The sequence below is a fragment of the Sphaerodactylus townsendi genome, linkage group LG11 (genome assembly GCF_021028975.2).
Source record: "Sphaerodactylus townsendi isolate TG3544 linkage group LG11, MPM_Stown_v2.3, whole genome shotgun sequence".
Classification (NCBI taxonomy): Eukaryota; Metazoa; Chordata; class Lepidosauria; order Squamata; family Sphaerodactylidae; genus Sphaerodactylus; species Sphaerodactylus townsendi.
This window is the reverse complement of record NC_059435.1, coordinates 431,154-500,000: the sequence shown is the minus strand read 5'-3', so window position 1 is coordinate 500,000 and position 68,847 is coordinate 431,154. Positions and strand designations below refer to the sequence as shown.

Below are 68,847 nucleotides of genomic sequence, written 5' to 3'. Positions count from 1 at the left end.
CTTGAGTTCTTTATTGATCTGGCATTCTAAGTCAATCACAAGCAATGCGGGAACTGGCCTCCCAGCGTTCAAGCAGCTGCTTTTACGGGCTCCCCTCCCAGTTCCCGCCAAAGTTAGATAAACACACCTGTAGTTCCCAATCCGAAAACTACATTGAAACAGTTTCACACAGACAGGCAGGGAAAACAGAAGATACAAGAGTCAGGAACTACAGATACTGGAAACACTCCCCAAATCTGGGCTGCGCGCCAACCTTGGCAGAGGAAACCTTCCAAGGTTAAGCAGCAACCTTACAGATACAAACACAGAGACTCAAGAGGATTCAGGGGTGCGGGGCACTTCTTACAGCCAAGTGCGGGGCACTTCTTACAGCAGCAGTGGCGTAGGAGGTTAAGAGCTCGTGTATCTAATCTGGAGGAACCAGGTTTGATTCCCAGCCCTGCCGCCTGAGCTGTGGGGGCTTATCTGGGGAATTCAGATTAGCCTGTACACTCCCACACACGCCAGCTGGGTGACCTTGGGCTAGTCACAGCTCTTCTGAGTGCTCTCAGCCCCACCTACCTCACAGGGTGTTTGTTGTGAGGGGGGAAGGGCAAGGAGATTGTAAGCCCCTTTGAGTCTCCTGCAGGAGAGAAAGGGGGGATATAAATCCAAACTCCTCCTCCTCCTCCTCCTCCTCGCATCGCCTCCTCCTCCCCCTCCTCCTCCTCCTCCTCCTCCTCCTCCTCCTCCTCCTCTTCTTCCTCCTCTTCTTCTTCTTCTTCTTCTTCTTCTTCTTCTTCTTCTTCTTCTTCTTCTTCTTCTTCTTCTTCTTCTTCTTCTTCTTCTTCTTCTTCTTCTTCTTCTTCTTCTTCTTCCAAGTAATCCAGACCTCCATTCTGAAGCCACAGGGTGTACAGTGGTATATGTCGATAATACCATCCCCTAACTGAGAGAGCGAGGGAGAGCCTGTGGGGAGTGGGAGGTTTGTGCCTCCAACAACAGGCTTAGATCCGAAGGCAGCAGGAAGGGTCATGCTTAGCTCTAGAACTCATCCGTCTCCCGATCTGGGGCTGGGGAATTCCCAGCTGCTTATGTGTCCCCTCTTCTCGCAGGCCCTCAATATGTATTTCTCTGTTCCAGCCCTCACGTCTGCCCTAGTCTTTGCTGTTCAAATTCTAAATCCAGTTGAGATAAAATGTTGTTGCTTCAAAAGCTAACTTACGCTCGTTCTGCTTAACTGGATTGTTTGTTGAGGGGATGGCGAGTCAACAACATTCACCCAAGAACCCAGGTGAAATCCCTTCAGCTAAGCAGGTGGCGGAAACTATTAAATAACCCCAGACAGACTCAGCTCTCCACTCACAACTTCTAGATCTCTCCACCCATCAACAGCTGATGCAACATCAAACCACTAACAGAGAGAATCTTAAAAGTCCGTTAAAACCATCGAATCAAGTAACTGACATTGATATTGATCTGCGTTCAGAAAGAGTACTCAATTACAGAGACTTCCGTAGCTCAGGAGGAAAAATCCTGGGCAGTCGAGCTGGAGGAATTGCAACTATGTTCTAACAATCCCAGCCCTGGTACCATCTTGGACACTATAACTCATAATGGAACAGATGAGACCCTATTATGTATTAGCTCCAAGGTCCCCCTAATCGAACCTGAATCCACAATCAATGAAGGAAAGAATACAGAGGGATTTTGTGATCTTTTTATTGGCCCTCAAGACGATATAGTTGATATCTCAGCTTCCCCAGATCATGCACTTGGTCAAAGGAAGTTCATTGAAGTCAACCAGCTCCAAGTCCTCCGTTGAGGAGGAATCACAGTACCTCAACCAACTGGAGACAACAAAGGAGGCAAAGTCAACTACAATCCACTTGAGAATAGCAAGACCCCCCCAAAGTACAGAGGACTTTGATCTGGATCTTAGATCATCCAGACTACCCCAAACTGACCCAGGCTCAGTGACCCTTGGAAAGTCCTGGATGGAGGAACTGGGGGAACTCAATGGGAACTCAATGGGAATTCCGAATAGGGGCCCTATGAATGGTTGTATCCAGTATGACATGCCTGCCATCGAAGAAATCACTCCCTGCTTGGGACTGGCAGCCAGGGAAGGGCAGTAGCATCCTTTATCTCCTGGAACTTACTCGCGGGATGGAACAACCTAAGAAGCAAGAACCGTTGACTTTTACAGCTTATTTAAAGCAGATTTAAGTTTATAGCTCTGCCAAAGAAACCTGGTCTAACCACAGATTTGTTATTCTTAAAGGGCTACCACCAATATACCCTTCCAGCTACCAAGAGAATTATTATCCCAAATTTGGCCGCTATCGCGGAGTGGTCTTGCACTGTTTGTTACCAGCGGTATTAAAATCCACTTCTCTGGGCTCCTGTCCATACCTCTTGCCCATCACCTTGGTTTTGATAGAGGGGGAAGATCTGACTATGATTATAGTAAACCTCTATATCTCTCCTGGTCTATCACGAGTCTCCTTATCCAATACTTGGAGCAGTTTATCATCATTTATTGAGAACCTGGAAAATAATCACCCACTTGCTTACCCGGAGTTAATATTGACAGGAGACTTTAATGCCAGAGGTTGGTGCCAGAACTATCCCACAACTTTGGCCCAGCTCAACCAGAGGGATGACTCTGCACAGCTTCTCCCTATGTCCTGCCAGCCTTGGGACTTCTAAAGATCCACATGTAATGAACTCCGGCTGGAATCCAGCTAAATAAAATTTGCCATAAGAATTTAATAAAACTATGGTTGAATGGGCTTAAACTTACCATACAGAAACGCATGAATAGATTTTACCTAGTTAATTCCATGGGTTCGAGTGTGATTGATTATATTTTAATGTCACCCTATTTATATCAGTTCGATTTACTTCTTTTTTAGTATTAGGGACCTACCTGTACTCGAAGTGATCACATCTACCACCTAACTTTAACCTTTTCAAGTAAGGTTGGGGTTGGCGAGGACCCTTCTTTGACACCCAAGGCACTATAGAGGAATTTAACATGGTCACCCACAGGTAACTTGGCCATGCAGCCTCAGAGGGCTCTGCTTGGCTCTCCTATGATAACCAAATTAAAGAAGAGGGATATAACAAAAGGCTGCTTCCCCAGAACTAGAGGAATAGATCCAATTTGAACAACTAATTACTGTTTTAGTTACCAAAATTTACGAAAATCCAATTTCCTTCTACTCCAAACCCAAGGCCTCCAAACACAATACAACATGGGTTTGACCATTATTTAAAAGCATCGAACTTATAATATTATAATTCATACACTTTATAGAAGATACGCAGCACAGGGGATGAGAAGCTACTCCAGCAACATCACTCCAGAATTAAAAAGAAAGTTCCAACTTGTAGTTCAACTGAAACCACACTGAGACTACATTTGAATATCAATGGAATCAATTATACCCAGGCCACTATAACTAATAACATGTCCAACAATTCCTGGCAGTTAGTAAATATGAAGTTACCCTCAACCTATGGCCATGTACCTCACATATCTCTCTGGCTCACTTTGGCACGGAGATATTTTTCCAACCTTTTTCAATGTGGGTGCTACTATGAACCCTGATTTTCTTTGCCCCAGCTTCCAGCTGTGAGAGCTACCTGAATGGCCTGCTTGGTTAGAAGCCTCAGGAAGTGATCAATTTAATTAATATGGTTTAAAGAGAGGCAAAGCCCCTGGCCCCGACCAAATAATACCTGAAATATTCAAATCTTCTCCAGAATGGTGGGCCAAGTGCTTTTGGCCTCACTATTCACTTATGTTAACAACTTACAGGCCTTATACCAAGCGGGTGGTTAACTTAGCTATAATTGTCCCAGCATATACAAAAAGGGGAGACACTACTAATCCTTCGAATTACCACCCTATCAGTCTCACTTTCCAGTCACTGTGATAGACTATATGCCAAATTTCTATACTTGAAACTTGAGGAGTAGGATCAAGACAAACAGGAGTAATTGGTCCCAAGAGCAAATTGGCTTCTCTAAAAATAAATCAACACTTGATCATTTATCTGTTTTATCACACCTAGCCAATAAATATACAATTCATGCCAACCATAAACTTTTTGTTGCTTTTTTAGATTTGAAAGGAGCATTTGACTCAGTTTCAAGAGAACTACTCTGGAGTAAACTCTCTGTCCTGAACATTGACCCTAGATTATTGTTTTTAATAAAACAATTGTACACTGGCACTAGCTGTAAAATCAGAGCTGCCCCGAATGGGCCCCTTACATCTAGCATCCCTACTACTAGGGGAGTCAAACAAGGCTGCATATTGGCCCCTATTTTGTTTAACATCTTTCTCAGCGATTTAGTGCCTATTCTTTCAAAGGTCAACGGACACGCACCGAAACTGTGCTCTAAACATGTCCCTGCCCTGCTTTATGCACAAAGGTTGGCCTCACCCGCCTTCTGAATCGCTGTGCGGAATACTGTAAGTCAAATGAACTGGAAATCAACTATGAGAAATCCAAAATATTGTTATTCGCCAGACGATTCTCTAGACAGGTATGGACTATCAACAAGAAACCTATAGAGCAAGTCAAACAGTTTAAATATCTGGGCATTACTCTTACGAGCAATCTTAATTGGGCAGTACACAGGACACTAGCACTTGATGCAGCCAATAACAGCGCTTCAGCAATCCTGCGCTTTTTCCACAAATCGGGCCATCAATATATACCATCAGCGTTGAAAGTTTTCAATGCCAAATGTGGAACCAAGCTCCTTTATGGAGCACCTATCGGGATTGAGCGAACAAAATCTTAAATAGATCTCAATCCGTTTTTTTATAAAATCATGAGACTACCCAACTGTGCTCCATCACGCATGACCCTATGCTTAGAACTTGGGCAAATATCCATGTCACAATGGCTTGGCTGAGAACCATCAAATATTGGCTGCACATCCATTTTTCACAAGATCATTTCTAGCTTAATCCACTCGATGCTCTCCATTTCGGTAGTTCCCAGATGGGCGGCGTTGGTGGAAGAAAAAATTAGCTCTATCGGCCTCCCACTAGAGTCACTTTACTCTTCCACTCTACGGAGGCCTATAGTACTGGAAATCAGGCTGCTGGAACATGAGTACTGCATCATGATAGCTGAAACGAGGAAAACATGCTCTCCTCTAACTTTGCTTATCCCTTTTGAACAAGGACATACAGCCAACTACCTTTTCTGGCTTACCAATCCTAGGCACAGAAGAGCAATAACCTTGGCCCATTTCAATTTAATGCCCTCTATGCTCCTTAAAGGCAGATACCAACGCATAGATAAACAAAAGAGGCTATGCCCATGCAACTCAAGCCAAGTAGAGACACTGGAGCACACTCTGTTTCATTGTGCAAGATTTGCCAAGATCAGAATGACCCAGCCCATCATTGCTTCATTTCTATACAATCATTTAACTGATGCTCTTAGGATTCCGTTAATCTTAGATAATCTTGATCCTTACTTCTGCGAAAGTGTAGCAAAATATCTTTTAAAGATTATAGCCCTTAGCATAGCTAGATGGATACTAAGCACTAGATTGCTATCACCATAACAATAACAATGCTGCTTACATTAACTATTTGCTATTGGCACACAGTGCCTACCTCTGCCAGCAACCTTTGGGTTCACGGTCACGGTCACCCAAAGTCAAATGTGGGTGATTCATTGAGGGATGTCGTAGTTTTGTTATTGATTGCTAGATGGAGTGAGTGACAACTGAAGGCTGTGGCAACCTATGGGAGTCAAATCAATTGTTTGCCCATTTCCTCGCCCCCTATCCCTTGTTCTGTGTTAGGGTTAGGTGCCACTCTAACAAACTCTGTGTTTTATAGTGGAGTGTTGACACTGTATGCTGTTGTGATGCCTGGGCTCTGTTGGTGGGTTTTTCGTCAGGTCTGTGGAGAGGTGTATAGGAATGGCACTTTTGACGAGTCCATTTGGACTAAACTATTGATGAGACTCTGAATGGCTGCTGTAACTATCTGTCTTTTATGGACAATTGTTTTATTGTTTTATTGTATTTATTGTTTTATTGTATTTATTGTATTTTGGAATGCCAATAAAGGCTATCATGAACATGGATTGTTTGTTATCCTGGTATGACATTATCTAATGGGTGTTTCCACCTCCATTATGCCATGATTCCTCATGTGCTCCCATCTGCATTTTGTAGCTGTAATTCTCCCCTGTCCCAAGCCTTATGAGCATACCGGCATTTGCCGTGAGACTCTCCTCTACCCTCTGTCAGCAGGCAATGAGTGTGTCCCTTTCCTGACATAACCAAGTCACTGCTGCTTGGGTGCCTCAATCTCATAGGCTCCAGGCAGGAAAACAGATAACGTCCACACTGTAGGCCTAGCAGAGGGCTTGATCAAGCGGCACACCAATCAAGGCACCAAGGATGGGTGACTTGTGAGAGAACCAGAATAATGGTCAGAATTAGCTTCTTCTTCAAGGACTTCCGAAAGGACTGAACACCCACCTGACTTGAGAGGCATCTGGAGGCCGACTGGATGAGAATACAGCTCTCAGAAATGCCCCCCCCCCCCCCGGCTGACAAATTAATGTCTTACATTGTTTTATTGCACTTTTATGCCAATCATTTTGAATTTGGGAAAGGCAGCATAAGAGCATTTTAAAGAGATTAAAAATACATGTTGATTGTTTTGACTGGAGCTGAAGTTTTATTCCTGTATCTGTTAAAATGCAATTGACAAGTTTTTAAAAAAGAGATCTAGGAAAATGAATCCCACGTAAGGACCACAAATTTGATGGCACGTGTTATTCCTCAGCAGCTTAATGCATCTCTTCGGCTCTCTCTTAATGCTCAATGGGCTGGAGATGTTCAAGGTCCTCTTCCTGCCTGAAGGGGCTTCTATGAGTGGGCCAAGTTGCAATGACCTTTGATGTTGTGGCTGCAGCACATGGAGCTTCTCCACCGAAGAGCTGGCACAACACAGCATGTTCATTCTCATTGAAGTGGGACTGCAGAGTGTAACTTGAGCCTGCAGTACATGTGATTGGTTGTGCCCAGCGGTGCCCACAAGCCATGTAAGGTGGTCTAGGAGAGGCCAGAGAAACCTCCGGGGAGGGGGAGTTGGCTGTGAGGTGGGGATTGTGAAGATAAAGGGTGCCCTCAAGATACACGGCAGTTGGAATGCAAAGGCAGCTTGCTGACACGTGCAGCCCTCGTGGAACAGGATGCCGGAGCTGTCATTGAAGTTCCTCAGTGCTGAGTAATTAAGTTTCATAATACTTAATATTATTTTTGACTTCGGTCCACTCTTCCCTGGCACAACTGAGTGATGAAGTTCCTTAATACATAACAATAATTGCTCAGTTCCTTAATATTTGGGATTACCTGGTGCTGTCCACCTTCTACAAGGCAAATGAGTTTTCTTGGTCCTAAAGGAGAGATCAAAATTCCAGTTTCCAGTTAAGTCAGCCAGTCATTGTTTGACACATATAGCCATAGGTCATGGCAGTATAAAAACAGAACACACACAGACACACACAGAAAGGGGGAGAAGTGCATGAAAAACAACCATTTCCATATATATAACTGCTGAAATCTTAGAGAAAGAAAAAAATGTTTGTATACAAACTTAAAACATCCTACCAAGAATGTATGAATAAAATTGCTTTTGAAAACTGTTAAAAGGAAGCAGTACATTCTTTACTTGCAAATCTAGCTGTAATCTTTATTGTAGTCAGACCAAAAAGTGATTCTTTGTGCATAATGTAAGGATATTGGACAGAAGTAATTGTTGAAGCAGCGGATTTACTCGGAGTAGACCACCTTGCAGGACGCAATGTAGACAAGAACTGACAGACACACAGTCACCCGTGCAGTTCTATTTATTGCTATCTACTGACAAAGTGCTTCGCCAGACCACAGGTGTTTTCAGGCACACGTCACTCTGCTGTCTGTGCTAACTATATACAAAAGTGGTACCAAACAGGTGCCCTCACCTTATCAGGTTTGCACACGGTACAAGCTGTGCCCTCGGTCCTAATCTGCACATGGCACCTGCTAGAAGGAGGGTCTAGCTGTCATTTAGATTTTACTCATCTAAACACATGTTCTGACCTATTTTGGATAGAAGCAATCTTATTTTCTCTGAGTCTGTATAGCTATAGTAGTCAACTAATACTTTATCCAGGAATCTAGACTTAGGTTCTGTAGAGAGAACCATAAGAGACACAATGGGTTAAATCCTCAGCTGAAAACTCCTCACAAATGCAAAAGTGCAGGGCTGCTGGGATGTGGGTGTTACCGTATATACCGGCGTATAAGACGACTGGGCATATAAGACGACCCCCCCCCCACTTTTCCAGTTAAAATATAGAGTTTGGGATATACTCGCCTTTAAGACTACGTCAAATGCTTATGACATGCAGTTACTGGACGTCTCTAGGAGAACTCCAAAGAATCGTGCCCCGAACAACTTGGGGACATTTTCCCACTCAGAGGAAGAGGAGAAACTTGACCCCCCCTTTCACATTCACCAAGTTTCCAGATCATCTCACCCTCTGGGGGGGCGCACGCTGACAGTTGCACTAGGATCATGGCAGGTGGTGGCGACGGGCTGCAGTTGCACAGGCAGGGAGGCTGGCAGGCGGCTGGCCAAGCTAGAGTAGGGCAAGTTTCGTGTTCAGGAGTGAGGAACCGAACCCAGTGCGCGGGGTAGCAGCAGCAGCAGCAGAACTGCTGCTCCAGATCCTGGGCGCTCAGTACCACCCGCTCAGTACCCGGCATATAAGACGACCCCAGACTTTACAGATGATTTCCCAGGATTCAAAAGTAGTCTTATACGCCAGTATATACGGTACACCAAGGTGAAAATTTAAAACTGAAGAATGGAGGGAGATTCTGTCATGGCCTCAAGAAAGGGGATTTGGGAAGAGATGGAACAACAGGGGAAAACTACCTGGGATTAGTTGGGTGGTGAAAAGGTTTCACACAGTGAAGGAAAAGAGCTCAGATATTTATTGGATGGGCACATAGAGTTCAGGGGCTGATAGAAAGGCAGGAATAGAGTGGGGATCCTGTGTTAGAGCAGAGAATAGTAGGTTACAGACTTGTGAAGGGACTTCAGGAAATATTCCATGAGACAAGCTGACCCTGTTTCGAGAGACTGAGATTCCTGGGTTGAAGGATGAATTCCAAATACAAGCATTCTTTCCCTCTCTCTCTCTGAAAAAACACCCTGTCAGCTCAGTAAAGCTGAGGGTGTGTGAAACTAACTGTTTTTAAGCAGAGCTCTGCTGTCCTTGGCTGTAGATAGATTATAGCATGCTACATTCCTTGCCTTATTCACCAAACCACATTCATACACCACGTGAAACCGTAATTAAAACCAATGGTGGTCAATAAATCACTCAGCTTCTCATTTGAGGACTCATGAAGTGAGCTCTGATTCTCCAAAGCTTTACGGTGCCACTGGACTCCTGTGTCAGAAGTTCAGAGAGTGGCCCATTCTGCACAGCACAAATAAAACATTGTGCAGACATTTTGAAAAGATCCACTCTGGCTTTGTTTTTGTCCGTGTAGCACGGACAAATAAAGCTTTGGCTGGGAAATGGTTTTATTTTCCCCTCCTCCTGCTCCTCCTCCTCCTCCTCCTCCTCCTCCTCCTCCTCCTCCTCCTCCTCCTCCTCCTCCTCCCCCCCAGCTCCCACTTTCAGTTTCTTCACAGCTCACACTCACTTTCTGCCCTCTTCAGGAGGCTCCACGCTGCTGCCATTTACAGAGCATAAATGGAACCAGTAGAAGATGTTTAGGTCATGTTGTAGTTTTAGTATAGAATGAGTCGCCATCTATGTTTATTTATTTTGTTCAGGATGATATTTACCTGTTGATATTCCTAATTGTTAAGATGTTATGTTATTGTTAGATTACTATGTTCATGATGTTATAATTGTTATTTTGCTGCTATGTTATGATGTTGTTTACTATTATGTTATGAAATGTTATTATGTGGTTATACCATGATTAGTGATGTTCCGATATTTGATAATTGGGATTATGTCTATTGCTGTTGCTGCTTTGTTGTTTTGATATTTGTTGTTTTGATATTTGTTGTTTTGATAGTTGCTGTTCTGATATTTGATGAGTGTTTTGTTGTTATTTGCTGTTGTTAGCTGCCCTGAGCCCTACGGGGGAAGGTGGGGCATAAATCAAATCAATGAATGAATGAATGTTCCCATGGAATTTCCTCTGCCCGCAGGTCATCCACTCATCCCTTCAGTGTATAAAATGCATTAATAAAGCTAGTTTTTCCTGGTGATCCTGTGCATGTGTCATTTGTTCTTTTTCTTCTGTTTTAAATGAGATATCTATGACATCATGACATGAGAATCAGCTATTGTCACATTGTAGCTTCAAAGATACCTCATTTAAAATGAAAAAGAAAGAAAAATGTCATGTGAGTGGCAGTGGCGTACCGCTAATGGGAACATGGGGTAACCCCTGTCCCCGGGTGCACACCATTGGGTCACATGGGGGAGCCATTGGGGCTGGTCGGGTCCCCACGCCCAGTCTCTCCTGCAACCCGGCTGGCACCTGGTGGCTCCCCTGAGCCAAGGCCCAGGCCCAGCTGCATGGCTGGGAAGGCCTCTCCCTCGCCAGGGGATTGTGCTGGCGGCATCAGACCATGCTGGCAGTGGCTGGTGCCTGAGGCAGGACCAAGGTGCATGGCTGTCAAGAAAAAGGATGGCTCTTTGAGACTTTGTACTGATTATTGTGGGTTGAATGCTGTTTCCACTACCAATAAATACCCTTGGCAAGGGCTGAATCTTCACCAAGCTTGACTTGAGAGAAGCATATTACTGTGTTCGCATAGCTGAAGGCTTTGAACATTTAACTGCATTCAACACCCGCTATGGCCATGTTACTCAGCTTTCACAGGTTGTGAACTTATTTCTAAGGAATCTCCACCAGCTGCTAAGAGTGTAACAGCACACAACTATTTTAAGTAGCAATGGGGAAAATAACTCGGCTTGGCAATGTGAGAGGCAGGCTAGATAGGGATCTTTTAAGACTATGTATACCAGAAACGGCTTGAAACGTATCTGCAGGGAATTCACAAAAGACAAAATTGCAGTTTAAATATTTTTTATATAAATTTTGTTTGCAAGCAATCACACAGTGAGACATTAAGGCACATACATACAGTTCCCAAGTATATAAATAGGGAGGAAAAGAATAGGAGTTGGGGAGCAGGGGACTTATACTTTACCTAAATCTGCAGAGAAGTTCCGGAAGAAGGCAGGGATTCCTATGCCAGCATGGAGAGTGGGGGCCATCAGCAGCTGAAGCCAGCCTGGAGGGCTTGAGCCAGCATTGAGAGCCAGCATTGAGAACTTGAACCAGCAGCAGGAGCTGACTAGCTAGCCAGCTAGCACTAGAGTAAAGAACCAGCATTAAGAATGTGGAACTTTGGGTGCACTGTATTTTTATACCCCTGTGAGCAGTTTGGGGTGGGAGCTAGTAAGTTTCTATTCCTGGATTTTCTGGGTTTCCATGCTGGGATTGCAGGGCTGAGCTAATTAGCAGCTCTATCTATTGTCTCTACTTCCCGGGACAATGGGGTCAATTGGTCCTAGATTATATCAGTGATACCATGAATGGTTTATGCAGAGATACTTCCTACAGTCTCTTTTTAAAGTATTCATATTTGGCTGAGGCTTGATTGATTCAAGATGGGATCTTGCTGTTAGGGAGATCATATCTAGAGGTTGGGGAAATGCAAGGAAGAAGCAATTGTTTGTAAACATGTTTTCTCAAAAGCACAGTATCAGGGAGCTTCCAAAACAGCTTAGCGAGGTGTGGTGTTCAGGAGATGTGCAGATTCTATCATGTCAATGGAATACTCTGGTAGGGTAGGATAATCAAAGATGCATGTCTTTGTTATGAGATGTCCAGATAATTGCCTGGAGTTACTCATAGATTAACTTTCTGAAAACAGGCTGTTTTGCCTTAGGCTTGCTCTTGGCTGGGACACTCTGCTATCCACCCATACAAACATGGAAACTGGCATTTTTGCAGCACATAGTATGAGAAATAATATGAACTTCAATATTTTATAAGGCAGGGGATGAAGGCCAGGGTTACAGCAGTATGAATATTAAGTTATGCTATTCGGGTTATCCGGGGCCCTCTGAGTGTTCCAGAGTTTGATTAATGGGGTTCTGGATGATTTACTGTATAAGGGAGTAGTTGTATATTTGGACAATGTGTTAATCTACACTGAAGATGAAGCATCTCATGTGGCATTGGTTAGGGAGGTATTGCAAAGACTATTGGCCAATTCCCTGTTTGTGAAATTGTCAAAATGTGAATTCCACCGGTCCCATTTGGATTTTTTGGGTTATTGGGTGTCTGCTGAGGGCTTGGAGATGTATCCTGCTAAGGTAGCGGACGTGGTAAACTGGCCCCCTCCACGTACCCAGAAGCAACTCCAATCCTTTCTGGGATTTGCAAATTTTTACCAAGACTTTATTCCCAATTTTGCTGAATTGGCTTTACCAATCACTGACCTTTTAAGAACCAAGGGAAAGGAGTCGGCTGCAGCCCGCCCCAACGCACCTTTGAATTGGACTTCCAAGTGCCAGCAGACTTTTGATAGTCTTAAAGCTGCTTTTACAACCAAACCCATTCTGTGGCATTCTGATCCCTCCCAGCCATTTATTGTGCATGTCGATGCCTCGGATAAAGCTCTGGGGGCTGCACTGTTACAATGGGGTTCTGATGGCCGCCTTTACCTGTGCGTGTATTTGTCTAAGAAATTCTCTGGTCTGGAGTTGAATTGAACTGTTGGTGATAAGGAAACCTGTGCTATAAAAACCGCTCTTTCTATTTGGTGCCATTTTTTGGAGGGGGCGGAACGTCCTTTTGAGGTTTGGACTGATCATAAAAATCTCACCTCCCTCTGTGCTCCTGGTCAGCTCTCGGGCCAAGCAAATCTGTTGGGCAGACTTTTTCAATCACTTCCACTTTACAGTGCATTTTTTCCCGGGCAAATCAAACTAACTGGCCGATGCTCTTTCCCATTTGCTTGAGGGGGCGGACTCTGCTGTCACTATAATTATTCCCCGAACGATACTGTCACCCGCCCATTTGGGCAGGGCGGTGACTCGTTCGCAAATGAAACTCCAATTGTCAGATGCCCCAAAGCCTCCCTCCTCCTTTTTGACTACGTTTGTAACAGCTGGCCTGTCTGCTGTCCTGAATGAGGAAGGGGGTGGATCTTTGCTGTTGAGGGATGGACTTTGGTGTAAAGGTGACCTGCTGTATGTCCTGCCTTTCATCAGGGCAGAAATCATTCGCTTGAGCCATGATTCTAAATCGGCGGGGCATTTTGGATTTGTAAAAACGCTGCATCTCGTCCGCAGGCAGTTCTGGTGGCGTTCCATGTGCCGAGACATTGAACTTTATATTGTAGGCTGCCCTATCTGTGCTATTGGCAAGAGGGTTCCAGGAAAGCCCTCGGGGTTGTTGCAACTGCTGGAATCACCCAATGCCCCCTGGAAAGTGATTGCAATGGATTTCATTACCTATCTGCCACTTAGCAATGGCAAAATGGTTATTTGGATGGTGGTGGACTTATTTTCTAAACAGGCGCATTTTATTCCTTGTGCATCCATCCCAACGGCTCAGAAATTGGCTAAGTTGTTCGTCCAGCATACCTATCGGTTGCATTCCGTCCCTGATAAGATCATATCTGACAGGGGGAGCCAATTCCTTTCCAAGTTTTGGAAAGCCTTTTTAAGACTATTGAATATTGATCAAGGCCTTTCCTCTCTGTATCATCCTCAATCAGATGGAGAGTCGAAGAGATCTAATCAGACATTGGAACAATATTTACATTGTTATGTGAACTACCAACAGAATAATTGGGTGGCGTTACTGCCATTTGCTGAATATGCCTATAACAATGCAGTTCACAGCAGTACTGGCAAAATCCCATTTGAAGTTGTCTCTGGTCGCTCTGCCAAACCCCTTCCATTCCTATCTCATGGAGCGGCCATTCCTCCTGAACTCAAAGAATGGATCTGGGCTCCGGCAGCTGGTTGGCTGTCCATTCAAAAAGCATTGTTGAAAGTTCAAATTGCTTACAAGTGGCAGGCTGAGAAACATAGGCATGAGCTCCCCTAATGGTTGATGACATGATATATCTCTCTACAAAGAACCTGCGTGATATTCATAAGCCCACCAAACTGGGACTTAGATACATTTGACCTTATAAAGTTCTGAATTTTATTAATGGAGTCACTGCTGAACTTGATTTGCCAAAGGCTTTACAAAAGATTCATCCTGTGTTTCATTGCAGCTTACTGAACAAGGCTCAATTACCAGACCAATGGCATCCAGAGCCTTCTTCAATTCCTCCTGTACTGATTGATGGGGAGGAGCATCATGAGATCTCCGCTATTCGTGACTCTCACATCTATCGTAACTGCTTGCAATATTTGGTATCCTGGAAAGGCTGGCTACCTGGACATGAAGAGTGGGTCAATGTGGAAGACATCAAGGCTCCCAGGCTCATTCGGGAGTTCCAGCGCAACTGTCTAAGCAAACCCACCTACCTCACAAGGGGTCTGTTGTGGGGAGAGGAAGGGAAAGGAGCTTGTAAGCTGCTTTGAGACTCCTTGCAGGAGAGAATGGTGGGCTATAAATCCAAACTATTCTTCTTTCAAACAGCTGCTCAACAGCAGCCATTTCAACTCTGCCCCTCTGAAATGGGTATTTAATCTGGCTGAGGGTAGGGGTTATCTGTGGGTTGACATGCACATAAATCCTAGAGCTGTGATTTGTGTGATGAAGTCTATTCCCAGCAGCAGAAGAAAGAATTCATTACCAAGTTTTGTATATCAAAGTCCATGTACAGAAGGAAGGGCTTCATTTCCAAGGAGCAGCTTGGAACGTGTGGGAGACATAGTGGGAGGTGATGATCATTCCACTGACAGGAGCGGCAAATGACAGAGAATGTTTGAGCAGTCAAGGGCGCTACAGATCCAACGCAGAACAGCTTAAGGAGAAAACTCAGCAGTAGCAAAGAAAGATCCATATGATCCCCTACAGAAATGGCCAAGCTAAGAGGGATCCAAAGCACCCAGGATTTTCACAGATGACAATTGCACTGTTCCACCTTAAATATATTTGTCTGCTACCCTTCATTGAAAGCATCTTGGGACAGTAAACTGGGGACTGCTCTCAATCTTACCCTCACTGCAGCTCCACAGGTTAGGCTTGCCCAGGGGCATCTCTGCTATGAGGACATAGGGAGTCAAATGTCCCTGCCCCCCCCCCCCAATTTGGTCATGTGCGGGGGTCCGCAAAATATTCAGGTTTGTTTGTGAATTTTTTTGTATTGTTTAGTGTTTTTTCAGGTTTTGGCCTGCAGGAGGCACAGTTTTTAGACCACCAAAATTTCAAGGATTTTACGTGAGACTCTCCTGATGATACCATCCAGGTTTGGTGAGGTTTGGTTCAGGGGGTCCAAAGTTATGGACTCCCAAAGGGGGTGCCCCCATCCTCCACTGTTTCCAATGGGAGCTCTTCCACCCCTCCCTCCCTCTGCTAAGGGAACACTTCAGATTGATGAAGAATCTACAGCAATCCTTAGAGCAAGACCTCCCCCTCCCATTTCTACCACATGGGGGGGGGAGTTTACACACATAAACAAGCAACCCCCAACGTTGTGATATACAAAATAATAAAATCTCTCCAAAAAGGGAGCAAAGCTATCCCATCCGCATCCAAAGTTGTGCATGCATCTGCCTAGCTGCATGCTCTGAGCACCCAAAAAATAAAATGAAAAGGACATGTTTGTTGTTAATCCGTTGCTGTACACATTTGGGTGAAATAGCACTCACAGTGGCTGCCAAGGGGACTAAATGTGCTTGGGAGACATTTCTGAAATGGCAGGCTATCACACTGGTTGGCAGTTCAGCAGAAACGAAACTGACATGATATAAGGCAGGAGAACGGGCTACAAGGCAGGAAAAATAAAGCAGTTAGACCCGTTCTGTTCTCACGGAAGTGGGTTCGACCCAGAATTTTTTTAAAAAGATTGCGATTTTGGTGTTTTTTTTTAAAAAACCTGGGTTGAGGGAAATATACGGATCAATCCTGCTTTGAGGAAGGGACCCCTGTGAAGTTCTTCTCCAAACTGGGATATTTTCCTTCGTCAACCTGTTATATTTATACTGTGCAGAATTGACCTTAGTTTTGACCTGTTGCTTGCTCAAGGGACTATGGGGCTTTCCCCACTCACCTTCTGCTGCACGCCGCTCTCGCGCCCCCTCAGCGCGCGTCATTCCTGGCGCGCTCTCGGGGTTCCCCACGACCCCGCGTTCCACGTGGGGTCATCAAAAGGTGCCGTTTCTTTAGCGCCAGGAATGACGCGCGCTGAGGTGGTGCAAGAGCGGCAGCGTTGGGGCCACTCAGCTGCATGGTTGCTGCCCTTGCAAGTGGGGAGCGCTGCTGGACCCCGCACTACTTTCCCGGAGTAGCGCACAGCAGAAGGTAAGTGGGGAAAGCCCCTATGTTTACCTTCACCTAAATTTTTTTATTGTTGTTGTTATTGTTTTAATTTGGAATGTTGTAGCTAGATGAATATAGACATGCAGGTGGCTTGATGGTACCTGTTCTGATGAGAATGGTTGTATCACAGAGTTATGATTCGAGAGGCAATATTTGCAGTATGTATGTGGAATCCAGTTTGTTCTGTAAGTGCAGTAATATATTCAGCATTATGATGTTCAGAGAAAAGATCTTGGTTTTAAAGTTTGCTTTTCAATTGAAACCACAGAAGCGCCGACCCTGTGCGCTCCAGGTCTGCAGCCAGATCAGAGGCATGTGTGGAAAGACAAGGGGATCCTCGGTCCTAAATGATACATGCCTAGCAAAGCTGTGACAGAAAACTTCACCCCAGCTTTTGCTATCAGATGTCAGTGTGATATAATTAAAAATGGAAAGCTGCCTCCTGCACAGGATATTCTTGGCAGCACAGAATATTTGATAATATTTGGCAGGTCGATCCTTTGGCACCCCAAGCTTAGCTTAGACATGCTCTGCATTAGCTGTTGAAATCTCTGGCACAGATGACATTTGACTTTTTCATAAATGGACACATTTACACTCCAGCTTCTGTAGATAATGGCTGCATTCATTGCATACCACTCTGGGTTCTTTTGCAGGGATTTTTTTTAAAAGGTTTTTTTTAGGCGTCAGCTTGCCATTATTAGGAAATCAGCAACCGAGCAGGACATGCTGTTTCAAATAGGGGTTTTAAAATAAACAGGGGGGGGGGGAGAACCCTCACCCAGCAATGCCACATATCACAATAGCAAGCTAAATATAGTCCTGGATTACAGAGCTATTGTTTCCAATTCTGCTATATAAAACTTGGGCTCTCCAGAAGATGGAATGCCTCTTGACCTTTTGTGTTCCACCAGCCTGGATTTGTATTTAACTGATGCCAGGACAGCAGACTGGCCCTTAGAGGTGTCTTGTGTTGATATGACAGACCTTGGTGCCGGGTCCTGGCCATGTTCCGGAGACGCAAGTCCAACACTTTGGAGCACAAGAAGAATCTTGCTGTTCATGGACCAATGCCTCACAATGACATGAGATCTTTCTTCAGCCTGTCTCAGCTGGTCCTTTCGGCGGGCCACTTGAGGCCACCACCAGTCATCAGACATTCAAAAATCACGTACTTAGAAGTGGAGATTCTTGATGCCCAAAGCAAAAAGCAGATCTGTGTAGTGGACAAGGTAAGAAGGTGTGTATTTCTGTGTGTCCAGGCTATGGAAAGCATGGTCTAACAATCTGACTTCAGCACTAACTTTGTATAAATATATGATCTTAATGGAAGGCAGTTTTCCTTCTGCAATATTTTTTTTAAAAAACCTTTTCATTTACAGCCACTTTGTGCTCCCCTCCCTCTCAGAGCTCAAAATGTTTCTGACTGATCCAACTAACAGAATATGATTTGCCAATCATAGGTGATGCTCCTATTGCACATTCTAGTTAAATGTGTACATTAGACAGTGACAAACAGTCTGCTTTAAACGCACCTTTGGCAGTTTCCTTCTTTTCCCTTCCCCAATTATTACTTTCTCTCCAATTCCTTATATGGGACATTTTAGTCTTTTCCCCTGGCTGGCTCTCTCTTCTCCCCTTCCCCCATTCCTGATGCCTTGTGGTCATTGTGCTCTTAATTATAGTGATAATTCCTTATCAATCCCCCCTCCATTCCTTGTAGACACACCCCCTGTTTCCCCATTTTGTTAGCAAGTGGTGTATGTAGGGAGGTTAAAGAGCACCGTTAATATCTAATCTGGAGGAACCGGGTTTTGATTCCCCAAGCTCTGCCGCCTGAGGCTGTGGAGGGCCTGATCTAGGGGAATTCAAGATTAGCCTGGAGCACTCTCCACACACGCAACACCAGCTGGGTGACCTTGGGCTAGTCACAGCTTCTCAGAGGCTCTCTCTCAGCCCAATTCACCTACCTCACAGGGTGTTTGTTGTGAGGGGAAGGGGGGAGAAGGAGCAAATTGTAAACCCCTTTGAGTCTCTCCTGCAGGAGAGAAAGGGGGGGGATATAAATCCCAAACTCACTCCTCCTCCTCCTCCTGCCTCCCTCCTCCTCCTCCTCCCTTCCTCCCTCCCTCCTCTTCTTCTTCTTCTTCTTCTTCTTCTTCTTCTTCTTCTTCTTCTTCTTCTTCTTCTTCTTCTTCTTCTTCTTCTTCTATTTTCTGCTCTCTTTTCCCTTTCTTTCTCCCCCCACCTCTTTCTGCCCGACATCCTTGCATGGGGGTGGACAGAACAGGCAGTCAGCTCACTTGCCCAGCCGCCCACCCTGCTGCCTATCCCAGTCACCATGAAGCAACTTGCTAGCCTCAGTTTTCATTCCCATCTGTAATATGGGTGGATCATTTTCCAGGAGTTGCTGCAAATGCTCAATCCATTAATAACATCTTGTGTATTGTTGTGACTTAATGTGTAAACCGGGGTGCTCTCAAGTACTTGCTTTGTGATCACAGGGGTATGGGACCCTGGAGCGTGGTAACTTTATCTACGCTGGTCTATTTTCAAGTACAGATGTCAGTAGGGTTGTCAGTCTCCTGTTTGCGGCTTGAAATCCATTTCAGCTGATCTCCAAACTGCATAAATCAGTTACCCTGGAAAAAATGGTTGCTTTGGAGGGCTGAGTTCCCTCTTCTCCTTTCCCAGGGACAGTCCCCCAGTCCCCCACAACTTCCCAAGCTAGATAAAATGCAGAGTATAGATATTTATTATTTCGGCCTTTTGCCCAGCCAAGAAAATGCAGAGTATGATTCACCTGATCTGGAGAGAGGCTGATGTGGGGACACCTTTTCTGTCTTTTCTTTCCATAGGAAGGCCTTTACTTAATAAGTTGCAATAATATACAAGACTACAAATATAAACTAATCTAGCTAAACAGAACACTTCTAATCTATATACAGCGCACAGCTTTCTAAGCACACAGCTTACCCTTCAGACAGCTCATTACAGAAGAACAATATGCAGAGTAGGAGGTTACATATAAAGGTTCTGAACTCCAGCTTAGGCTCAGTCTCATACATTGGATACATTATCCTGCCTCAGCAGCAAGCCCCCAATTGGTCCATAACTTTCCCTTCAAAGATCTACACTTGCTACTTTTTCACTGAAGCCTAACTGTCACTTGAACTTTACATGACCTTTAACTTGATGATGCTTTCTGCTGGACTGAGAAGCTGAACATATGTTCATCCATTTTGTTTCTGTCGGCCATTTTACTAATCCTGACATTTTCCACCTCATAATAATCCCCAGATTATCTATCACCTTTGTTTGCTTTTGTAGCCTCCCTGCCCCAGTCACTTGGGACAGCATCTAGATGGGTGTCCATCAATCCCACGAATCTCCTTCTCCCCAAACTCCACAGTGCACAGCAAGTGAAGAAAAAGTCCATGCACCTGAGGCCGTTGTATTTCACAAGGCAAAACCAAACCAAACACGTTTCTCTTTGATTCATGAGTAACTAGCTAATTCCTCCCTGCAAGATGGGAGAGGTCAGGAGGGGGCAGAACAGCCAAGGGAAACCCACGAGGGGTCTGCACATGTCCCCTTCAAGTCTCATTGACCCTTTGGGGCCTCTGTGCACAACCTTGTGGGGGCTACTGGGGACAGAAATGGTTGCTCCCCTCCCCCTGGGCTACATTCACACCCCTCCCCCTTTCCACTCCAGCCTAAAAATAAGCCAGTTTAAACCTCACTCATTTCAATGGTGAGATTAAGTCCAAATTATTGTGGTTATTAACTTTATTTATACCCCACCATCCTCCCCAAGAGGGACCCAAAGTGGCCCACACTGTTCTTCTCGCCACCATTTTATCCCAACAACAACTATTTGGAGTGGCATTGTCGAAGGCTTTCACGGCCGGAATCACTGGAGTGCTGTGTGGTTTCCGAGCTGTATGGCCGTGTTCTAGCTGTCAGGCTCTCGCACGTGGAAATAACAGAGACTGTAGGCAAATCCTAAAGCAGTTTATTTCTATAACACATAGAGTAACAGAGAAAGCTGAATCTAAGCTCTCCCGCTTAGATCCAGCGATTATATCCTTCAATTCCCCCCCCATTTGATTCCCACCAAATGTGTTTCACAAAGTGTATAACATTTGCACTACAGAGCTTCAAGAAACCTGGGAACGTTCACACCTTCCCGCAGGAGGGCTGGCGCCAGGGAATTGCCAGGGAGGGGAGAGGGAAACAGGAAAGCATTTACAGGAAACGTTTGCAATTCCCACACAGCAAGACATCTAAGCACTGACAGGCATGGACCTGACACTAGCAGCATTCTCTCCTGACGTTTCGCCTGCATCTGTGGCTGGCATCTGAAGATCCTCTGAAGATGCCAGTCACAGATGCAGGCGAAACGTCAGGAGAGAATGCTGCTAGAACACCCTAGCTCCCATAAGCCACAGACCCAAGGAAACCACACAGCACTCCACTATTTGAAGTAGGTTATGGCTGAGATTTGGTGACTGACCCAAAGTTGCCCGAGAGGCATCCATAGCAAACGAGGTGAGTTGAATCCTGGTCTCCTGGCTCCCAGTCCAGCACTCTAACCTTTATAGTGGCTGAAATCTTCCCAGTTAGCCCAATGGTGCATAGAAGTGCTTAACTACGGCCTTTGGAGCACGAAGTGGCACAGGTTTTTTTTTCTAACTTAAAAAAAATGCAAGGCTGGTGAACAGGAAAGAGCAAACATTTTCTCCCCCTCCCCTTTTTTCAGATACCGCCTTCATCTACACTTCTGGATGTAAAACATAAGTTCCACAAAGTATGTAAGTACTGGGTTGTTTGCAGCTGGCAAATAAGTTCCTTCCAGTCATCTGAAAGCTCACAGCTGCATTTATTGGAGAAATGATGCCCTAGCAGGCTAGTGTTCAGGAACAAGCTACGAGTCAGGTTGCCAGGTCCCACCTGGTCTCTGGTGGGGGATGGCAGGGTGGGCGGGGTTGCCAGATCCAGGTTGGGAGTCTCTTGGGAATGTGGTGATGGAGGCTGGGGAGGACAGGGACCTCAGCGGGGCACAAGCGAGCCACAGAATCCACCTTTCAAAGCAGCCATTTTCTCCAGGGGAACTAATCTCTATAGACTGGAGATGTAATCCCAAGGGATCCCCAGACAACTCTCACTGGAAGAAAAGACTGGGCTTTCTTTGATGTGCAGTGAATATGTAAAGGTAAGGTGACCAGCCATCCCACTTTTGGCGGGACACTCACGCTTTTCCGCAATGTGTCCCGCGTCCCGTGGGGTTTTTAAATTGTCCCAATTAGGCAATGCGCTCCTGCGGCCGCGCGCTCCTCCTGCGCTGCCGCACTGCCTTCTGGGGCGCTTCCCTGTTTCCTGACCGGGGAGCGCCGCAAAAGGCAGTGTGCTCCTGCGGCAGCACGGGTGCGCACGTGCCCTGCATTACAGGAATAAAAATCTGGTCACCTTATGTAAAGGTGAAAATGCTCCTGTGCTTTCCTCATGTACACGACATTCAATGTGCTGGCTACCTGCTCATTCTGCTTTCTGACTGCATTTCTGTCAAGATTAAGGACATGCACTTTGTAACACATCTGCTAAACAGTGTTGCCTGGAGTCCTCCTTGAACTGCAACTGATCTCCACCCTGCAGGGATCAGGGATCTGGAGGAAATGGCAGATTCAGACGCCGGGGTGGTGAGAACAGACCCTTCCTCAAGCCCTGCCTTCCCCAGGCTCCACCCCCAAATCTCCAGCAATTTACAGATTTGGAATTGGCAATTCTTCTTCTCAAGCCATAAACCGAGCTTTTGGTCTACTACACCTGTTTATTTTTGTTGCCTCTGCTAGTCCAAAGAAATCCTGGTTTCAATCCCTGCTTTATCACTGAGTGATGGAGGGCCGGCTCTCTAACTCCTAGGATTAATCTATTGACCACAGTTGGCCTGGGGAAAGGGTTGCCAACCAGTGGGCGACTGGCTGTGGCAGGGAAACAGGAAGTAGACATTGGCCACAGTCTGGACACCCCTTCTAGGAAAATACGGAAATTATGGCACAGTTCTCTGGAAATCACTGGAAACTCTATGGCAATGGTGACTTCTTTTTTTAAAAAAAATCACCTGCTGACCCCTTTTCTAGGGCAGTGGTGGCGAACCTTTGGCACTCCAGATGTTATGGACTACAATTCCCATCAGCCCCTGCCAGCATGGCCAATTGGCCATGCTGAGAACATCTGGCTGATAGGGGAGTGCTCAGTCCATAGTCTGATGGGAATTGTAGTCCATAACATCTGGAGTGCCAAAGGTTCGCCACCACAGTTCTAGGGGAAGGAGTTGTCAGACGGTCTTCAACCGACAGCTGGGGAAACACTTGTCAGGAATGCTATAGGCTGATCCTGACTCAAGGAGGGAATTGGACTAGATGACCTGTATGGATCCTCCCAGCTTCATGATTCTGTGATTATATCTTTTGCTCCCAATTGCGGAGGGGGGGGTGAGAGATGGGGCAAAGTACATGGTTGTTGTCATGAGCTTCCTGTTGCATAGAAACTGTGCACAGTTCTAAGAAAATTTATTTAAATTGGTCACTTGATGAAAGCCACTTTTCAATCGATTATTTTACTTGAAACATATTCACTTTACAGTCCAATCCAGAGCCATGAAAATTGGCCCTTAGGAACATCAGCTCCAGCCCAGGAGTGCCTCCTCCATGACCCCACCATGCCAACACAGCTCGGGGCAGCCTCCAGAGACGCACTGATGTGGAGAGAACTGAGCTAACCCGTGGCGAATGTCTCAGGACCCTTGCAGCAGTGTCGAGCCTGGCCAGTGGATCTGCTCCCCCCTTAGCCAGGCCAGGAGTAGAGATGCTCCAGGGGAGGGCAAATCCACTGGCATAAGCCTGCAGTGACTCCAGAGGGTGATTCCCCCACCCTGGATTGGGCTGCCCAACAATTATTTATTGGAAAAAAATTAAACTTTTCGAATTACCCAAAACTTGCCGCCATCCACTGCTCCAAGCTTGCGGTAGAAACTGCAGCACAAACGGCTGGCTGTAGCTCCCTGGCACAGCCGATGCTTTGTGTGCTGGAGGTCTCACTGCCCTCCAGCTCCTGCGTCTCCCATCCTGCAGGGTGCTGGGTGGATGAATGATCTGATGATCTGATAGATCCTGAGTGTTAGAAAGGAATCCTAAATAATTTTGGGTCAGTAAAGGGTGAAATAACTCACACCGTGGCCTACCCATGCTACTTTGTTAGAAGGAAGGTGATATAACCTGTAACATTTTTCTTCCTCTTAATCCCTGTTACATGGTTTTACAGACCAGAAGTAAAGAGAGTTCAAAGCATTAAATGCGGCTCAGTGGCACACCTTTGATTTTCAGTCCCACCAATTAAAAGTGTTGCCCAATAATTCCTTTGATTCTTTTGCTGATTCATCTACCCATGAAGTCATGTTAAGGTTTATTTAGCCTCACTCACAATCTTTTATGGCAAAGACTTTTTACCTGCCATGAAAGTTGGCTAAGCAAAACCAGCCTCGGTGGGCAAGACTCAGCCGTAGCGGTGCTTATTTTATGTATGCATTATGGTTGTCAACCTTTAGTCAGGACCTGAAGATCTCCCCAAACGACAACTGATCTTCATGTGACAGAGATCATTTTGGAGGGTGGACTCTATAGCATTATCACCAACACTTCCCCAATCTCACTCTCCCGGGTTCCACCCCCAAATCTCCAGGCATTTCCCAACCTAGAATTAACAACCCTAGGTTATAGATTCATTTTAACATTTGTACTCTTTCCCCATGGCTCAAGATGACTGACAACAACACATGGCCAATGAAGGCATCCAACAAAACTTCTTCTGTCCTCCCCCTAAAGTCCTAATGCAGAGAAGCAAGAATGCCTGCCCCTTGAAGGATCTGGGTGAATGAACCAGCCATGCAATACCTCCTAAAAACTTCCCAGGACCCTTAACCTCCTCAGGGTGCCCAATCAGTAAAGTGGGAGGAGCCACAGGAAAAGCAATCAGTGGTGGTGAACCTTTGGCACTCAGATATTATGGACTACGAATTCCCATCAGCCCCTTCCAGCACTTGGCCAATTGGCCATGCGGAGAAGGTGATAAGTATCAGTCCATGGCCATCTAGGGAAGCGCCAAGAGTTCACTGCCTGAAACACTCTCTGGGTAATAGATTGTAGTGGATGCCACATAGGATCCCCTGAAGGAACAACTGGAAGGTGGGAACCTGGAGACAGTAACAGTTACATGGGGTTACTTGGGGAGAGGCGGGCTTTGAGTTATGATCCCAAGCCATGCAGGCCACTAATAATAAGCACCACCTTGCTCTAAGTTAACAACCAGTTAAACTGTTTTCAGAAAAGTCCAATGTCCTTCTGTCAGCTGGAGCCTGGCCACAATGTGGGTACGACTGTTGCTGCTCCATTCTGAACCAGCTGCAGGTCTTTTTCCTTTCTTCAAATTCCACTGATTTTTGTTCCATGTGAGAGAATGAGCTCTGGGCTTAACTTTATTGAACTTAAACAGGCATAATTGTGGCTGGTCCTGCTCTCTCTTGCTCTTCAACTGGATCGTGTCGCATTACACCCTTCCCAAATGTCTCCTTTCCCTGAACGGCTCAGCTTCTTTCCCAGGCCTTCTTCCGCTCCTCCTGGCCCCAAGAGGTGGGGGTGCTCTTATCTCTCTGCAGTTACTTCGAAGTGTTCTTGAGAATCCTCAGACAAAATTCCCTTCCGTCCACCTGAAATGACATTTGGGACATATCTGTTTAAGAGCACAGCCACAAAATGTCCTGATGTGTTTTACTTGCACATAATTTATCTCCTCTGGTTGACATGACAGATAGCAAGTTAAAGATTATGACTGGACTAGCTAGCTTTTCTTCCACACACTGAACTACCATTTAATGGTGATTTTTTGCAAACTTCTTTATTTTATTGTATTTGGAATGCTTCTTTTTAGAAGCAGGAAAGAGTTAGAAAGACATCATTTTTTAAAATTAAAACATGTTTATTATCCCCAAGGCAGCACTCATTAAAAATATTATTTAAAATAGAACATTACAATAAAAATACATAAGCGATACCAGAACCAGAAATGAGGACTGTTAACCATCATTTCATGCATGCCAAATAAAGCAAAAAAGCCCTTATCCATAATCTGTGAATCAGACACAAGCCAAAACTCTGTGTTTTTCAATACAGACTACATGTATAATGCCATAAAGTCCACCCTCCAAAGAAGCAATACCGTATATACCGGCGTATAAGACGACTGGGTGTATAAGACGACCCCCCCACTTTTCCAGTTAAAATAAGGAAAAGTAGTCTTTACACATACAAAGATTTCCATTACTTTATTTAAAAATAACCTTCCTGCCAAACTATGACAGTTCAAGCTACAAAAAATATCCCTTTCAAAACTAAGCACTTGCAACTGAAATACTTCTTTTATTTTTTTCATTTGTAATTTTGAAAACTTTTATTTCTTCCCTTGGAGGAAGCACAGCAGAAGTTTCCACAATAAAAGGCACAAGTTCCTTCAGAAACAATTCCTCCTTTGTGGCAAAAAAAACTTTTTTAAAAGTCAAACTTCTAAAAAGAGATATTATTTTAGGAGACTAGAACTCCAAAGAACCTATTATTAGTTGTGCTCTGGTAACCGCTGCTGGCCATATAGCATTCCAAAATTCAGAATTTGGCAGAGATGGATTTTTCAAATCAGTTTGGTGTGGTGTTTAGAGTCTTGGACACTAAGCTTCAAATATGCACTCTGCCATGAATGAAAAATTGCTGAATGATTTTGGGCAAGTCACACACTCTCAGCCTAAATCTACATCACAAGATTGTTGTGAGGATAAAATGGAGAACAATGTACATTGCTTTGGCCCTCATTTGGTAGAAAGATGGTGTCTGCATGAAATAAGGAGTAAGCAAGCGAACAAACCATCAGTTCTAACTTGGCTTTGGGGGATGTAGGGGTGCGTCAGCGGACCCAGTAGAGCCTCAGAAAGTGCACAGGAATGCCTGCACCATCTGTCCCCTCCTGGGCGCACACGCACACCCATCACAAGACCCCTCTGACTCACGGGTCACAAGATGCCCCAGACAAAGGAGCTCCACAAGACCCCCAGGTGTGGATTGACCCAGACAGGAGCGTTTCCTCCCGCGATAAGCCCCAATGGAGTCATGGTGTGCAACCTTCTCCCGGCTCTCCCACCCTTCCCAAACCCATATAATAATAAAGGTGGCAGGGACCTTCGGCAGATTAGCCAGATCCACGGATCACGCTAGATCGCCACTGGCTTCTCTCCACCGGATCCTGATATCACTGCGTCTCGTCTCTTCATTGCGTCGTCCGTAATGACTTCAGGGGGACAAACACTAGCTGAAGTTTGCTCATCTGGATGCCCCTTGTGAACACTATTGCAAGGATGACAGTGGGAGAGGGGAGGACAGATCATCTGTAGGCTCCTGCCACCCATATATTGCAGGAAGAATAGAAACACATTTTCCAACATGAAGCTTAATCTCCAACCACAGCAGAGCACAACAGTAGGGTTCCCAACCTCCAAGTGGAACCCAGATACCTCCTGATATTACAACTGATCTCCAGATGACAGAGATCATTTCCCCTGGAGAAAATGGCTGCTTTGGAGAGTAGATCCCGTGGCTTTCTATCCTGCTGAACCCACTCCCCTTCCTAAATCTTGTCCTCCCCAATTTCCACTCCCAGATTCCCACGAATTTTCCAACCCTGAGCTGGCTTGTGACTGACCTAGCATGACCTGACTGACTGGATTTTATGCACTTGTCTTTTTTAAAAAATGCTCTGGAACCCAACATCTTGGTTCTCTGTGCAGGTCCTCAGTGGTATCCGTCTCGTGTCGGCCTGCGACTAGAACGCAGTAAGTGTTGCTTGTGTTTCAGAGAAATCAAAAACCTTTCTATATAAGACTGAATGTCAAGATGCTGGGCTGATTTCTGAGAATCAGCAGAGGCACTTTCCTTGTGGGGAATGAAGTTTTTCCTGATGCAAGAGATTTCCTCCACTGGAAGGAAGCATCTCCTCTAGCGCAACAGATGTACAGGATCTAACCCCAGTGGCAAAGGGCCAAGGGGTGGGGGGCGGGGGTGCATGGTGCACTGGGCACATGCCAACGCAGGGGCGTGGCGGGGGCACAGTATTGGAAGCATGTGTGCCCTGGGCACAGTTCCCCCTTGCTCCAGCCCTGTATAACCCTACATGAGAGGGAGGCTGTGGCTCAGTGGTTGAACATCTGTTTGACATTCAGAAGTTCTGAGGTTCAATCTCCAGCATCTTCAGTAGAAAGGTCCAGGGAGTGGATGATGTGCAGGAGCTTTTCCTGAAACCTCAGAGAGCAGCTGCAAGTCTGAGCAGACAATACTGATCTTGACGGACTGATTCATAGAATCACAGAGTTGGAAGGGACCTCAGGGGCCATCTAGTCCAACACCCTGTCATGCAGGAATACAAAATCAAAGCACTCCCTGACAGATGGGCATTCAGCCTGTTTAAAAACCTCCAAAGAAGGAAACTCCACCACTCTCCACCAGTGAATTACACTGTCAGACAGCTCTGACAGTCAGGAACTTTAGGTGGAATCTCTTTTCCTGCACCTTGAATCCATTACTCCATGTCCCAGTTTCTGAGGCAGCAGAAAACAAGCTTGCTCCATCTTCAACATGACATCAAACATTTAAGCATGACTAATGTCACCCCTTAACCTTCTATTCTCCAGACTAACCATACCCAGCTCCCTAAGTCACTCCTCATAGGGCTTGGATTCAAGACCTTTTACCATTTTGGTCACCCTCCTCTGGATCCATTCCAACTTCTCAATATCCTTCTTGTGTTGCAGTGCTCTGAACTGGATACAGTATTCCAGGTGAGCACTGACCAATGCAGAATAGAGAGGTAGTATTACAGACCTCAGTCTAGACACTATACTCCTACTTATACAGCCCAGAATTGCATTGGCTTTCTTAGCTGCCGCATCACACTGCTGACTCATGTTCAGCTTCTGGTCTCCTAAGACTCCCAGATCCCTTTCACATCTAGTATTGTCAAGCCAGGTGTAACCCATCTTATATCTATGTATTTCAATTTTTTCTGACTTATATTTATCTCTGTTGAAATGCATTTTGTTAGTTTTGACCCAGCTCTCTAATCTGTCCAGGTAGTTTTGAATTCTGATCTTGCCCTCTGGCATATTAGCTACCCCTCCTAATTTGGTGTTATCTTCAAATTTTATTAGCATGCCCTCTATTCCATCATCCAAGTCACTGATAAAAACATTGAATATCACAGAACCCTGTGGCACCCCACTAGTTGCTTCTCTCCAGGATGAAGATGAGCCATTGGTGAGCACCCTTTGGGTTTGGTCAGTCAACCATCCAACAGTAGAATTGTCTAGCCCATATTTTACCAGCTTCCTTGCAAAGATGTGAGGGGGGAACTTGCCAAGGGCCTCACTGAAATCAAGGTATGCTACATCCACAGCATTCCCTTTGCCTACCAAACTTCTTGTTACTCAAAATAAGAGATAAGATTAGTCTGGCATGAATTGTTTTTCAGAAACCAGTGTTGACTTTTAGTGATTATGGCATTCTCTTCTAAGTACTGACAGACTATTTAATGACAGACTCTATAATCTTTCCTGGTTTTGCTGTCATGCTGATTGAGTGATAATTCTTTGGGTCCTCTTTTTCCCCCTTTTTGAAGATGGGGACAACATTAGCCCTCCTTCAGTCTTCTGGGACTTCTCCTGTTCTCCAGGAGTTCTCAAAGGTTATAGCAAGTGGTTCTGAGATTATTTATGCCAGTTCTTTTAATACACTGGGATGTAGTTCATCAGGCCCTGGAGATTTGAATTCATTTAAAGTAGCCAGATATTCCTGTTCTATCTCTTTATTCTGTGCTGAATTTCCCCTATTGTATCTTCTTTTCCATTTTCCCATGGTTGAGAATTGATTTCCTTTTGGGAAAAGACTATGGCCGTTTCCGCGCGAGCGGCTGGAATCGGCAGCTTCGCGCCCGACCGGCAGGGTCGCGGAGGCGGTCAGGCGGGCAGCGGCATGCGCGCCGGCGCTCGCGATGACTGCTTAATTCCCTGGGCCTCGTGGTCGCCGAAAGCCTGATGGTTGACCCTGGCCCCGCGCGCCTGCTCGAGCGGCGCAGGGCAGGGTAAGGTCCCTCAGGCCTCAGCGACGCCGAGGCCCAGGGACAAGGTGAAAGTGCCGGGTCGGAGGCTGTTGAAGCCGCTGCCGTTCGCTCGGCAGCGGCTTCATGGCGCCGTATTCCCAAAAGAACGCTTCTTAGCGTTTTCGGAATATGCCGGCTGCAGGCCAGCCGGGCGGCGCGCGGCGGCGCTGCAGCTGCGCCGCCCGTGCGATGGCAGCCTGGAGACGGCGTTTTTACCGTCTCCAGGCCATCATTTTCCGCCCGTGCGGAAACGGCCTGAGGCAAAGAAGGTGTTGAGTAGTTCTGCTTTTTCTCCATCCCCTCTTAGAATTTTGCCATCTCCATGTAGTGACCCTTTTTCTTTCTTTTGCTATGAACATAAAAAAAAGGCCCTTTTTATTGTTTGAAACCTCTCCTGCAATCCTGAGCTCATTCTGAGCTTTAGGTTTCTGACTTTCTCCCAACACATCCTGGCTATTTGTTTGAATTCCTCTTTGGCGATTCCCTCCTTTTTCGATTTCTTGTACATGTCTCTTTTCAATCTCAGCTCAGTGGAAAGTTCTTTAGACATCCATGCTGGTTTCCTTAAATACCTCTCCTCATTGAAACTGTTTCAAATTCTGCCTTCAAGATTTCACTTTTAAGGAACTCTCTTCCATGATCCACTCCTTCCTTTTTTTTAGTATTCTTAACCATGGAATCACATCCAGTAGTTTCCTAAGTTTACTAAAGTCAGCTTTCTTAAAATCTAGAGTGCATGTCTGATTACACTTGGCATCCCCTTTTCACTGTATAACAAACTCCAGGAAAACATGATCACTCCCACCTAAGGATCCTATCACTTCCACCCCATTAACCAGGTCATCATTGTTGGTTGGGACTGCTCTAAAATAGTCAATCCCCCTTATTCCACCTTCTGGTCCATGAAATTGCCTGTGTGGCAAAGTGAGAAAATTGTTGGTCCTTATAGTCTTGGCAGAGTTTTACTTCTAACAAATATCAGAATAACTGAAATTTCCCATTACTGCTACTTCTCTCCTTTGTGAAAGTTTCACCATCTGATCCAGGAAGGCATCGTCCAGCTCTTCTACTCCCACAATGAGATCACTGTTGTTTCTCCCCCCCCTTAATTTTTACCCAGATGCTGTCAACCTGGCTTCCAGGCTTTAAATCATGGACCTCCTCACAAATATAATAATCTCTGAAATTTAATGCTACTCCTTCTCCTTTCCTAGTTGGTCTATTTCTCTGAAATAGGTTATACCCCTCAAGTGTTACATTCCAATCATGAGACTCATCCCACCAGGTTTCCTATTGTGTCATATTTGCTTTGCCATGTTAAGAGCTCAAGTTCATCTTGTGTATTTCCCATGCTCTGTGCATTCATGTAGAGACATCTAAGACCATGGTTCATTCCCCCTGGCTACTTGTTTAAGATTATTTTCCTCCCACTGTTGGATTCTTAAACTATTCACTTAGTTCTCTCTACAACCTTCGGACTATTATCTCTAGCACTTGATGAACTCTTGTCCTCCTGAATCAGGTCTCCCTCCCTTACAGTTTATGTTGGTAAATCTCTCCTCAGAGACCTTACCATTGCACAATGAACAACGCGCTTTCGTAAGCTTTAGTACAGCAGAGTAAAGCAGATCCCTCAAGCGTGCGTGTCAGCTTAGGCACAAAGAAAACATGGAGTCACTTGTGGTTTCCAATTTAATCAAAAGGGTATTTATTAGTGAACTCCATTCTGGATAGAAAGGTAGGTAGATAGGTTCACTAAACTATTCTTTTTAAAATAATTTTTTATTGATATTTTGGATCATTTCTTGTTTATGCTTTACAACATTTTATAGCATCCTTTTTTCCCACCCCATCACTAAACTATTCTAATCTAGCTGGATGGAGATGGATGCACGGGGCACTCATCCTCCATCTAGGCATGGTGGAGTAAGATGGAGAAGTGTGTGAGAAGAAGGCGGAAGGAAGGAAGTCCCTGAGAATAGCAATCTAAGATCAAAGGCTCTTTACTCTATCAAAGCCAGGATGATAAAGGTGTCAATCCCTAGGTCCCTATCTAGTAAAAACCCCTCTGTGGGTTGAGGCAGGAAACAGCATTAATTCCTTCACTTCCAACACTCCCTCTCGATGTTTCATGACTCAAATAGTCAGGTTTATCTTGCTTCTAAGTTCTTCAAAATGGGGTCTTGGCAGGAGCTTAGTGAGAACATCTGCAACCATCTCAGTAGTGTGGCAGCAGATCAGTTGAATCACACCGTCCTTTTGCAGCTTTCTCACTAGATGGTGCTTCACATCAATATGTTTGGTTTGTTTCTTTGCATCTTCTTTGGAAAGTCGAATGCAGCCTTGATTGGTTGTCTTCATAAACTGGTATGAGTTGTGGTGTGTCTAAGCCTAAATCTGTTAGTAGCTGGCACAGCCACTTTAACTCTTGACAACCATGTGCAGCAGACACATGTTCTGCTTCTGTGGTGGATGATGCTATTATTTCCTGTTTGGTGCTTGACCAACTAATAGGACCATCTCCTAAGAAAATTATGTGACCACTGGCAGATTTTCTCTCTTTTGGTTCTCCACCCCAGTCAGCATCAATATAAGCCTTTAGTGTAGCATCAGTAGTGGCAGGTAGTTTAAAAGTGTGCACTACCTTTCAGGTATCTAACAAGTCTCTTAATTATTTATTTTTATTTTTATTTATTTATTGTTTCGTCTCATATACCGCCCGATCCCCAAAGGGCTCCGGGCGGTGAACAGCAAAGGTTCAGAGACAAGCAGTAGCAAATCACACATACACTATAAATACATAGGCTCCATCTCATGTCAACAATAAAATAACCAGCAAAAACAGATTAATACATAAAAACAGGCGTCCATTTCATTTCTACACCTATGGAAATGAACTATGCAAAACAGAAAGATCTAACAGAACCACTTGCTGATAACACCAAATGCAGAGAATCTTTAGGCAATAAGTACACTAACCAGACCAGATATAGCAACAGCAGTTGGTTTGTTGTGCAGAAAGACTGCTACAGCCACAGTTAAAGATTGGAATGTAGGGAACTGTCATCTGCTGTTCGATGCCTTCCTGTCTCATGAAGTCCTGCATCGCCTTGGATACAAATTCTCCTGCCCCTCTGTTCTCAAGACTTGAAGATTGCGCTGGAACTTGTTTCTGGCCATTCTGGCATAATCTTTCTGCCTGTCCAACTTCCGTGCTTGCATGACCGAGCAAGGTGTGCCTCACTCGTTTCAGGGTCAGTTTCTGGGTCAGACTCATCTCCTGATCCATAGTCAAAATCATCTTGTTGATTTACATTATACAATCCTTTCACTTTGGTAGCTACAAAACACAACTCATCATTCTTTGTAATAAAGCACTGTCCATTTTTTAAAAGAAATTCACAACCTTCATCTTCTAGTTTATATACAGACAGTAAAGATCTGGCAAAGTATGGCAAATAGAGAACATTTTCCATATGAAATTCATTAACTGATTCATCGAGTAATCTGCAAAAAATAGATCCACATCCTTGTTTCCTTGCTATCAAGTAAGAGTCATTTCCCACAAACACCTTTTTCTCTGGAATGTCATATAAGTCCTTAAAAAAGCTTATCTTATTACATATATTCACAGTTGATCCACTATCTATGATAAAGGTGCCTTCATTTTCCATTATATTTACTGCATATTTACTTCTGTTCCCCTTAGCAGGGAGTCCCCTGCCGCCACCACACATCTCCTCTGGGGTTTTGCAGGGGCCATTCCATGGGCTGAACTTTCTTTCACTCACACATTCTCCAAGGGCTGACTGTCGCTCATGTGCCCATTCCTTATCCTCCCTTACAGGAAAGAACTCCAAATCAGTTCTGTAGCTTCAAACTACATAATGCTGTCTGGTCCCTCTACTTCAATGTGTTGCATTCCTGCAACTGCCGCCCTCCTGTGTTTGAGAGCTTCCCTCCTCCTCAGAGAGATCTCTGGTGTGTTCTCCATCCAGTACCTTCTGCTCCACTCTGTCCAGGAAATCCTCATTCTTCTTATCAGGCTGAAGAGCATAGTCTTGCACCTCAAGCTGCTGGCCCTTATTTTCCAAGAGAGCAACCAACTTGCACTTGCTGCAGGTGTAGCTACACACATCCTCTGGCACCCCCCCCCCCCAAACCCATAGCTGTTGCAGGTGACTACAGCAATTCCCTGACCATCCATATTTAGGAGACTTAAATAATACAGAAACAGATCTATGGACCTCCCTTTCTAACCCCCTCCCCCCAAAAAATGATGCAGTATAAGGCAGTTTCATGGGAGCTATAGTTTTTAAGAACCCTGCTACAAGTTCCAAAAAACATTTCCAACTCATGGGCCCTTTCCGCACGGGCCATTAACAGCGCCCTGGGGACGGCAAAAACGCACAGGGGGCGCAGCTGCTGCGCAGTCGCGGCGCGAAGCAGCCGTTTTCCGACCTCGCTTCCCCAGCGAGGTTTACGGAAAACGGCGGCTTCGAGCCGCTGCCGTGCGAACGGCAGCGGATCAAAGGCGCCATCCCTCCCCCCTCTGACCGGTCGACCTAGCGTCTCTGCGGCCGTCCGGTGCATCACCAAGGCCTAGGGACATGCCCCTCCTGCCCTGCGCGACCGCTCTGGCGTCGCAGGGCAGGGGGGCGTGTCCCCAGGCCTCGGCGATGCACCGAACAGCTGCAGAGATGGTAGATCGACCGGGCAATGGCGCTCAGTGGTGCCGTCTTCCCAGTGGTTTCTGGGACCGTTCATGCAAACGGTCCTAGGGGGGTTGGGTCGGCATCATGTACGCCGACCCAACCCCCATCGTGGCCGTGCGGAAATGGCCATGGATAAGGCTTGAAACTGGGATGTTAAAAATTGAAGCCCTGATCTGCTTACGATCAATCACGAAATGGCTCGGCTGCTTTCACAGTCCTCAAGGTCTTCTTCCCCTGATCCTCCAGGATAATTTTCTGCCCAGCTGGCAAAAGTCAGTTCAAACTTCCATACAGCAGATGGGATTCTCAGCAGAAACTCTCATAGCCATAGGAGCTGAAAGGGCCCGTATACTAGTCAAACAAAAACATTCTGACATAGGGAGACAAACAGACTTACAGAAGTGCCCTAAATTCTTTGCACATTTCCTTGAACAAATTCCTTGAACATTTAAGATGGCAAGTTAGTACAGCACCATATCTGTTCTTTTTAGAAAATAGCAACACGAGAAGGGAGCAGCAGTGGCGTAGGACGTTAAGAGCTCGTGTATCTAATCTGGAGGAACCGGGTTTGATTCCCAGCTCTGCCACCTGAGCTGTGGAGGGTTATCTGGGGAATTCAGATTAGCCTGTACACTCCCACACACGCCAGCTGGGTGACCTTGGGCTAGTCACAGCTTTTCGGAGCTCTCTCAGCCCCACCCACCTCACAGGGTGTTTGTTGTGAGGGGGGAAGGGCAAGGAGATTGTAAGCCCCTTTGAGTCGCCTGCAGGAGAGAAAGGGGGGATATAAATCCAAACTCTTCTTCTTCTTCTTTTACATTGGCCGGATTCAACTCTCTTCCCTCCTTACTGCTAGAGGGAAAATATAAGAAAGTTCCTTATGAAAAAAGGCTTTGCCCCTGCCCCCTAGGCGAAATTGACACTATTGACCGTATGTTTTTTAAATGCCCCATGTACGAACAGCCCCAAAAGGAAATTCTGAGTCCTGCCCTGTCTGACTTAACTAGCCTAAATCACAAAGATTTACTGGAATATACATTGTCGAGCAGAAACCAGAACATCCCATGGGAAACAGCCTATTTCTGCGCATTGATCTGTAAATATAAAAAGAGATATTCTGTGGCCAAATTGTCGAGGGGAGGGAAGATTAGATCAGCTCAACTTTTAGATGACATGGCTGGAAGTCCAGCCTTTTAGTCAGTCCTTATAGGCTTCCTTTTTAGCAAATATTGTATGAGTCTTTTATACTTAAATTTGTATCTCTGTTCCAATCATTGTATTTTTACTTAATGTATCACAATTTAGGTGTAACGGGATTTCAAACATAAGTCACTGAAAATTTTTTTATATAAATTATTTAATTCCCATGAACATACTCTGTTAGCAATATAGACTATGTACTATCTCTGACCTGTGTTTTATTGTTGCTGAATTGTGTATTTTTGTTTTGTTCTTCTGGTCATTGACCATAAATAAATGATTTGGATTTTGTATGGTGGGGGTTTTTTGAAAAAAAATCAGCATTGACTACACTGGAATTTATTTATGCTCATGACAAAGAAAGTGTGCAGATTTTTTTTCCTGATGCATATATTTCATTGCCCAAAATTAGTTTTGCCGGAAGACATGAAGAAGAGGTGATAGTCAAGGATTAGACTTCCATCTGAATGCTGTTCAGTTAATCCCCAACGTTTTTGTGGCAATTGGTGGTCCAGAGGACAAAACTTGAGGTTGTTAGTAACTGAACCCGAGTGAATGTGACCCTGTGCTTAAATTTGGATTAAAATGTTGTGCGAGAACTGGGCTTCATACACAGCAGCTGGCCAAAAAGGTAGTAGGGAAACAAGTTCATTGAAATCCTTAATTGCTCTCTGTGCACGAAGGGAGGAGGAAGGACAGCCAAAGAAGCAAGCCACGTTCTTGCACCTCATAGCAACTGCATTTCAATGTGACATCCAAATGAAGCCAATTTGATTTCTGGTATTAGAAATTCCCTTGAAATTGGACCATTCTGAACATATGAACACCAAGTTGATGTTATTTGTCACCAGTTCTTCCTTCTTGGTTCTTCTAGATGGGTCCTATTTGAAAGATTCTGTCAACATAAAAAGCCTTGCGGCCTCTTCTATCATTACGCTGTATTTCACAGACATGGGCCAACAGGTCAGCTGGATGACAGTAAGTTTGACCTGTGGAAAACACACCCACAGGTGAAAGTTATCCTTTCTTATGTGAACCTTCACACATTCTTATCCTTTAAGTGCACAATGACCCAGGAGATCATAGGGACAGAGCTGAAATATCCATGCCAGAGTTTCCATTCCACTGTGGATTTTTGGTGGTTTGAAACTAAAATAATCGTAGTTATCAGGCCTACCTCAGACCTCAGGTTGCTCACAGCAGTGCCTTGTAATAAGAGCAGCATTCTGTTTCCCAGGATAGAAGTCTGAGACAGCATTCCCAAAGGCTTCTCCAGGGACTTAGTGATAAGATTAGGCTTGAATTTTAATTTAATGGGATCAAGTTAAGATTGCCAGTATCCAAGTGGGTCAACCATAATGAAAGTGGGGTAGGTTGCTCAAGGGTTAACCATCCAAAAAGCACCTATATGGCTACTGTTAATAATGTACCAATGTCTCTAATATTCAATATGCATATACTCAAACAATTACAAATAAGCTTTTATACTGTTTAACAAAAACAAGATCTACACAGGCTTATTACAAAGAAACATAAACCAAATAGTCCCTCTACAAAGGGCTCACAACAAAATTAACATTAAACAATATCCACATGGGCTGTCATTCCCTGGTTGTTGAATGACTTCGTATACCTTCACAATGGTCCATTATCCTGTGTAATATTTAAAATAATCATTGTCAAAACAATTTTCAGACACAATATATTAATATCACAAAGTGAATGGAATTAAACCTACTAGCAGTCTTTCAAAGAAATTCTTTTCAAAATAGGCTACACAAAATCGGGGTTTTTTTGGGGGGGGGGCTTATTTTGCTTAGCTATACAAGAGCTGGCTCTCCTAAAAAACCAAAAAACATAAAGGTTATATCACTATAGGAGTTCACTATTGTGAAAACACTCCTCAAGGAAAATTATTATAATAACAAGGGAAGAATTTGCCAGGGTAGAGACTCTGGTCTGTCACTCTGCTCTGGTCTTAATGCCTTCTATTGAGAACCCCTGTTGCCCAAGACTATCTGGCCCCTTCCGCACACGCAAAATAATGTGTTTTCAAACCACTTTCACAACTGTTTGCAAGTGGATTTTGCTATTCCGCACAGCTTCAAAGAGCACTGAAAGCAGGGTGCATGTGCGGAATGAGCCTCTGGTTAAATGACTCAGGCATAATCACTCATTAGCCAACACTCTCACTACTTAAAGTACCAGTCAAACAGAAAAGAGAGAGAGAGAGAGAAAATACCCAGTTCAAAGAAAGAATGTCCAGTTTACAAAAAACCAGAGTAGTCCAAATTTTGGTTGAGTCCAAAGAGAGAGGAACTGGACTGCAGTCTGAAGACAAATCGGGCCTCGAGTTGGAGAAGCTTCCTCTTCAAATTGGCAGCAGTGTCAACTGGATCAAGAACTGCGAGAGCAATCACTCTGAAAGAAATGTTCAACCATAGGTGCTTCCATCACAGCATTTCTGACCCTTGAAATGTGCTCCAAAACTCCAATTTTTAATGTGCCAGATGTTTCTGGATATGTATATATACATTCCTGGATATCCTAAATGACTGTGGCTTAGAGCAGATGGCTGTGGAACCAACCAGGGGAGAGGTGATCCTAGATCTAATTATATGAGGCAACCAGGACCTGGTGCAGGAAGTCAGTGTTGTTGAGCCAATAGGGAACAGCAACCACAATTCTGTCAGATTCATTATCTCTGCATGCGAACACATGACAACTACTAATGTAGTTACATTTGCCTTCAGAAAGGGAAATTTCTCAACGATGAGGGGGATAGTACACAGGAAGCTAAAAGGGAAAATCAAGAGAGTCAAAACTGTCCAAGATGCTTGGAGGTTATTTAAAAACTTGGATTATAAAGAAGCTCCAGCTGGGAATGTGTTCACTCAGGTTAGGAAAGGCAGCGCCCAGTCTAAAAGAAAGCCACCATGGTTAACAAAGGGAGGTTGAAAATTATTATTAGAAAAAAAAAGATGTATTTTAGAAAATGGAAGTCCAGTTTTACTAGATGAAGAATATAAGGAGAGAGGAACACAAATGGTGGCAAAAAAGAAAACTAAGAAGTTAGCTGTAGGGAGGGAAAAAAAAAAAGGTTTATAGCAGGAATGCATGTGGCTTGCGAACCAGCAACAAACAGTTCTTCAAATTACACATCAAAAAAATTAAAGGAAGCCAGCTAGGGAAGTGGTAGGCCCATTAGATGACAAAGGAACAAAAGGCGTGCTAAAAGATGACAGGGAGATTGAAAAGAAGCTGAATGAATTCTTTGCACCTGTCTTCACCCAAGAGGAAGTGTGAGGGAAAATTCACCTGCACCTGAACCAAGCTTCTTAGGGAAGCCGAATCCAAGGAACTAGTTAGAAGGAATAGTGGTAGAGCAAGAGGAAGAGCGTTCTGGCGGCCATTGATAAACTAAATGCTACCAAATCCCTGGCCCCAGATTGCATTTACACCTAAGAGTTCTTAAAAGAAGCTCAATCATTAAAATTGCTGATGTTCTCACTTTAATATGCAACTTGTATCCCTGAAATGCGGAAACCTCACATTCACTGAAGGCTACTGGAGAGATGGCCAATGTCACCACCAATCCTTTAAGAAAAGAGGTGTCTAGGGGGGACCCAGTAAATTACACAGAGCCAGTCAGTTTGACATCTGTTCCTGGTAAATTAGTAGAATCTATCATTAAAGACTAAAATTATTAAACATGGCCAAGAAAGAAAGCAAGGAACCTGCTGAGGAGAGAGTCAGCATGTGGCTTTTGCAGATCTGAGAGAACCCTGTCTTACAAACTTACTACAGAGTTTCTTTTGAGGGTGTAAAACAGGCAGAGTGGATAAGGGGAACCAGTGGACATTGTGTACTTGGATTTCCAAAAGGCTTTTTGACAAGGGGTTCCTCCACCAAGAGACTGTTGAGAAAACTCAGCAATTAAGAGAATAAGAGGAAGTCCTCCTATGGATTAAAAACTGGTTGAGGAACAGGAAACAAAGGGTGGGTATAAATGGGAAGTTCTCACAATGGAGAGATGTCGGGAGAGGTGTCCCCCACGGATCCCGGTTTACTGGGATTACAGTGCTCCTTTAACCTATTCATAAATAAACCTACAGGAGAAGTAGGAGGTGGGTAGCATGGTTTGGTAGCCAAGTTTGCAGATGATACCAAATTAGCTGCTCTTGAGAGGTGGTTGAGAACCGCAAAAGGATTTCTTGAAAGAGCTCCAAGCGGACCTTGATAAGAGTGAGTTGGGGTGGGCTAAGAACATGGCAAATGCAGTTCAATGTAGCAAAATGTAAGAAAGTGATGCACATAGGGGCAAAAAATCCAAACTTCTACAAGGGGTCCAGTGCTATCAGTCACAGACCAGGAAAGGGATTTAGGCAAGTGCTTAGTTGGTTGATATGGGTTTCATGGGAATGTCAACTCAAGTGCATGGCAGCTATTGAAAAAGGCAGAGCAGCTCTATACTAGGGATAATTAAAGGAAAGGAATTGATAATAAAACTGCAAGATTGTCAGCCTTGCCCTTGCCATATAAAGCTGTGGATGCGACTGCACTTGGAGGTACTGTGTTTTGCACAAGATTCTGGTGCATACATCTCAAAAGGATATCGAAGAGAGATAGAAAAAAGAAGGATTCAGAGAAAGGAGGCAACAAGGATGATTAAAGGGAGTTGGAGCACCTTCCTTATGAGGAGGAGAGCTGCAAGCGTTTGAGACTCACTTTGGTTGGGAGAGAGGAGACATCTGAGGGGAATATAAATGATTGAAGTCCTATAAAATTATGCATGTGGGGTAGAAAAAATGTTGACAGAGAGAAATTTTTCTCTCTTTCTCCACAATCTACTAAAACCAGGAGGGGCATACGTTGAGAAAATACTGGGGGAAAGAATTAGGACCCTAATGAAAGGAAGCACTTCTTCATGCACAAATGTGTGAGGTGGTGTTTGGAATATGCTACTACAGAGAGGTGGTGATGGCCACTAACCTGGAATGTAGCTTTAAAAAAAGGGAGACTTGGACAGATTTATGGAAGAGAGTCGATCTATGGCTACCAATCTTGATCCTCCTTGATCTCAGATTGCAAATGCCTTAGCAGACCAGGTGCTCGGTAGCAGCAGCAACAGAAGGCCATTGCTTTCACATCCTGCATGTGAGCTCCCAAAGGCACCTGGTGGGCCATTGCGAGTAGCAGAGTGCTGAACTAGATGGACTCTGGTCTGATCCAGCAGGCTAGTTCTTATGTTCTTATTTTCTTATGTTCCCCAATGTAATTTTTCCCACATTCACAGGTTATTAAGTACAAGGTGAGTAGAATTACAACTGGAAAATCGAGTCAACTTCTGAGTAAAATTCAAAGAATCTATTTTCACTCCTTTACATTCAGTTGCTAGTGTTCAGATATAGTGGCACTTTTCCTAATAGGTTTCCTAATATCAGTTCTAACGAGGCTATTGCCCAAAGATCTGAACTTTCTAAGTCCTAACAGAGGCAATTGCTGTCATTCAGGTAAGTCTGATATGACTGACCATGATTTAAATAATTGTAGGAAAACCCATTGCAGGGGGTGGGGTGGGGTGGGGTGGGGGGATGCAATGGGCCCTAGCAAAGGGTTGAGGAGGAAGCATCTCCCCAGGCAATGGGTTTCTGTGGGGCTGCAGCCAGGCAGAGAAATGGGAAGACTGGCGGCAGGCTCAGCAGGGCAGCTGGAGTGGGGGAGGGTGGAGTGGGGAGGCTTGGGGTGGAGGAAGGATGGAAGATGTGGCTGGGAGGGGGAAAGGTAGGGTAGGGGGTGGAATGGCAAGATGATTGGGAGAGAGTTGAATGGAAAGGATTGGGGTGGAGGAGGGTCTGAAGATGTGGCTTGGGTAGGGCAAGTTGAAGGGATGGTTGGGGTGGGGTGGGGAAGGCCTGGGGGCCCCAATCTTGCATGCTGGAATCAGTGCACGCTGAGTCCAATAGGCAGGACTGCCCCCCCTCCTTTGCCGAGGCTTATGAGCCTCTGGAATTGTAAGATGGTTTTCCTAATCCTACCACCAATACCTGGATGTAAGAAGCAGCTTTAAATCCTGTTGCACCTCACAGGTGGTTTAGCCTATCAGCCAATTCTGATTTCTCTGGCTTTCTTAATAATATGTATGAGGTAACCTCAGTTAAAAAGGTTCACTTCCTACTTCCTTCCTGAGAGGGGAGTTTCTTTTTGCCCATAGAAAGATCCCACAGGACAGGTTGCTTTTAAGATGGTAAGGATGACATGACTTAGAGTGGAAGTAGGAATTTCCATTCCTTGGAAAGGTAGGAATTTCCATTCCATCCCTCCTCCACTCCGTTCCTTTCAATAACTCTTAACATCAAGTCCAAATAAGGTATTTGTCTCAAATCATAGTTACCATAAGAGAACAATCCCTCCCCTGGGTCGCCCAATGGTGTCCAATATTGGTTCCCTATTTGAACAATTAGCTAAATTCATTGATTTTGAAAGATATCCCTTCGTTTATTTGGGACAGTAATGATTTTATTTCTAAAGTGGAGGGGACTTATATCCTACCTATGTCAGAGCTGCTGTACAGTATTTTTTTTTTAGAACTTAAAGCAGATTTGAGCCCACCACCCCACTTTATTTTGGACCTATTAGCTGTCATTCTGGAGCATACTTTTTTAAAAATATGAAATATTACAAGCAGAATTGTGGCATTGCAATTGGGCCAACCATGGGTCCTTCGCTTGTCTACTGGATTCCTGAAGCCAACTGCTCTACCATCTCTACGTATCTCTGCAGGCTTCAGGAAGACACTCCCGTGACAGAGTTCTGCTACATAAAGTTTCCTCCACACAGAAAACTTACACTGCTTTTACCCCAATATGCTAATGTTCTCAGTGCAGGGATGTTTAAAAATGTTGTGTCATTCAGTCATGTGAGACTCTACTTCTAGTCCAGGTGGCATACTTCTGACCACAGGTGGACCCTTTCATTTAGGGCACATATGGATGAAATGAAGATCACATTCTCATTCCATATTTAAAAAGCAATTTATAGGGCTGCATTTCCTCAATTTGCCACTGGATTTCTAACTTAATATGTCCTTGGTTGTGGTGGTTTTTCTGGGCTGTGTGGCCATGGTACACACCATGGCTTCACAGCCCGGAGGGCCCATCGCGGCCAGTTGAGTCCAGCCGTGAAAGAAAAAAAAAAGCTTGCCTACTGCCTCTACACGGCAAGGTTAGAGGAAGCATTTATCATGGATCCCTCCAGCCCATCTTTTGAGAAAATTTTGTTGTACAAATACTTCGTTGATGACCTTTCCTTTATCTTTAAGGATTTAAGCCAGGCTGATGCATTTCTTGAATGGTTGAACAGTTTACCTCCTACCATTAAATGTCCTGGTAACTATGATTTGAAACAAATGCCTCATTTGGACTTGTCTGGGGTGCTTTACCTTCCACTAACACCGGCCACTCCAGATGCTTTTATATGTCCAGCTTCCACCAAAGCACTTTGCTGTCCTGCATTTTTAACACAGTCAAGTCAGGGCAGTTTTCTCAGGGGTCAATTCCTATGTAGTGCCAGTGGACATAGGCTGAGATGCCCAAGGTCAGGGGAAAACAAACCTTGTGGGGGTCGAGAGAGACAAGTGGCAGAGACCCCAGCAGAGAAAGGCTGGACAGCTCCCAGAGGTGAAGCTGTGTTTGGCAACCTCCGGACGGGGGCTGGAGAATTACAACTGGTCTCTAGATGATCTGCAAGTCCTGAAATCCTTCTGGAACTGAAGCTGATCTCTGGACTACAGAGATCAGTTCCCCTGGAGAAAAATGGCTTGCTTTTGGAGGGTGGAGCCTTATGGTGTTATACACCACGGAGCTCCCTTCCCTCTCCTCCACAAATCCCACCCTCCCCAGACTCTATCTCCCAAATCTCCAGGAATTTCCCAGGTCAGAGTTGGCAACTCCAGGTAATATTTTGGTGAGCTGGGGTGTTGGTGGCATCGGTTCCCTGGGACCAGTTGCTGGGTCACCTGTCAGGGTCTGTTATGCTGAGTTCTTTGGAAGACACGTCTCCTGGGAGATGTTGGGGCCTGGCTGTCCAGAATCCTTGTTTGACACCCATCTCCTGACTTTCTCTGACAGATCTGAGGTCAGAATGTTGCCTTAATATAACCTGAAATGCAGAGTCACTGTCACTATAAATTGAACTGCTGACATCACAGTAACCATCTGAGCAGATGATGCTTGCAGCATAATCTGAAGATTATCTCTGGTGTTCATGGAATCAAGATTTGATAAACATTCTTTACTCTTGTTGTACCATATATAAATAGAAGACAGACAGAAGCATATTAAGCATGCAGTACATTTTGTATGAGTTAGGCCTGGACTCTTTTGTACTCCAGTTTCATGGTTTAAGAAATTAAATCCCCTTGCTTTAGACAATATACGGAGCAGCTGTTTTTTCTCGTTATTACTTTTTAAAAAATCATTCATCTATCCTGTTTATACCAAGAAGCAATTTTAATTATTTTCTGTTCTTGCCTTTACTTGGTTGTGTAACTAACAGCTCAATCCATGGAGTGCAGGTGCTGGAGGATGTGAGTTGGCACAAGGGAGGAGCAGCGGCAGAGCCATGGCAGCACCACAGCCCAGTTGCATGGACTGGCTCCAGAGCCAAAGAGCCATGGGTGGGCCTGATGCTAGTTGACTGTCTGAGCTCTTTCCAACTGGGGATGCTTACTTGAGTAGGTGCAAAAGTTACACCTCTCAAAAACGTGGCCTAGTTCATAAGGCCCCAAATGGCACCCCTGTGGATGCACCCCACTCCCAAAGTGCCAAAGCACTCCAGATGCTGGCCAGACTTTCTGACCAATGGAGAGGTCCCAGGTGTTGACCAAGCATCCCCCAAACCTCTCCCTCCCTTGTGGCCTTCTTTGAGAATATGTTGAGGTCATCCCTCCTCCCCGTCCTTTCCTTTGCCCAGCCCCGCTTCCCTGCCCCCGGGCTGCCTTCTGCATCTCACTCCCTGCATCTCACTCACTCCCTTCAGCTGCACCATCCTCAGACATAGCGCGCCTCCCCCTGCCAATTGTGCTGCCTGTCGCTTTTCCATGGAGTCTTGCCAAAGTTTTCCAAGGACATTATTAGTGTTTCCTAATTTCCCCCCTCACATTTATGCTATCCATGTTGTAAAGCAGTGTCAGGAGGGAATTCACAAAGGGGGGGGCACACCCTTCCCAGAAAAGTTCATCAGTCCAACTCCGTGATCTCTTCAATCAGAATGCCATCCCCCCCCCAATCATTTGGTGGGAGGGGGGATGCCCTCACAATGTCCTTCCCATCCCTGTTGTTAATATAAGGCACTGGTGGTGAACCTTTGGCACTCCAGATGTTATGGACTACAATTCCCATCAGCCCCAGCCAATTGGCCATGCTGGCAGGGGCTGATGGGAATTGTAGTCCATAACATCTGGCATGCCAAAGGTTCGCCACCATGGATATAAGGCATACTGGCTTTGCAGACTATCAACCACAAAACTTGCAATCTGAAACATGAAGGAAGGGGCAGAAGTTCAAATGAGAACGAAGACTGAAAGTTGATGCTTCTGGTTATACGCACACGAGCACGTTCCACAACTGTGTGGCATTTCCATTTGAGGAAGAGTGTGCAGCAATTTCTGCCAGGTCTTCCTCCTCCAACTATAGACTTGTTAGGTCCTTGGAACAGAATGAATTGGAAAAGTGGGCTATAAATTATATTAATAAACAGTGCTAGGAAGTGCCTGTAAAGTCACAGCTGACTTAGGTGACTCTGTAGATGCGTTTTCAGCGCAAGAGATGGTCAGAAGTGGTTTGCCCTGGCTGCCTCTGTGTGGACTGATGATGCTCTGAGAGAGCTGTGATCGACCCAAGGTCCCCCAGCAGGCTTCATGGGGAGGAGTGGGGAATCAAACCCAGTTCTCCAGATTACAATCTGCCATGCTTAAGCACTACACCACACTGGCTCTCAGTGAATAAAGACAGGCACATATTGTGTGATTATATGTGTGTATTTGTTTGTCTTTCCATCTTATAGAACAGTGATGGCGAACCTATGGTATGGGTGCCAGAGGTGGCACTCAGAGCCCTCTCTGTGGGCACGCACACACAGAGTTCATCATGTGGGGGACGGAAAATCACCCCCCCACACACACACAGATCTAGGCTGGCCTGGGCCACTGAGCACAACATGCGTGCACCGCGGTGAGCAGGGAGGACTCGGTTGTCGGGCCTGGTGCCTGTGCTCTGGGTGGCTGCTGCCTGAGGGGGGGGGGCGCAGAGGAGGCAGAGATGCTAGAGAGGCACAGAGCGGTGCACGCAGGACTTGCTGCAGGCTAGAGCAGGCTGGCCTCTGCTCGAGCGGGTGAGGTGGAGGAAGAGGGAGCCAACCAGTTTTTTTCTAAACTAAAGCCTCAGCATTCAGGTTAAATTGCCAGGTTGGCACTTTGCGATAAATAAGTGGGGTTTGGGTTGCAATTAGGGCACTCGGTCTCAAAAAGGTTCGCCATCAGTGTTATAGAATATAGGAAACAAACCATATCCCAACTTGTCCCCCAATTTCTCTGCAATTCTCACATTTAGCACTTGTGATCAGCAGATCTCTCCCTCATTTGCTCTTGGCTTTTTCTGGCCTCTACAGAAAAGCACTTGTGAATTGGTAGGTTGCTTAGGTGTGTTCACTGTGTGGCAAAGTGGAAGAGCCTCTGCTTTGCATGCAGGAAGCCCCAGCATCTCTAGTGAAAGAACGAGGCAGCAGGTGACATGGAGACCCTGAAGAGCTGCTGCCAGTCTAGGCAGACCTTTTGACCTTCATCGCCCGAGGGTCTGACCCTTTGCAAGACGGTTTCGTGTGTGTAAGATCTCTTTTTCTTTTTCCCTTCCAGGTTTTCCTGACTGAATATACTAGCCCTCTTCTAATTTATCTGCTATTTTACCTTCGTCTCTCCAGTGTTTATGATGCAAAGGAGTGCACCACACGTGTCCGCCATCCCATTGTTCAGTGAGTAAGAACAGTCTGCTGTCAGGCATGTATGTGAAAGCAGACCTCCATTGTTAAGGGTATCAGCCTTCAGATGCTATTCCGATGCAAGCTGGATGCCTCTCAGCCACACATATCATGAGAAGACAGACCCCATGTGTGTAACTTGCACACAAGGAAGGCCTAGCTGTTTGGGAAATCTATGTGTTGCCTGGTTCACATGGAAAGGTGATCATGGCTGTTTCCTCATGGGCGGAAGAAGTGGTTGGCCACTGGTGTAATTCATCCCAGAGGAGCCTCAGAACCGATCGCACTAAAGCAGCCGGTCTACTTTGTGCAGTGCAGGCGGGAAGATGCTGCTTTCCAAAAGACTTGCTCATTGAGCGAGTCAAGAAAGCAGCATTTTCCCACTGTTTTTTTTTGGGGGGGGGGACTTCCCTCTGTGATACACTTCTGAAGATGCTAGCCACAGATGCAGGTGAAATGTTAGGAACAAGATCCACCAGACCATGGCCGCACAGCCAGGAAAACCCACCACAACCAGACTCAAAAAGTTAAGGCAGGTTTAAATAGTAGTCGCCTCTGTATTTTTTCATCATTTACTCCACAGACTAACTGATCCCTTAACATCTGTGTCCAAGTGGTTGCAATTTTGAGAGATGTCTTTCAGTTCAGCTATGAACTCTCCAATAGACTCCCTGGACTGTCTGGGTCATGAATTAAATTTAAGACATGGTTCTGTAATAATTTTTTCCCTAATTCTGCAAATGTTTTACCACTGGTAGTAAAGATTTCTTATTACACTATAAGTGGAAGGTCCCACACTGCTGAGCAAAATTTATCTCTTTCTATCCTCCTCTGGGAGATCATCTGCAGTGAAAAAATGTGTGAGTATTCCTTCCAAGTTTGTTGCTGCTGATCAAGTTGTGAATTCTCCCGGCTTCAGGAATCCTCACAAAGCAAAAGCACACCCTTTTGCATCCACTTGTTTGCCATGATGCAACAACAACAACAACAACCTTTATTTGGCATTTAAAAATAGGTTCTAGAGCTTTGCCAGACATTTTTGAAATACAAATACAAAAATCAAGAGCACTTTCAAAGTGCAGACAGGAAGACCGTATATAGCAGTATACATTACTTAGAAAGTTCTGTCACTTGTAAAAGAAATCTTGCTACTTTTTCCAAGAGCATGACATCTGTGTTGTTTAACAGAAGCTCCACAACAGAACAGTCAGAGTCACGTTCAGATTTGTCTAGGGCCAGCCTGGGAGAGAAATTCCTGATGCCCACATATCTTGGACAGTCAAGAATAATGTGAGCAAGAGTCTTTTGCCATGATGCCTTCAGCTTATCCTGTCACCATGTGTAGTGCCATGAACAACAGGGCGTAACGGCTCCTACTTACTTAAGAAGTGGGTTTTGGTTTTTTTTGTAAATTCACTCTCCCGTTCTCTCTCTGGCTTGGCCTTCTTTTCATCAGCCTTTTGATCAGCCCCCTGAGCAACACACCTGCATGAAGAAGCCCTGCAGGACCAAAACTAAAGGACTCGCAAAGCAGAAACTCCCCCCTTTATGTACATTACAACAGGTCCTCACTGTCACTCAATCCAACGTAGAATGGTTTTTAAAGTGATAATTTTCTGAGTAAGTGACTGCTTTGAAGATTGAGGAGAAGTTTAATTGGCCTTTTCTGCTCAAATCACTGAGAATGTTAGAAAACGTTTTCGATCCCCTCCCTTCATCACAATGTATGTCAGCACTCACCCCCTTGAAATGATTCATGGCTGCCATTATGTGACTTTCCCCCTTTTTTGAGTTTGTTGGATGAATCGTACTTCACTGCTGCATAGCTTCATGCTACAATTCTCCCCATCTTCTGTTACTGATACTTTGATGATGGATACCTGGGTAATTTGGGGCTTGTCACACCTTCTCTGCTGAATCTACCTTACAGAATTGTTGTGAGGATGAAATGAAGAAGAGGAGAACAATGTGAGCCATTTTGGCTCCCCTTTGGGAATAAAGATGGGATATAAAGGAAGAAAAATAAATTTTTAAAGTTGCTCCATTAATAATAATATGTTGTAGAAGGCTTTCACAGCCAGAATCAACTGGCTCTTGCGGTTTTGCTGGGCTGTGTGGCTGGGGTCAGGTAGTTTTTGCTCTTAATAGGCAAAACGTTAGGAGCAAAAACTACCAGACTGCAGTTACACAGCCCAGAAAAACCACAAAAACCACAACAGCCACAACAAAACAATGCTTAGCAATGACCCAAGAGACCTTCTCAAGAGGCCAGGGAGGGAGCATTTGCCTTGTTTTGCAATATTGGGGGTGGGGGTGGGGAATGCAGCAAATGTACTTGTTCAAGCAGATCTGAACGGGAGATGGCCTCGTAGTTCAAAGCACAGGAGCTGAGATTTTAGGCAGGGTTGTATCAAAAGCACCCACAGTGTCCTTCACATTTCTTCCCCTCTCTTTGTCCTTTCTCCAGTCTGGCCTGCATTTGCCACTGTTTACATTACCTGCGGCATCTTCTGGAGACCCTTTTTGTGCATAAGATTTCTGAAGGACAAACACCGCTGAAGAACCTGATCAAGGTGATTTTGCATGTCAAAGATGTCATAATGGAGATTTTTTTTCAGACCTATAAACTGAGCACCCAACATCTCAACTGATGTAAATAAGGACATTTCCATCTGCTGGACGGACCTGTGAAGGTCACTCGTGCCAAAGATCGGACTTCTGTTACGCACACAGGGCGCTTCCTGAGAGTCATGGTTATTGCCTTGCCTGCTTTAAATTGGATGCAGAGATGTTAAGCAGCTGATGGAATTATTGTCATCAGCCCAGCTGATGAATCCTCTGAACACTGTATCGGAAAGGCCATCAGATGTGTGGTGTTGGTACATCAGCTTTAGAAGTGATCTTTCAAGTGAAGTGGGGAGGAGAAGGCAGCGGGAGAGGAGAGAAGGACCAAGCCAGGGGCATCCTTAGGCAGTGGCCAAGGGCGATGCTTCGTCCCAACAGACAGTTGATGCACAATCTATCTTAATCAAGCAATGGCTGCGTGCTCGTGGTCTATCTTTGTTAATCCACAGAGCTGTCCTGAGACATTGTTTCCCTGTTACATCTTGTAAAGTTGCATTGTGACAGGGAGCCAATGTTGGGGTCTGGGTAGGGTTGCCAGCCTCCAGGTTCTCCAGATGACAGCAGTTCTCCAGATGACAGATATCAGTTCCTCTGGAGAAAATGGCTGTTTTTGGCTGCATGGCATTATGCCCTGCTGGGATCCCTCCCCTCCCCAAACCTCCCCTCCCTGGGCCCCTGTAGGACTCCCTCCCTCCCAACCTAGAGCTTCCCAACCCAGGTTTGGGCAAGCAACTGAATGGCATGACAGCGACCTTAAGCTTAACACCAAGACTCCCCCCCACATCCCACCTTCTTGCCCTCGTCTGTCTCTGACCCCTTCCCCTGCCTGCTCATGACCCCACACACAGCCACCTGCCCACCTTTTCCTCAAGGCCAGTGGGAGCTGTATGTAGCTGGGAGGGACATTGCTGTGACCGTCTCCATCCACACTACCTTCCTTGGAGTGCTGAACAGGCCGGGCAGTCAGATGCACAGGAGAGGGGGGGGGCACTGGCAAACAAGTTGGTGAGGGAAGAGCGTGCAGGTAGATGGCAGAGGAGGAGTGTGGGCAGGGGTTGGTAGCAATGGCCCCTCCCAAAGGCCCTAAGCCCTGGCAGATGCCCTGACATCAGCCCTGAGCTGTATATTTTTTTCTCCTCTTCTAAGGGGTCAAGACAACAGCTGGGGAACTCCAATTTCATGCTCCCGATGAAGGGCAATCTGACTCAGAAAAGCATTTACCGGATTACACAATTGGTGCGATTGGATTCCTGTGTTGTTTTCCTGGCTCCCATCAGGAAATCCAGTAAGAAGAGCAAGCTGGTGGCAAGCAAAGAGCAGGAAATAGTCCATACCTCTAGCCAGGACTCTGTCAGGCATACAAGAACCACCCAAGCTGACATTGAAGTCATGGGATGATATGGGTGGGAATAAGACTAAGTACAAAACGAGGGCAGAGCAGTGAGCAAAAGATGCCGGTTACAAGAGCTCCAGCTCCGTTGGGGGCGTGGGACCGGGTGTCATTAAACCTCTCTCCAGTCATGTCAAGTGCCTGGGAGGCAGTAATTTATGGTGATATTCTCCACCCTCAGTATATCTGTTTTCATTACAGGGCTGTGCTTTTTACTGGGGATTCACTTCTTGGATTGCTTATTACATCAACCACCCACAATACACTCCTCCATGTAAGTAGTACAAAGGATCTGCACCCTCTTTGAAATTTCCTTAAACAGTACACTTCATTCAGGATTTTCAGAATTCTCTCCCAAATGATTACCTAAAAACTTCTATCAAATTCTCCAGTTCTTTAGCTGAAAGGAAAAGGAAGGGAATCACTCTCTGTGCCATCTTGCAAATGACCAATGAGATAGAAGGCTGGGATCCAGCAGGAAACCTTGGGCCTTTCCCCACTTACCGTTTGCGGCGTGCTACTCTCAGCGCGAGCGATTTGTGCCGCGGGGTCGTGTTCCCCACTGCGCGGGGCAGTCAGAAGGTGCCGTTTCTTCAGCGCCAGAAATGACGCGCGCTGAGGGGACGTGAGAGCGCAGAGTCGGGGCGGCTGCGTTGTCGCCGCCCGGACTCGTGGGGAGCACCGCTGGACCATGCGCTATTTGGGGAGAGTAGCGCGCAGCAAACGGTAAGTGGGGGCCATTGTCATCCTGAGCTCTTTGCAATGCAGAGTAAAAACTCTGACCCCTGACTCTGAAGTGAACTGTGGAAATGTTTCCAGCTTCTACCTGGGCCTTTTGGCAGAGTGGACCTTTTGGCAGCCCCTGTTAAGATGAGGGCAAAGCAAGAAGATTGGGGGAGGGGGAGGGGATTGGAAAAAGCATCCAGACTAGATGATTTTCTCCTTCTCCAACTTAAGCTCCATGCCTCATATGTTGAAGTGAACATAGACACACTCTGGGGAACATTCAAGCTTATCAGTTCCTCACATTGAAGAGAGACGATAAACATCTCCAGAAGGCTGCTTGTCAAGGACTGCTCATCACGCTCCACAATTGACAGCTCGAGAGGGGGGGGGGGGATACAAGCCAGGGGACATTCTGAGTCCTAGGGCCAGAGGTGGAGGAGTTCTAGCCAGATGGCACATGGGTATGGTTGCCAACTCCAGGTTAGGAAATTCCTGGAATTTAAAGGGTGGCCCTTCAGAAAGGATCTCAGCAATGTATAATGTTATAGAGCAGGGGTTTTCAAACTATGGCCCTCCAGATGTTCATGGACTACAATTCCCATCAGCCCCTGCCAGCATGGCCAAGTGGCAGGGCTGATGTGAACTGTAGTTCATGAACATCTGGGGGGGCCATAGTTTGAAGACTCCTGTTATAGAGTCAACCCATCACGGTAGCCATTATTTCCAAGTAAAAGGATCTCTGTAGTTGGGATCAATCTCACTGAATTCCTCTCCTTCTTCCAGCCCCCGTCACACACAGCTGCTGTCCATGCATGTCTTACAAACCCCACAGAACATTTTGGTGGTCACAGAGGAATTACTTTTTCACCAGCAGAAAAACTGGTTGAATCCAATTCTGAGAGCCAGCTCTTGTGACTGAGCCCTGGTGACTGAGACGAACCTCCATGTTCAGAGGCAGTTAGCATCTGAATCCCAGTGCCAGGAGGCAACTCCCAGGGAAGGGGGTGTTCTTGAGCTTGCCTCAGTTCTGTGCTGCCCCCACCTTGCCTCCTCCTCTTCCAGGTGGGGAGCCTGTTGGCTTTTATGCTCTGCTATTGGGCACTATGTGAGATTGATGTTGGACTAGATGGACCGCTAGTCTGATATCCGGCAGAGCTCTTTGGATGTCCTTATGAGGGAAGGGGAGTCAAAGTAAGGGTCTTTCTCTTTCTTTGTCTACTATGTTCTCCCCCAGACCACCCAGGAACTGCCATTTCCCTCCTCTGCATCCTCTCATCTCCAGTGGAATTCCCACCAGTGTGTCATGTATTCAGATCCCCTACCCCACTCCCAAACGCTGCAGCTGAAGACTCCTTGCAGAAAGTTCACTGTAACAAGATATGTCTGCTGGGGGAACATGTGGCAGGACGCCCCCCATGTCTGTCAGAAGAGGACTGAGAGGTCGACATCCCCAGGGAGCAGAATGTCTGCATTTAATCCACCTCTTCTGAGCTTGTCTGATAGAGATGTGCATAAAAAGCCCCCCAATTTTTTCAAGTGCAGCCAGGATTATGCATTATGTCAGGTTACCCAAAGACCCTTCCAAACAGACTTTATACTGAGTTTGAGACTAATGTAATATTTCATTGTGTTTTCTAGCATTTGGGAACAGACAAGTTACTTTGGCTGCCTTCACTTTCCTGGTACGTATTTGAGTGGCATAAATATGATTGTGCAGAATAAGCTGGACATCCTGGGTAACTCTGCATTTCCTCTTCAAACAATTGAGGGAATAGTGATATCTGGCCTTGCAAAGGGCTTTGGAGACCCCTCCTCAGAGGTGGTTCCCCATCCAAACCGTCCAAAACACTGACTGGGATGCAGAATGAAAAGGCTGCAATCGGTAATAACTGGTTGAGAAATCCCTGGAGATTTAGGGCAGAAGTCTGGTGTGTGTGTGTGTGTGTGTGTGTGTGTGAGGGAGGGAGGGAGGGAGGGAGGGAGGGAGGGAGTCCTGCAGGGTATAATGCCATACAACATATCCTTTTATCCTACAAAGCAGACCTTTTCTCCAAAGGAATTGATTTTATTTTTTTAAAAAATGTATTAGCTTGACTACCCTGCCCACCCTGTCCGAAGCCAGATGAGTTGCAGTTCCAGGAGACCTCCAGGCCTATCTTGGAGGTTGGCTACCCTAGAGGGTGCTAATGCATATCAGCTCGCTTCCATCCATTGCGTGGTTATGCACGGTGAGCTTTCTGCAACTTCAGAGAGAATTGATTGGGGAGTCTATGTTTTGGGGCATGTTTGGCATTACTACCCACCGATCTGTTTGCAGCAGGGCAGGCATTACTCATCAGCTAGCGTTTTGCTCGTGTCCGGGGGGGGGGAGGGGGGCACACAGTGTGGCAAGAGTGTTCTAGTGTGCATTCAAACTTTAATTTTCATATAATCTTTAATTTTTATGTTTAATTTGATCAATAGATCAATCTGTCAATACATTTACATCAAAATGCGAATAATTAAAGAGAAATATTGAATATGGCATCTGTACAGTTTACCCGGACACTGATTTTCTATGCCCTGCCGTTGGACCTTCAGAGAAACTGATTGGCCACTGTGGGAGGCAGGTTGCTGGATTGTGCCACAGGGCTCCTGTTAGGATTTTTAAGTCCCCGTGAGTCATCATCACGTGGATAATGGCTTTGTATTTCTTTGTGGCTTTGTAAGTCCCCGTGAGTCATCGTCACGTGGCTTTGTATTTCTGAGTGAGCTTTTGCTTCAGTGAGGAAATATGCTTTATTTATTGATTAAAATCTCCTGACAAAGAAAACTGGCTCCACAGCAGTAGAAACTACTTTATTGCAATGCAATACATGAACAGTATACATTTCTTTAAAAGTATTAATAATATTCTGATACCACCAATATTTTTGTAAACTGATTTACAGTGTGTTTATTATTTTGGAGTTTTTAGGTGATGCTTGTATTTTTTTGTTTTAGATTTTTGTTCAGTTTTCTGGGTTTTTTTTCTCAGATCTATTTTTAATCAAAATTTGTTTCTTTACTTGAAATATACATTTTTGTGTGTTGTCTAAACTGCTTCAGACTGTCTTCACCAATGTATATGCATTTCAGATGTCCTTTGGTTTTCATTGGATCATCTTCCACAATGGGGCCAACCAAATACTGAAATTATTGTATAATAGCATCCTGCAAATTTAACAAAAATATTTGCCATGTTTTTGCAGATATGTGAAGCTGGGAGTCATTTCATCAGTGTAGCCCTAGTCCATCAGAATCAATCAGGTTTGTGGTTTTTATTGTCCAATGAATTTTCCTTTTTTTCCCTCATAAAATTTTGTCTGGTTAAGGTGGCGATTCTCAGTGGTGGCAAATTTGTGCTTCTGCATCTAATTTTACTTGTTCTGAATAGGTATGCATGGTTGTCTTGTTTCATTTTGTTTCTTTATTGCTATTTTATTATTTCTCTTCTTGTTGGCTTTAGAACATGGGTCTCACTTGCAATATCTTTTTGGGCATCCACCAAATGTTTTTGTGAAGTGGGTGGGCTAGAGCAGAGGTATAGTGGCAGAAAATTGCGCCCGGGGCAAGACCTGATTTTTCCACTCCGTGCCCTGCCCATACCCTCTGCCCAGCCGCATTTAAGGCCTCCCTGTCAACTGTGGGGGACATCTGTTGCCACCACTTATGCTTCAGCAGCCCCCACTAGGCCGGGGGCAGAGAAATGATGAAATCAATCATCTAGACTAAGCTCTGCAGGCTAATGGCTACTCCACAACAGAAATCAGAAGAGCTTTAAGACCAAGAGAAACCCAGAGGACTGAGGAGAAACAGCCCACCACAGGAAAAATATTTCTACCATACATCAAGGGAATCACTGATCAAATAAGGAAACTGATGAAAAAACATAATTTACAAACCATCTTCAAACCTACTAGGAACATACAGCAGATGCTGCACTCAGCAAAGGACAAGAGAGACCCCTTCACTTCTGCAGGAGTCTATCGCATACCCTGCTGCTGTGGAAAGGTCTACATAAGAACCACAAATCGCAGCATTCAGACTCATATTAAGGAGCACGAAAAACACTGTCGGCTTAACCATCCTGAAAAATCTGCAGCTGCAGCTGGACGTAAGTTTTTATTTGAAAACACTGAAATTCTGGGCAATTCAGAAGGTTACTATGTCAGACTACACAGTGAGGCCATTGAAATTCACAAACACCAAGACAACTTCAACAGGAAAGAAGAGACTCTGAGAATTAACAAAGCTTGGCTACCAGTACTTAAAAACACCAAAAGCAAACCCCAAGGGCATGCTAAGTTCATGAACAATGGACTCCACCCAAACACAGGATTTGCATTCACCAATACTGCTGCTGCTGCAGGGCATGAAAATGTGAATCACTCCCTGGACTGATAAGTCCCACCCACAATACAATACTATCAACCACATCTTTGCGTAACGAGTTCCACCCAAACACTTTCATCAAAGTCCAGAAAACCCACCAGAGTCCATGACACCTGTTTGTTATGGGTAGCAGCTGGGTAAGAGGCAAGGTGTAAGACACTGTTATTTACACAGCATAACTTGACCACACTTGGGGAAGGGCCATACCCTAGTGGTGGAGCATCAACTTCGCTTGCAGAAGGTCCCCAATTCAATTTCTGGCATCTCCACTGAAGGGATTTGGTGGGAGGTCACGTGAAGGACCTCTGCCTAAGATGCTGGAGAGCTGCTGACAGTCTGAATAGCCAGAACTGACATTTGTGGACCAAAAGGCAGTTTCATGTGTGTTCATGTGTATAACCTCATCCCTCCTCAAGTCTAGATTGAGCCAGAATAGCTCTTTCTTTGTCGTGCGATGGGTTGGAGCATCCTATTTATCTGCTTAAAATGCATCTGTAGTCCCTTCCCAAACAGACAGCTTGCAATAGCAAAGCAAAGCAAAGCCTTTATTGGCATACATAGAACAACAGCAACAAAACACAACAAACATAAAAACTTTAAAAGGCAAAAAGGATAACCTCAGATAAATACATATTATTACTGGCTCTGGATTATTTCTATAACAAAGCTTGCAACCTCTTCACAAAAGACAGAATCAGAGTTATTCAACAAGAGAAATAATCGAATCAAATCTGTTAACTCAGATTGGAAGAGAGGGGGTAGATTGACATATTTAGATCTAATTTTAGCAAATTTAGTGCAATGTAATAGCTGGTGAGCCAATGTTTCAACTACCTTAGAATTACAGCTACACAACCTTTTGGATTTTTCCAGGTTATTAAACCTGCCATGTAGTAAGGCAGATGGCACAACACTGAATCTAGCAATTGTTGAAGGCTCTCCTTGAGTAGGGGTTAGTTAGAAAATATAAGTAGTGGGCCATGCGACCCTGCTCAAATGGAATTAAAAATTGTGTGGGAGAGCAAGTTCTTTTAGCTCCTAGATACAGTTCTGCAAATTCCCAATCTAAGAGACGGTCTTTGAGTAGCTTGCAATATAAGTGTACCGTATTAGACCCACATACATGGTACACAATGACCAAGGGGGAAGGGAAAGATAAATGTGTGCAGACAGCAGCACTTGTATAATCTGGTGGGATGTATAGGTGACACTCTCAGGTTAGGATTTGGGAGACCCAAGTTCAAATCCCCACTCTGCCAGGAAGGTTATTGGGGTAATCACACTCACTCGGTCTAACCTACCTGACAGGGTTGTTGTGATGATAAAATGGAGGCGAAGTGAAAGTTGTCAGGTGCTCTGGGTCCCCACTGGGGAGAAAGGAAAGATATAACTGAAGTTAAATAAATAAGATAAAAATAAATAAAACAATCTTAGGGAAAGCTTTTGTAATAACCACTGAAAAAGCTACAGACAACAGGGGAGCCAATTGGTGACTTCTTTCTCACAGCGAAGATCCCATGAGTTTTTGGCTGAGAACCACAATAGCAGAAGCTGGTAAATGTCTTCTAATACCTGAATGAATGATACTGAAATTTTTTTTTCTCCTTTCCTGAAGGAAATAAATCCTCTTTTCCAAGTCCATCAATCAACCCTTTTACGTGGCTGTTTGCACTGGTCTCTTGTCCAAACTATACCTATGAGGTATGCCCTTTTCTCATCTCTCCCCTTTGCCTGTGGCCCTAAGCTAAGGAAGTGGTGTCATGATAAATTCTGGTGAGGTCTTCAGACAGAACATTGTTCTGGGCTCTAAGAAGTGCAAATTTTACCTTGGTTGACATGCAAACAAACTGAGATCTTACAGCAAACATGGTTCCGATTTAAGAGTTTACCTTGGCAAGATGTTTTTTTTAAAACAAGTTTGTTTTACAGAAGTGCATTTAGCTCGATGGTAACATGATTGTTTTGCCTGCATCAGGCAAATATGAATTTGTGGTTTTTGCAGATTGGCAAAACAAAACCCCAGCTCAGTTTCTTGGGTTCCTGGTAAAATGGGGAACTTTCAGATACCCCATTGGGCAGGATCAGTGTCAGCATACCTTGAGGTGTGGCATCCACCAGGGCCCAGAAATTCGGAGAGGGGCTGTTGGCATTGACCCCCACCTGCACACCTTTTCTTCCACATGCCTGGAAATCCTTACCTTGCCCAGTCACTTACAGGGATTCCATCTGCTGTGCTTACTGGGTTAGACGCACCCTCGAAGGAAAACTTCAAGTGGTACAAGCGGTGCTCCTTGTGCTCACTGGCACTTCTAGCCACACTCTCTGTCCAGTACCCTTGAAAAGGGGTACAGGTGCACAGGCACATGCAGAGGCGTTCCTCCCATTGGGCAAAGTGGGCAGTTGCCCTGGGCGCAGCCCTGTGAGGGGCGCAAAAACTGCAGGTTCGTTTGTGGGATTTTTTGTATTTTCAGTGTTTTTCCATTTTTGGCCTGCAGAGGGCACAGTTGTTAGGCTAGCACAGGGGTAGGGAACCTTTAACACTCAAAGAGCCATTTGGATTCGTTTTCCACGGGAAAAGAAAACACTTGGAGCCGCAAATAATTTTTGACATTTAAAATAAAGATAACACTGTATATATTGGGGTTTTTTAACCTTTTACCCCCCTCATTCTGAGAAGCACATGGATGCATCCGCCCTGCTGCCTGCAGGGCGGGCAAGGATGGGGCCAGCGTCTCGGCCTCGCCACTCGAACGGGGCGGGCGAGAGGGGAAGCCGGGCAATTGGTGCGCCTGCCCTGCTGCCTGCAAGGCGGGCAAGGATGAAGCCAGCGGTTTGGCCTTGCCGGCCGCCGGGAAAGCACCCACCCCGCTCGAATGGGGCGGGCGAGAGGGGAAGCAGCCTCGCCAACCGCCGGGAAAGCACCCGCCCCGCTCGAACAGGGTGAGCGAGAGGGGAAGCCCGTGGCGTGGCCCAACCGGCCGCGGGCAATTGGTGTGCTTACCCTGCTGCCTGCAGGGTGGGCAAGGATGGGGCTGGCGGCTTGGCTTGTGGAGCCGCAGTGCAAGGGGAGAAGAGCCGCATGCGGCTCTCGAGCCGCAGGTTCCCTACCCCTGGGCTAGCAGCACCAACATTTCAGGGATGTTTCGGGAGACTCTCCTGAGGCTATCACCCAGGTTTGGTGAGGTTTGGTTCATCCATTGTTTCCAGTGGGAGCTAACAGAAGATGGGGGCTACACCTTTGAGGGTCCATAACTTTGGACCCCCTGAACCAAATTTCACCAAACCTGGGTGGTATCAGTAAAAGATTCTCCTGATGATACCCTGAAAGTTTGGTGCTGCTAGCTTAACAATTGCACCCCTGCCAGCAGGCACCTCCCAAATTTCCCCAGATTTTCCTCTTAAATCCACCCGCCTTTGACATGGATTTAAAGGGAGAATCTGAGGTCCCCAGTTTAAACATTGCAAGTGATGCTGTTTCAGGGTGGGGGAGAATCAACCCCAAAATAGCATCACTTTCAATGTTGTTTAAACTGGGAACCCCAGATTCTCCCTTTAGGGTGGATTTAAAAGGAGAATCTGGGCTTCCTCGTTTAAACACCATTGAAAATGATGCTGTTTGGCGGTGGATTCCAGCACCACTTGTTTAAACTAGGGAGCCCAGATTCTCCTTTGAAACATTGAAAGTGATGTTGTTTCCCCCAATTGGGGGTACTGGATACAACACCATAAAATGTTTTCATAGCAGTAATAAAACATTTTGAAAGCATTTTGAAAATGTTTTCAAAAATTATTTCTGCTGTGTGGCATGGCTTATTGCTGTGTTCAGATTTGTGAGTTGGGGCATGTTCTATAATGTGATGGTGACTTTGAAACAACCTGGTGTAAAAAATCATTGCTTGGTCACAGTGGGGGAGGGTGGCTGCCCATGGGGGGGGCAAACTCCAGTTTGCCTAGATACGCCACTGGGCGTAGCTACAAGGGTGTGTGTGTGTTGCATTGGGCACGCACCTGGGGGGGGGGCATCAAACTCAGGTTTTGCCCAGGGCTCCAGTTTGCCTAGTTATGTCACTGGGCACATGTGGGGTGCATAGGTGGGGTCAGAAAGGGAATTGCGTGTGTTTGTGTGTGGGAGTCGTAGTGAGTTGAAGAGGGGGGCCATGAACACTCTCTGCCCAGGGACTCTCAAAACCTGGAACCAGCCCTGTTCCTGGGGCTTCAGTTTTGATGTTGGGTTTCTCAGGATCTTTCTTTAGTGACATCTAGATCTTCTCACATCTTTCTCCATGTTCCTGATTCTGTGGTCACCACCCAATTTATCTGCTCATTTGCCAGTATTTGCCTTGGTATACAAAATTGCAGGGAAAGTCCTGTGGGGCTGCTTGCACTGGATGCTGGCGAGGGTATTGGTTGGGCTGTTGGGTTGTAGGCTTCCCAGACTGGATGCTGGCGAGGGTATTGGTTGGGCTGTTGGGTTGTAGGCTTCCCAGACTGGATGCTGGCGAGGGTATTGGTTGGGCTGTTGGGTTGTAGGCTTCCCAGACTGGATGAGGGTATTGGTTGGGCTGTCGGGTTGTAGGCTTCCCAGACTGGATGCTGGCTAGGGTATTGGTTGGGCTGTCGGGTTGTAGGCTTCCCAGACTGGATGCTGGCGAGGGTATTGATCGGGCTGTTGGGTTGTAGGCTTCCCAGACTGGATGCTGGCGAGGGTATTGATTGGGCTGTTGGGTTGTAGGCTTCCCAGACTGGATGCTGGCGAGGGTATTGGTTGGGCTGTCGGGTTGTAGGCTTCCCAGACTGGATGCTGGCGAGGGTATTGGTTGGGCTGTCGGGTTGTAGGCTTCCCAGACTGGATGCTGGCTAGGGTATTGGTTGGGCTGTTGGGTTGTAGGCTTCCCAGACTGGATGCTTGCGAGGGTATTGGTTGGGCTGTCGGGTTGTAGGCTTCCCAGACTGGATGCTGGCGAGGGTATTGGGTTGTAGGCTTCCCAGAAGACAGCTGTTTATATTTCATTGTTGTCCCTGTGGTTTCTTTTCTTTGCAACAGATTGGCTCTTGGATCAGTTTTACATTAATGACACAAACTCTGCCAGGTAAGAGTCAGCCATTTAATGGGTAAGCAAAATGTTGCTCCCGGTGGGAAGGACTGTGGCTTTGCATGCGGAAGTTCCCAAGTTCAGCCCCCAGAATATCCATTCATAAAGGACCAGGCAGAAGGTGATAGGAAAGGTTGCTGCTCGAGATGCTGGGACGTCTCTGGAAGCCTCCCCAGACAATACTGACACCAATGAACTGATTGCCTGCTTCAGTGTGAGGCATGTGAGTTCATGTGCGCACCCCTTTCCCATAATTATACCAGGACTCTAAAGCAAAACAAAACAGCACCTTTCTGCTGTTCTTTCAAAGTGTCAAAAACAGAAATTCTCCTCTATCAAAAGTGCTTTTCCTCCTTGAATAATGGGCATCATCCAGCCCAAGTTAAACATGTCCCAGGGATAGAGGAATGGCTGCCTCTTTCCCAAAATAGACAATCTTGGACTGACTCAAGAAACCTGATTTTCTTCTTCTTTTCAGTGGGTGTCTTTGCATTACTAATAGCAATCCAGATGGCACTTTGGGCCCGGAAGAAGCACCAGCTGTACCTGAAAAAGGGGACTTCCTCTCAGTGGAGAAAAGCAGCTATGATTCCATTTGTGCTGTAAATGCAAATAGATTTGGTCTGAAACTATCAAGGACACACACTCCATTTAGCTGTCCAAATGGCAATGTGGGTTTTCCCAAAAAAATAAAATATAAGAACAGAAGAGCAGTCATTCTGGATTAGACCAGGGTGCCAGCACCTTTTTTACACACTGACTAGTTGCTGGGGACCCAAATAAATACTTTGTAGTAAACTCAAGGAGTAGCTCAGGTACTTTGCTCGAGGAAAGTTCCAGGTGCAGTCCTGTGGAACTCCAAGTACCGAGGATCCAGAGACGCAAGAGCTGGAATGAGCATTTTTCTGCCTTGGCGCAGAGAGGGCCTTCCTTCCTTCCTTCCTTCCTTCCTTCCTTCCTTCCTTCCTTCCTTCCTTCCTTCCTTCCTTCCTTCCTTCCTTCCTTCCTTCCTTCCTTCCTTCCTTCCTTCCTTCCTTCCTTCCTTCCTTCCTTCCTTCCTTCCTTCCTTCCTTCCTTCCTTCCTTCCTTCCTTCCTTCCTGCTAGCAGCTTAAATGAAGACAGTAATCTAGAATCAATATCATGAGCTGCTCAATCCTATCTTCAGAAATATGGATTCTTCCGCCACATAAAGGTTAGATAACAATTCATTTGTAGAGGAGAAATGAACCTTTAGACCCATGAGGTGTCATTGTAATTTTCTGGGTATCAAGTGCCACTGAATTAATTCAATGGGATATATGAGGGAGCAGGCAAAGAATTTGCCTACACGCATTTAACTAGAATAGGTCCAAGTGAATTCAGTGGATTCACTTCTGAAAAAATGTGTGCAGAATCAGGTTACATTTAGTCTTAACATATGTTAAGAGCACTCACTGAACTTTAGAACTCTAAATAAATATTCTCCTGTGTTCTAAAATCTGTTGTTTTCTTACACTTATTTTGTTTACTGCTGGCCAAAATTGACAAAGCAAAATGTTATCATAATAAAACATTTATTTTAAGGATCTTGCCTGCAAGGATTACTGACCTTATTTTCCTGAATTGTATTAAATTACTTGACTGATGAAGCATCTTTTGAATTGATGAGAGGGTTCAAAGGCCATTAACTGATTCACTAATTAATTAGTAATTAAGATTAAACAAGAAACTTGTGGGGAGGAGACATCCCATTCACTCTGCACTCACTTCCTCCCCTCTGCCACATCTCTTTGTCATTCACCCCCCTTGTCACCCCCCTTCACTGGGCTGCTCCCCTGACTAGGGTCTCTGATCCTCCCTCTCCTGCCTATTTCCAGCAATGCCATCAGGGTGCCAGCAATGACTATTGCCCCCCTCCCACCACCAGCACTGTCAGCTCAGCAGGGGGGGCAGCAATGACTCATGTGCCCCCAACCCAGTGGTGGGATTCAAATAATTTAACACAGTGTTTCCCAACCTTTTTGAGGTCAGAGTACCCTTGATTTCACTCTTCATATCTCACGGTACCCCTGCCGCCACCCTCCACCTTCCCCTCCCATTGCCCCTGCTTGCCACACACCCCACCTTCCCCTCCCAGGGTGAAGGGAAGCACTGGGGGTGGTGGTGGCTGCTGACCTTGTGGCAAGCCCTGCCCCATGAGCCAGCTCCATGTCCTTGCTGGCACCGGTGGGAGACACCACAAAAATGAGGGGGGGGGCGGTAGTGTTGCTGTGGTACCCCGGGACATGCTCACGGCACCCCAGGGTACCACGGAACCCTGGTTGAGAATGGCTGATTTAACAACTGGTTGTTTACAAGGACCATTTTAACAACTGGTTCTGCTGAAGTGGTGTGAACCTGCTGAATCCCACCACTGCCCCAACCTCATACTTTACATCAAACAATGGGCAGACAGGGCAACTGGGGGGGGGGGATGGAGAGGTCACTCACAGACGAGGACAGCGGGGGGCAAGCAGTTGCATCTTTGGTGTCTCACCCACTTGTTTGGGTGTAGGCCGCCTCACTGGGGTCCCTCATCATACTGGGGAGAGTCTGGGATAGCGGGCATAGATTTGTTCTCCCAACCCAGCCATGCCTATAGGAGTTCTGGGCACACGGTAGAATAATAAAAGTGAGCTCCAGCACAATGTAACACACTCAAATGCAGTTAACTTAAAGAGAAGAACTTTATTGATTGGCATCGTCCTAAATACAGGGTGCTGGAACTGAGGATTCGTGTCCTCAGTTCCAGTATTCAATTTATTTCTGAACTGAACAACAACCAATCAGCTTTCTCCCCCTGCTCAGTCTCTGGCCTCCCATTGGCCGTGAAGCTGCAGTGGGATGTAGCTTCTCAGTTTGTTTTCCTGCTCTTGTTGGAAAAAGGCGGGATCCTGTGCATGCTGGGAGTTGTAGTCCTGACAGTAGTGGCCAAGTTAGGCAGCTACCCCTTAATGCTGGGGCTGCCCTGGCTCACACACCATGACCCGGACATCAAATGGTCGGAGCATATCTTTCTCCTTCCCACCACAACCACCACCCCTCCCTCGACCCACTCTAGTGGTGATGATTAACTCTTGGCAGGCTCCCTTATGGCTCTGCAGCCTCCTATCCCCGCCCTCCCGGGCCCCTCCCGGGACCTTGCCCAGGCATTCAATGAGGGAGAGTGCGATCGCCTTCCGCCCCACCGTAATACCGATTGCTCGATCGAATTGATCCCGGAGGCCCAGCTCCCCAAGGGGAAACTTTATCAGATGAGCCCCCATGATGCTGCAGGAGTTTATTGATAAGAACTTAGCCAGGGGCTTCATCAGGGCAACCAAGTCTCACATGGGTGCCCCCGTCCTTTTCTGTAAGAAGAACATGATTTCCCTCTTCCACCCCATGATCTTGATTGTTGTTGGTTGAAAAGTCTTTCAGTTAACAGCATCAGTGATGGGAAATGAGGGGCTGGCTTCCTCAGTCTTGGCTGGTGACCGTTAAGAGTCTTCTGTCCTCTGGCATGTCTGTCTTTTTTAATGGGAGGGGCTATGGCTCTGTAGAAGAGCAGCTGCTTTTCATACAGGAAGTCTCACGTGAAGGAACTCTTTGTATAGGATTGCCAGCTCTGGGTTGGGAAATTCCTGTTATTTTGGGGTCAGAGTCTGGGAAGGGCAGGGTTTGAGGCAGGTATGGAGCTCAGCAAGGTATCGTACCATAATCTCCAAGCAGCCGTTTTCTCTGGGGAAAATGAGCTGTGACTGTAGATCGATTGTAATTCAGGGAGATTCCTAGGCTGCACCTGGAGGTTGGCAACCCTTCTCTGGTACCAGTGTGAAGGCTCAGACTCTCAAGAGTTGCTCCCTCGAGCCCCAGGAGATCAGAAAGTCCTGCAGCCATCCCAAGTCTCAGTCTAGCAATGCCCCTTAATCCTAGGGCTTATCAAAGTCAAACTGAGTAGTAACTGCTACCACTAGCAAATCAGCAAATATCTCCTGCTGGACAGATTTGAACATCCAGCATTGCTGTTTAGAGGGCCCATCTAGTTCCAGCATCTCTCTCTTGCTCCTGCAAGCTAGCCTGGGAATGAGCTATCACAGCTTTGCAATTTTGAACGATCGTGCTCAGGAGTTGCTCACAGAGCTCTTGATATCGCAAGACTCAGGTCAAATTCCCACTGGAAAATTTTACGCAGATCAAAACCAGTTCGTAGTGAAACTGTGTCCTCTTCATCGGAGTTTCTCCCTCCCCACCGCAGCGAGCACACAGCAGACACACCCGGTTGTAGAACTCTTAGCAATCCCCACTACCAGGCAAGCTTGCGTCGCTGGTCTCCCCTGATTGGCTGGCGTGCCGTGTTAGGGCGGGACCTTTTCCCCCTGCGAAAACGTGCCGTGTTGGGATGGAACCAGCCAAGTCTTCTTTTCCCAGCTCACAATGCAGTCTGAGAGGAAGCAAAAGGCTTGCTGGAGCCCAGCTCGCGCTGCTGCTGCAGAGGCTGACCCGAAGGCGCACGGCACGCCTCCTTCCAGCCCACCACAATAATCCCCTCTCGCTGTTGCTGATAGATACATGCCCAGAGAGCCCAGGCGCCCCCGGTGACTGAGGCTTATTTTCCCCAGCTCACAATGCAGTCTGAGAGGAAGCAAAAGGCGTGCTGAAGCCCAGCCCGCCCTTCGCTTTCCTCCTGAGCTCTCAACAGATAGAGAGGGCAAACTTTGCTGACAAATCCTGCCGACTGTGCATGCTGCAGCAAAAAGAGATCCACTGAAAGGCAGCATCAGCGAGGTGTTTCCCCGAGGAGCAAAGGGGAGCTTAGTCTTTCCCCCTCCCCCACACCTAATATTTCGCTCCAGCTCTCTCCCCTCTCCCTCACTTTCTACAGATCCTCCATATTAACTCCAAAGCCCAGAGCAGGATGGCCGGGGAGGCACAGCCCTCTCCGCTCTGATTCGCTGGAAAGCCATCGCGTCACTCCAACGGCGCGAAAACAAATGCAGTTTCGAGTCCTGTCCCTCCCCTCGCATCAGCTCAGAACCGTGCCGATGGTGTCCATTACACTAGCAACCAGGTTCTGCCGGGACGCGTGATAATGTGGAGAAGGAGCGCCAGAAATGGAATCTGACGCAGAAGCAATGGGGAGGTCGTCCAAGAAACCTGGGCTCTTTCCCCACTTAGCTTTGTCTGAGGGTTGCTGTGCGCAATTCCCAGCGCGCGCAATTCCTGGCACGCGCCCCAGCTTCCCCACGGCGCGGGGTCATCAAAAGGCGGCATTTCAAAAGGCGCCAGGAATTACGCACGCTGAGGGGGTGTGAGAAAGGCAGCGTCGGGGCAGCTGCGTTCTTGCCGCCCCTGAAGTGGGGAGTGCAGCTGGACCCCGCGCTACTTGAGGAGAGTAGCGCGGGCTTAAGGTAAGTGGGGAAAGGGCCCTGGTTAGATTGCGTTCTGAAACCTGGGTAAGGAGGTGGTGGGGATTCAGCCTAAATGGACAGATCAGGAGCAGACCATTCAAAATACAAGAAAGTTTAATACATAGACATTAAAAGAGTGTTTGTTTTAAGCAGTAAACAGAACCAGGATGCAACCTACATGCAGTACTTGTCCTAAATGTATTCTCAAATGCTTTCATGGTGGTAATCAGCTAGCTGTTGTAGGTTTCCAAGTTGTGTGGCTGTGATCTGGTAGTTTTTGCTGCTAATGCTTCACCTGCATCTATGACTGGCATCTTCAGAGGCTTGCCAGCCACAGATGTGGGTGAAGTGTTAGGAGCAAAAACTATGAAATGGTTGACACACCCTGGAAAACCCACAGCAGCCTGTTTATCCTAAATGTTGTTTGATTAGGATAGAAGAAGAGTAGAAGAGTTTGGATTTATATCCCCCCTTTCTCTACTGTGGGAGACTCAAAGGGGCTTACAATCTCCTTGCCCTTCCCCCCTCACAACAAACACCCTGTGAGGTAGGTGGGGCTGAGAGAGCTCAGAAGAACTGTGACTAGCCCAAGGTCACCCAGCTGGCGTGTGTGGGAGTGCACAGGCTAATCTGAATTCCCCAGATAAGCCTCCACAGGCGGCAGAGCGGGGAATCAAACCCAGTTCCTCCAGATTAGAATGCACCTGCTCTTAACCACTATGCCACTGCTGCTCCTAGGATAGTAATCCTAGTAATTCTTTAAGGATAGGATAGTAATTCTTTAAGTTGTAGTACTTTAAAATAAAGTATTACCTTAGTTCTTAATGTCTCTCACCACCTGGAGAAGATGGGGTTCCTAAATAAAGGTTTTGTGGGTCAACTACCATGATTCAAAGCTGACACCAGACATATCTCTTTTAACAAATAAACCAAATAATGAATATAATGGTTTAATATTTTGCATAAGCAGCACTGCAACCAAATACTACCCAGACTAATACTTCATTCCCTTTTTTTTACCAAAAGGATTCGCTGCAACTATGTCAGTGAACAATTTGTTTTTATACTATTGTATTCAGGATAGAGACAGGTGAATATATCTTTAGGTGAGTTTCAAGGATGTAAAATCCGGGCAGAACATTAATGTGTCCAAATATGTTAGATTTGTTTTAAGACTTTACAAGACAAGTGAGGGATTAATATAGGACAGTATAAAAAAAACCCCTCCCTTTTATGTCAGAGAGGGGCCACTGGGTGTCACTCTTGCTACATGAATTGCTACAGCACACTTTTGAAACCCTTCCCATAAAAAACGAAGAAAAACAGGAGGAAGGTATCTTTGTATAACTGCCAGGCTACTTAGCATTTATTGCACAGCACATCCTGAAGGATCACTGATAACCTTTATGCTGACCAAAGCATTCTTCCCTTTCAAGTCTGAAGGAGGTGGTGAAGGTTTAGCTTTGCAAACATCTGTTTTACAACAGGTATACACATGTACCCCTTTTAAATGCAATATCACATTTGTAGGCAGTGCAGGGTTGGCATTTCTTAATCATCCTGTTTCATTTATTTTCTTGGTTGCTGCATCACACTGCTAACTCATGTTCTTGTCGTGGTCTCCTAAGACTCTCAGATCTCTTTTACATGTACATATACCAACAACAGGTTCAAAAACAAAACTACTGTTAAATGCTCATCTCAGTAGTTTTTATCAATTGATTTGTTTGGACCAGCACCCTTTTCACACATACTCAAGTTTTTTTAAAACATCCCAAGCCAACCTATTTGGAAAGCAATAAAATCATTTTGTGCCAGAGTCTTTTCTAAAAAGTATTTATTAATTATTTAATTATTTATTATTTATTATTTAAAATATTTATTTAAATTATTTAAAATATAATACCGTATATACTCGTGTATAAGTCGACCCGCATATAAGTCGAGGCACCTAATTCTACCACAAAAAACTGGGAAAACTTATTGACTCGCATATAAGACGAGGGTGGGGAATGCAGCAGCTGCTGGTAAATTACAAAAATAAAAATAGATGCCAATAAAATTACATCAATTGAGGCATCAGTAGGTTAAATGTTTTTGAATATTTATTTCAAAGAAAAACAGTAAACTAGCTCTGTAAGTGGAAAAGAGGGTCAAGAAGAACAATATGGTATCAACAATAACTTTAAAAGTACAAAAACCTTAGCTCAACCAGCAACCAAGCTAAAACACAAGAGTTAAAATCCTTCAAAACTGGATTCTTCATCATCATCTGCATGTCCAAATGTAACCCAACTTAGATTTTAAGAGGGATATTATCAGAAATGGAAAATCTACTATTAGTTTCCATTGTAAACAATGGGGGATGGGGCATCCCCTTTGGGGGTCAATAACTTTGGATCCCCTGACCCAAACTTCA

At 45.6% G+C, this 68,847-nt stretch overlaps 1 protein-coding gene across 2 annotated transcripts; it reads left to right on the top strand.

Annotated features, from left to right (window-relative positions):
* The first annotated feature begins 17,302 nt into the window (after positions 1-17,302).
* On the top strand, positions 17,303-62,585 carry TECRL (trans-2,3-enoyl-CoA reductase like). Of its 2 annotated transcripts, XM_048510331.1 has the most exons (12): positions 17,303-17,807; positions 21,338-21,389; positions 27,461-27,505; positions 36,613-36,716; positions 46,651-46,766; positions 49,240-49,345; positions 50,989-51,061; positions 53,152-53,195; positions 54,744-54,801; positions 57,542-57,627; positions 60,971-61,016; positions 61,498-62,585. In XM_048510331.1, the coding sequence occupies exons 1-12, from the start codon at positions 17,583-17,585 to the stop codon at positions 61,623-61,625; spliced, it is 1,083 nt and encodes a 360-aa protein (XP_048366288.1). In that variant the 5' UTR covers positions 17,303-17,582; the 3' UTR covers positions 61,626-62,585. The 2 variants fall into 2 exon arrangements, with proteins under 2 accessions (XP_048366288.1, XP_048366289.1); XM_048510332.1 differs by lacking the exons at positions 21,338-21,389; positions 27,461-27,505; positions 36,613-36,716.
* The last annotated feature ends 6,262 nt before the right edge of the window (positions 62,586-68,847 follow it).

Coding starts and splice junctions, on each gene's coding strand:
- TECRL (XM_048510331.1), top strand. CDS start 17,583: ATGTTCCGGAGACGCAAGTCCAACACTTTGGAGCACAAGAAGAATCTT. Junction 51,062..53,151: donor CCCACAATACACTCCTCCAT/GTAAGTAGTACA, acceptor TGTGTTTTCTAG/CATTTGGGAACAGACAAGTT. Junction 57,628..60,970: donor GTCCAAACTATACCTATGAG/GTATGCCCTTTT, acceptor TCTTTGCAACAG/ATTGGCTCTTGGATCAGTTT.